This window comes from Oryzias latipes, chromosome 8 (genome assembly GCF_053564925.1).
Source record: "Oryzias latipes strain Hd-rR chromosome 8, Olatipes_Hd-rR_3.1".
NCBI lineage: Eukaryota > Metazoa > Chordata > Actinopteri > Beloniformes > Adrianichthyidae > Oryzias > Oryzias latipes.
Genome location: NC_136244.1, coordinates 20360051 through 20432139, shown reverse-complemented (window position 1 = coordinate 20432139; position 72089 = coordinate 20360051). Strand labels below are relative to the sequence as shown.

The 72089-nt window shown below is 41.6% G+C and overlaps 1 long non-coding RNA gene across 1 annotated transcript; it reads left to right on the top strand.

Moving 5' to 3' along the window:
- Nucleotides 1-58191: 58191 nt before the first annotated feature.
- On the top strand, nucleotides 58192-71118 carry LOC144994311 (uncharacterized). The gene is made up of 3 exons (XR_013657798.1): nucleotides 58192-58374; nucleotides 61926-62047; nucleotides 62873-71118. It is a non-coding gene; the product is annotated as an uncharacterized LOC144994311 (long non-coding RNA).
- The last annotated feature ends 971 nt before the right edge of the window (nucleotides 71119-72089 follow it).

Here is a 72089-nt window from a genome sequence, read left to right as displayed (position 1 = left end):
ATTTTTTTCAGACTTAAAAGTGTAACAGATGATTTATAAAAAATCCTTTTCATCCAAAAACCTGTGTTAAATCTGTCTAGACTCCAAACAAACATTTTTTTATGGTAACTTATGTTTCAACAATCGACACCAATTTTCACAGACCTAAAGCTGAACATGTCCCATAGCTACCTGAATATTTATATAGATATAAAATGAACTGGTCATTCTAACATCTGGCATTCTAACATCTAACATCTTACATGTCAAAGCCTCTCTCAGCCTGGCTCTGCTGAAGGAGTCGTGTTACAACCCCGCCCCCTCCTGCTGGGACCCCTGCTATGTAAATTAGCAAGCAGTGAACAGAGAGATGAGGAGTAAGAATGGTCATTACTCAGGCATGCATAATCCAAAGACAGCCAGTTAAACACTGAAAGACATTTTTTCGGTATGTCTTTCATACATCTTTAGTATTAAAAACTCTCCAAGATGAATGTGCCTGACTCCACCTGCAGGTGGATCACAGACTTCCTGACGGACAGACAGCAGTATGTGAGGCTGGGGAAGCTCGTCTCAGATACTCGGACCACAAGCACCGGATCCCCCCAGGGCTGTGTCCTTTCACCCCTGTTACTCTCCCTGTACACAAACAGCTGCACAGCTGGTCACCTGTCTGTCAAACTCCTGAAGTTTGCTGACGACACCACACTCATCGGCCTCATCTCTGACGGAGATGAGTCGGCCTACAGGAGTGAAATAGCCAGGCTGGTGTCATAGTGCAGCGCTAACAACCTGGAGCTTAATGCTCTGAAGACAGTGGAGATGACAGTGGACTTCAGGAAGGCCCCAGCCCCCCTCCCCCCTGTCATCCTCTGTGACTCCCCGGTGACCTCTGTGGAGTCCTTCTGCTTCCTGGGAACCATCATCAGCCAGGACCTCAAGTGGGAGCAGAACATCAGCTCCATCACTAAGAAGGTCCAGCAGAGGATGTACTTCCTGAGGCAGCTGAAGAAGTTTCACCTCCCTGAAAAGATGCTGGTAGACTTTTACACCGCCATCATCGAATCCACCCTCACGTCCTCCATCACAGTCTGGTTCGCTGCGGCCACGGCCAGAGACAAGCCCAAGCTGCAACGCGTCATCCACTCAGCAGAGAAGGTGATCGGCTGCCACCTCCCGTCTCTCCAGGAGCTGCACATCTCCAGGACCTGGAGGCGGGCAGCCAGGATTGTAGCCAACCCCTCTCATCCAGGACATAATCTCTTTCGGCCCCTCCCTTCTGGCAAGAGGCTCCGGTCCATCAGGACCTCGCGCCACAAGAACAGCTTCTTCCCCACTGCAGTCAGCCTGCTGAACAGTACCCCAACTCCCCCAGGTGACCCCCCCTCCCCCCCCCCCGCCCACCAAAGGACTGTCGGTGCCACTTACAGGCCCCACCATCCCAGCCCATCTGTGCTCCCACTTTAATTCACCTTACTCTACTGTATATAGTGTGTTGTTGTTGTTAACTTAATTTTTAACTTATTCTTAATTGCACTATACACCAAGTCAAATTCCTCGTTTTGTAAAGTGCGCTCTACTGAACCTGGCAATAAAACTTTTTCTGATTTCTGATTCTGATTCTGATTCTATTAATCATTGTTTTTTATTCATTCAAAATGCAATTAAATCAATATTTTATCTTTTTTCTTTTCCTTTTTCTTTTTTTTTTATCTCTTATATCCTTTTTTATAATCAATGTTTGAACTTCTTTTCCTTTCTATTGTCATGGTTTCAGTTTGTTGTCTTTTTTTTCGCTTTAGTTCTTGTTCTGTCTTGTTTGGTTCTGTTTCCTGTTTTATTTTGAAAGGTTTCCTGTCTTGTCATGTTTCTTGAGTTTTACTTCCTTTGGTCCCCATCTGCCCTAATCGTGTTCACCTGTGTCTTGTCTGCCCTGTCTGTATATAAGTCTTGTCTCTGCCTTCCTCCTGTGCTGGTCCATTAACTTCTGCTCATGTTGATCACGTCTTCTTGTCTGGCGTCCATGTCCCTTGCCATGCCACAGTAAGTTTTTGTTTTTAGTTTTGTCATCCTGCTCTGCAGCGCTTTTTGTTAGTTAAATAAACCCACTTGCCCTGAACCCGTTTGCCTCCCGTCTCTGCGCCTGGGTCCTACCTGCTCTCGAGCCTCCCCCCCACACGACATCTATACATCCAATGAAATTAAACTACAAATCAACAAACACAACTGATAACAAATGTCTCTAAAAAATGATGTGTATATTTGCAGAACCTTAAAAACACCAAACAAATAACAAATGCTTCCCAATTAAAGCACAAAAAATGGAACACAAAATGTAAAACCCAAGTTAGAAATTGCAATTTGAAAAAGATACTTTTTTCAGCAGCTTTTCAAAATCAATCACCAATTCTACTCTTCTGTGGATGAAACAAAGAACTCCAGAACAATGAAGCCATTTCTCTAAGTCTCTCTCACCTTCAGTTTTAAACAAGGTCTGTGAAAATCCACCATACATTGGTCACATGAACTCAGAGACCTGCTAAAAGTGCACAATTGTAAAAGCTCTTTTATATAGACAACTGTTTGTTTGCTTAGAGCTCTAAATATAAAAAAAATGCTTTTCTATCACCTAGACACAGATGGAGAACCATATCAACTGGATTAATAACAGGGTGGCATGTTTAGACAACATGAAGCTGTCCATCACATTTTTGACCTAAACATGTAAACACATCCTTGGCTCTGCGGTTAGGAAATGGTATTTGGGAATCTCTTTATACCAGGAGCCAGCCTGGCCATTGGAACATCGCCACAGTGCCCATCCAGACTGGGACAGCAACGGGGTCCACTTCAGAGCCGTGAGCTGCTGTGTTTAACTCCAGCTGTCCCAGCAAGGTAGACAACTGCAGCAACATCCACTGACCAAGCTGACAAGCCCTGGCAGAAAAGATCCCCACAAGAAAAACACTGGCTCAGGCAGGCTGGTCAAAAAAAAATAGTTTTGCCATTGTCTTGCAGCTCGCAGATCAAGTGGTTTAGTTTTCCAGTAATGTCAGTCAAGAATGCAAGTTCAGATTCACAATGTTCATATTCACCATATTCAACAGACATCTCCTCCAATAGCACCTTAAAAATCCTGTGCTGTTTAGCTTTGCAGCTGAGGTTGTTTACGATTTTCAGAATAAGAGTCATTATATGTCCAGAGCCAATCACTTCTGCACATAAGGCCTGCTGGTGAATGACGCAGCAGTAATGCAGACATTTTGGAAAGTCTGGGTCAGCTTTACAGTGAGTGATGAAACCTGTTTGTCTATTGATCATAGCAGGAGTCCCATCTGCAGTCACTGCTACCAGCTTTTCTAATTGTACCTTTTTCTGCACAAAAACTCCTTCACCGTGTTATACATTTCAACTCCTCTTGTAATTGTCTGTTAGGGCAGATGTGTCAGGAGTTCTTCTCTTGTGGAAACCAAAAGCTATGCTGTACTGTTGCCGTCCACAGACTCATCACACTGGATGTTAACCACCTGCACTTTGCAAGATCCCGGTCCAGCTAATTGGCCAAGTTATCAGACATAGCTGACACTCATCTAGACATTGTAGTGGAAATTGAATGAGTTCTATTGTTCTCATCCTTAGGGACAGTGATAGCAATTATCATCATTGCTTGAATTTTTTTCATGCTATATGCAAAAGTCTTTGTCCCTTAAGGCAACAGATTACAGCCCCCCCCCCCCCCCCCCCCCCCCCCCCCAGGCTGCTGTCGTACTAAAAATAGCTTGGAGCTCCAGAATGGACAAGAAAAAACGACGAGAATGGCTCGAGCAGGGTGTTGCTCACGGGGCGGTCGCTCGTGCCATGCGGTCGCACGTGCTCGGGCCCGCTAAATGCTACTTGTAGCTTTAATTATTATTATTTTTCTTCTGCCGGAAGAATCGCATTTTTGAGGCCTTTAACATACCCCAAAACTCACCAAATTTGGCACACACATCAGGGGTCGCGAAAAATTTCGTATTTTATGAGAAATTGGCATGGGTGCGCAAAAATGGCTCGACAGCGCCACCTACACTGACTTTTGTCCCGACGCCCCGCATACGCTTTAACGTACAAGCTTGATTTTTTCAGGGCATGTTCATCAGATGGAAACCTACAAAAAAGTCTGTAGGTACCAAGCTGTCAGTCGCACAGGAAGTCTGCTATATTGATGTCAATATGTCATTTTTGCTCTATTTTGGACATTTGCAGGCCTCCTTCTAGAACGAACTCCTCCTAGAGATTTGTGAATAATGACTCCAAACTTTGGTTTTGTAAACTAGACACATGTCCGATGTTAAATTGCAAAGCTTTTAAGTTTTTACAGAAGTTTGTGACCGTGGCGGCGCGTAGAAATTCGACGTTGTTTCGAAAACACGCCATGAAAAGAAAAATGGCCATAACTCAGCCATGCATAATCCAATCTGATCAAAAATTGATATGCATGATTGTAGTCTGACTCTGAACACATCTGCAGTGAAAGAATCGGGAAAAAGTGTAGCGCCACCTGCTGGCAAGAGGAAATGACATGTTTGACTTGGAGCATCACTGCTCCGAGTAGGATGAGCCGACACACCTGAAAATGACGTCCACCTGTTGAAAAGCCATTGAAGTTTACTCTGACAAAAAGCCATAACTTTCAATGCGGGGGTGTGGTCGTGACAGAGCGGCAAAGTTGGGCGTCTCGCTATGCACACAAAAGTTGCTCTCACGTGCACATTCCTTGTCCAATCTCACTGAAATTCAATGGATATGATGAAGCTTCTATTCTGAACCCATGGATATGACAATCTTGGACGAGCTCTATAGCGCCACCTAGTTATTGCATTGGGCACATTCTGCCCTGTATTTTCTCTTTGCTTTGTCCGATGTGCATGAAATTAAAACTGGAGATACTCAGAAGGGTCCTCTCTCATCATGTAAAGTTTCATGGGTGTACACCTGACGGTGCCTGCGTAACAGGAAGTGGTCGATTATGTGCACCCAAATAATAGAAATTTATTATAAATCAGCCGTTTGTCTCAGGAAGCTGAGATTTCAGAATTAGATGCCTTTAATAACCTCCAGCTTTGATATGTAACACTATAGGGTCTACGAGAAACTTCATCACTTGATTTTTTTAATGAAATTTTGGACTGAACAAAGATTTTTAGCATAAATTCTGTTTAGGTTATCAGCACCAAGAATTCAACTTTCATAGGCATTTATGTGCTACTGCTTCCTAAAAAAATTCAGAATGATTGAAGTTACAGGTGACATCTTAGAGAGCATTACATCCAAAAAGGTCCGAAAACGTCTTTTTAGGCAAAACTACAAACACCTATTTTTTTTCATAACTTAATCATCATATATCAACACCATTTATTTTTTCAAATGTAGGGATCTGTGTTTGCTGCCTTCCATATTTTTTTCAGAAGTCCAGGTGAAACAGATGATTTTAAAAAAATCCTGATTCATCCCAAAACCTGTGCTTTTTCCGTCTGGACTCCAAACAAGTGTGTTTTAAAATTACTTATGCTTCAAATATCCACACCAAGTTTCACACGCATATAGCTGAACATGTCTAAATGCTTCTTGAATATTCTTTACAGATATAAAATGAACTGGTCAACTGTAGGATGTCATTTCCTCTTACATGCTTAAGTCTTTTCCTCATGCTGCAGCCTGCTCCTCAATCATCCCTGTTGCTGGAGTCAAATTTCACCACCACCCCCCCCCCCCCCCCCCCCCCACACACACACACACCAGCTGCCAGTTCATATGCTAACTAACCCAGAAGTGAGGTGACAAGAGTTTAGACACAAGAGGGAGGGCAGACTGCTTTTTCATTTGTTTTGTATGTCTTTCATAGATTTTTATGAATAATCATTGCTTTTCTAGTCATGTAAAATGCAATTAACCTAATATTTTATCTTTTTTTTTTACAAACAAAACATATGAATGTGCTCCAAAACAAAACCCAACTCTCAGTACAGTTCTACAGATGTAACATAAGACTTAGACAGTAAATGTCTCTTTTATCCTTTTTTAATCAATGCTGCAACTTCTTTTCCTTAATATAAATCCAATGAAATTAAACTACAAAACCAAAAAACACAACGTATAGCAAATTTCTCTAAATAAATTATGTGTATATACAATATGTAGCACTTTTAAACAAAATAATAACAAATCCTTCGTATACAAGCACAGAAAAATGGAACACAAAATTTAAAACCCAAATTTGAAATGGCAATTTTAAAAAGATAATTTTTTCAGCCTGCTAAAAGTGCACAATTGTAAAAGCTCTTTTATATAGACAACTGTTTGGTTGCTTAGAGCTCTAAATATAAAAACAATGCCTTTATGGACGTGGCACGGATGGCACGGATGTTCAGCAGGGTAAACCCCAGGAAAGCGGCGGGACCTGATGGAGTTCCCGGAAAGGTTCTGCGGGCCTGCGCCGATCAACTCTCCCAGGTCTTCACAAAAATCTTCAACCTGTCGCTAGCTCAGGCTTTCATCCCTGCTTGCCTGAAGTCATCCACTATCATCCCGATACCCAAAAAGTCCTCATCCACAGCCTTCCTCACGGACTTCCGCCCAGTTGCACTCACTGCTGTCATCACAAAGTGTCTGGAGCGGCTGCTCCTGGGACACATCAAAGACTCCCTCCCTCCAATCTTCGTCCCCCACCAGTTTGCTTACAAAGCAAACAGATCAACGGATGATGCCATTTCCATCACCCTCCACACTGCGCTGAGCCACCTGGAACACAGAGACACCTACGCCAGGATGCTCTTTGTGGACTATAGCTCAGCCTTTAACACAATCATTCCTGACATTCTGGTCAACAAACTGTCTGAACTAGGACTCCACCCACTCACCTGCTCGTGGATCAAGGACTTCCTGACAAACAGACCACAGACAGTCAAACTTGACCCCCACCTCTCCTCCACCCGGACGCTGAGCACAGGCTCCACACAGGGATGTGTGCTGAGTCCTCTGCTGTATACACTGTACACAGCAGACTGCAGACCAGCCCACACCAGCAACACCGTGGTGAAGTTTGCAGACGACACTACTGTGGTGGGGCTGATCTCTGGGGACGACGAGACGGCCTACAGAGACGAAGTCCTGAAACTCTCAAGGTGGTGTCAGGCTAATAACCTCATCCTGAACACCACCAAGACCAAGGAGATCATCCTGGACTTCAGAAAAAACAGAACAGATCCACCCCCACTCTACATCGATGGAAACTGTGTGGAGAGGGTCCACAGCTTCACCCTCCTGGGCACCACCATCTCTGCTGACCTCACATGGTCTAACAACACCATGACTGTCATCAGGAAGGCCCAGCAACGCCTGCACTTCCTGAGAAAACTTAGGAGGAACAACGTCAGCCAGGAGCTGCTGGTAACGTTCTACCGCTCAACCATTGAGAGCATTCTGTCCTATGGCATCAAAGTGTGGTTTTCCCACTGCACTGAAGCAGAACGGCAGAGCCTCCAGAGAGTGGTAAAGACAGCGCAGAGGATCATCGGCTGCCCCCTCCCCTCACTGAAGGACATTTACCAGTCTCGCTGCCTCAGCAGAGTGACTAGCATCACCACTAACTCCACCCATTCTGCTTTCCCTCTGTTTGAACTGCTGCCCTCTGGAAGGAGGTACAGGTCCATCAGAACCAGGACAAACAGACTAAGAAACAGCTTTTTTCCACAGGCAATTATCATACGGAATGCACATACGTCCACCAACCACACCTCACTCTAATTTTACTACAATGCGTGCAATATCCTGACTGTCTAACCGGGTCACTGTGCAATAACTTGATATTTATTAAGCTGTGCTCACAGCAACTCATGTAATTCCATTCTATTTTATTCACAAATATTTAATATTTAACAGTTTCTGTCCATATTGTTCATTTTTTGTTAAGAGTTGTAAATACAGTATTTCTTTTTCTATTCTATTTTTATTTTTATTTTATGTAACTCCTTCACTCCAAGGCTGCTGCAATTTCATTGTATCCCCATGTACAATGACAATAAACGATTCTGATTCTGATTTTATCACTTAGACACAGATGGAGAACCATATCAACTGGATTGGTAACAGCAACAACCACCGACCAAGCCGGCAAGCCCTGGCAGAAAAGATCCCCACAAGAAACACTGCAGGCTGTTCCATAAAAAATATAGTTTTACCATTGCCTTGCAGATCACAGTTGAAGTGGTTTAGTTTTCCTAAAAAAATTCAGAATGATTGAAGTTACAGGTGAACTTTTAGACAACATTTGATCCAAAAAGGTCCGAAAACGTCTTTTTAGGCAAAACTGCAAACACCTATTTTTTTGCATAACTTATCTTTCAAATATCAGCACAAAAAAATTAAAAACGGTAGGGATCTGTGTTTGCTGCCTTCCATATTTTTTTCAGACTTAAAAGTGTAACAGATGATTTATAAAAAATCCTTTTTCATCCAAAAACCTGTGTTAAATCTGTCTAGACTTAGTATTAAAAACTCTCCAAGATGAATGTGCCTGACTCCACCTGCAGGTGGATCACAGACTTCCTGACGGACAGACAGCAGTATGTGAGGCTGGGGAAGCTCGTCTCAGATACTCGGACCACAAGCACCGGATCCCCCCAGGGCTGTGTCCTTTCACCCCTGTTACTCTCCCTGTACACAAACAGCTGCACAGCTGGTCACCTGTCTGTCAAACTCCTGAAGTTTGCTGACGACACCACACTCATCGGCCTCATCTCTGACGGAGATGAGTCGGCCTACAGGAGTGAAATAGCCAGGCTGGTGTCATAGTGCAGCGCTAACAACCTGGAGCTTAATGCTCTGAAGACAGTGGAGATGACAGTGGACTTCAGGAAGGCCCCAGCCCCCCTCCCCCCTGTCATCCTCTGTGACTCCCCGGTGACCTCTGTGGAGTCCTTCTGCTTCCTGGGAACCATCATCAGCCAGGACCTCAAGTGGGAGCAGAACATCAGCTCCATCACTAAGAAGGTCCAGCAGAGGATGTACTTCCTGAGGCAGCTGAAGAAGTTTCACCTCCCTGAAAAGATGCTGGTAGACTTTTACACCGCCATCATCGAATCCACCCTCACGTCCTCCATCACAGTCTGGTTCGCTGCGGCCACGGCCAGAGACAAGGCCAAGCTGCAACGCGTCATCCACTCAGCAGAGAAGGTGATCGGCTGCCACCTCCCGTCTCTCCAGGAGCTGCACATCTCCAGGACCTGGAGGCGGGCAGCCAGGATTGTAGCCAACCCCTCTCATCCAGGACATAATCTCTTTCGGCCCCTCCCTTCTGGCAAGAGGCTCCGGTCCATCAGGACCAGGACCTCGCGCCACAAGAACAGCTTCTTCCCCACTGCAGCCAGCCTGCTGAACAGTACCCCAACTCCCCCAGGTGACCCCCCTCCCCCCCCCGCCCACCAAAGGACTGTCGGTGCCACTTACAGGCCCCACCATCCCAGCCCATCTGTGCTCCCACTTTAATTCACCTTACTCTACTGTATATAGTGTGTTGTTGTTGTTAACTTAATTTTTAACTTATTCTTAATTGCACTATACACCAAGTCAAATTCCTCGTTTTGTAAAGTGCGCTCTACTGAACCTGGCAATAAAACTTTTTCTGATTTCTGATTCTATTAATCATTGTTTTTTATTCATTCAAAATGCAATTAAATCAATATTTTATCTTTTTTCTTTTCCTTTTTCTTTTTTTTTATCTCTTATATCCTTTTTTATAATCAATGTTTGAACTTCTTTTCCTTTCTATTGTCATGGTTTCAGTTTGTTGTCTTTTTTTTCGCTTTAGTTCTTGTTCTGTCTTGTTTGGTTCTGTTTCCTGTTTTATTTTGAAAGGTTTCCTGTCTTGTCATGTTTTTGAGTTTTACTTCCTTTGGTCCCCATCTGCCCTAATCGTGTTCACTTGTGTCTTGTCTGCCCTGTCTGTATATAAGTCTTGTCTCTGCCTTCCTCCTGTGCTGGTCCATTAACTTCTGCTCATGTTGATCACGTCTTCTTGTCTGGCGTCCATGTCCCTTGCCATGCCACAGTAAGTTTTTGTTTTTAGTTTTGTCATCCTGCTCTGCAGCGCTTTTTGTTAGTTAAATAAACCCACTTGCCCTGAACCCGTTTGCCTCCCGTCTCTGCGCCTGGGTCCTACCTGCTGTCGAGCCTCCCCCCACACGACATCTATACATCCAATGAAATTAAACTACAAATCAACAAACACAACTGATAACAAATGTCTCTAAAAAATGATGTGTATATTTGCAGAACCTTAAAAACACCAAACAAATAACAAATGCTTCCCAAATAAAGCACAAAAAATGGAACACAAAATGTAAAACCCAAGTTAGAAATTGCAATTTGAAAAGATACTTTTTTCAGCAGCTTTTCAAAATCAATCACCAATTCTACTCTTCTGTGGATGAAACAAAGAACTCCAGAACAATGAAGCCATTTCTCTAAGTCTCTCTCACCTTCAGTTTTAAACAAGGTCTGTGAAAATCCACCATACATTGGTCACATGAACTCAGAGACCTGCTAAAAGTGCACAATTGTAAAAGCTCTTTTATATAGACAACTGTTTGTTTGCTTAGAGCTGTAAATATAAAAAAAAATGCTTTTCTATCACCTAGACACAGATGGAGAACCATATCAACTGGATTAATAACAGGGTGGCATGTTTAGACAACATGAAGCTGTCCATCACATTTTTGACCTAAACATGTAAACACATCCTTGGCTCTGCGGTTAGGAAATGGTATTTGGGAATCTCTTTATACCAGGAGCCAGCCTGGCCATTGGAACATCGCCACAGTGCCCATCCACACTGGGACAGCAACGGGGTCCACTTCAGAGCCGTGAGCTGCTGTGTTTAACTCCAGCTGTCCCAGCAAGGTAGACAACTGCAGCAACATCCACTGACCAAGCTGACAAGCCCTGGCAGAAAAGATCCCCACAAGAAAAACACTGGCTCAGGCAGGCTGGTAAAAAAAAAATAGTTTTGCCATTGTCTTGCAGCTCGCAGATCAAGTGGTTTAGTTTTCCAGTAATGTCAGTCAAGAATGCAAGTTCAGATTCACAATGTTCATATTCACCATATTCAACAGACATCTCCTCCAATAGCACCTTAAAAATCCTGTGCTGTTTTGCTTTGCAGCTGAGGTTGTTTACGATTTTCAGAATAAGAGTCATTATATGTCCAGAGCCAATCACTTCTGCACATAAGGCCTGCTGGTGAATGACGCAGCAGTAATGCAGACATTTTGGAAAGTCTGGGTCAGCTTTACAGTGAGTGATGAAACCTGTTTGTCTATTGATCATAGCAGGAGTCCCATCTGCAGTCACTGCTACCAGCTTTTCTAATTGTACCTTTTTCTGCACAAAAACTCCTTCACCGTGTTATACATTTCAACTCCTCTTGTAGTTGTCTGTTAGGGCAGATGTGTCAGGAGTTCTTCTCTTGTGGAAACCAAAAGCTATGCTGTACTGTTGCCGTCCACAGACTCATCACACTGGACGTTAACCACCTGCACTTTGCAAGATCCCGGTCCAGCTAATTGGCCAAGTTATCAGACATAGCTGACACTCATCTAGACATTGTAGTGGAAATTGAATGAGTTCTATTGTTCTCATCCTTAGGGACAGTGATAGCAATTATCATCATTGCTTGAATTTTTTTCATGCTATATGCAAAAGTCTTTGTCCCTTAAGGCAACAGATTACAGCCCCCCCCCCCCCCCCCAGGCTGCTGTCGTATTAACAATAGCTTGGAGCTCCAGAATGGACAAGAAAAAACGACGAGAATGGCTCGAGCAGGGCGTTGCTCACGGGGCGGTCGCTCGTGCCATGCGGTCGCACGTGCTCGGGCCCGCTAAATGCTACTTGTAGCTTTAATTAGGGCCCGAGCACGGAGTGCAAGGACCCTATTGTATCTGTTAGGTTTATTATTAGGGCCCGAGCACGGAGTGCAAGGACCCTATTGTAATTCGAATGTTTATTATTATTATTATTATTATTCTACCGGAAGAGTCGCCTTTTTGAGGCCTTTAACATACCCCAAAACTCACCAAATTTGGCACACACATCAGGAGTCGCGAAAAATTTCGTATTTTATAGGAGATTGGCATGGGCGCACAAAAACGGCTCGATAGCGCCACCTACAGTGACGTTTGTCCCGACGCCCCGCATACGCTTTAACGTACAAGCTTGATTTTTACAGGGCATGTTCTTCAGATGAAGACTTACAAAAAAGTCTGAAAGGACCCACCTGTCACTCGCACAGGAAGTCTGATATATTGAGGTCAATATGTCATTTTTGCTCTATTTTGGACATTTGCAGGCCTCGCTCTAGAACGAACTCCTCCTAGAGATTTGTGAATAATGACTACAAACTTTGGTTTTGTAAACTAGACACATGTCCGATGTTAAATTGCGAAGCTTTTAAGTTTTTATGGTTGTTTGTGACCGTGGCGGCGCGTAGAAATTCGACGTTGTTTCGAAAACACGCCATGAAAAGAAAAATGGCCATTACTCAGCCATGCATAATCCAATCTGATCCAAAATTGATATGCATGATTGTAGTCTGACTCTGAACACATCTGCAGTGAAAGAATCTGGAAAAAGTGTAGCGCCACCTGCTGGCAAGAGGAAATGACATGTTAGACTTGGAGCATCACTGCTCCAAGTAGGATGAGCCGACACACCTGAAAATGACGTCCACCTGTTGAAAAGCCATTGAAGTTTACTCTGACAAAAAACCATAACTTTCAATGCGGGGGTGTGGTCGTGACAGAGCGGCAAAGTTGGGCATCTCGCTATGCACACAAAAGTTGCTCTCACGTGCACATTCCTTGTCCAATCTCACTGAAATTCAATGGATATGATGAAGCTTCTATTCTGAACCCATGGATATGACAATCTTGGACGAGCTCTATAGCGCCACCTAGTTATTGCATTGGGCACATTCTGCCCTGTATTTTCTCTTTGCTTTGTCCGATGTGCATGAAATTAAAACTGGAGATACTCAGAAGGGTCCTCTCTCATCATGTAAAGTTTCATGGGTGTACACCTGACGGTGCCTGCGTAACAGGAAGTGGTCGATTATGTGCACCCAAATAATATAAATTTATTATAAATCAGCCGTTTGTCTCAGGAAGCTGAGATTTCAGAATTAGATGCCTTTAATAACCTCCAGCTTTGATATGTAACACTATAGGGTCTACGAGAAACTTCATCACTTGATTTTTTTAATGAAATTTTGGACTGAACAAAGATTTTTAGCATAAATTCTGTTTAGGTTATCAGCACCAAGAATTCAACTTTCATAGGCATTTATGTGCTACTGCTTCCTAAAAAAATTCAGAATGATTGAAGTTACAGGTGAACTTTTAGAGAACATTTAATCCAAAAAGGTCCGAAAACGTCTTTTTAGGCAAAACTACAAACACCTATTTTTTTTCATAACTTAATCATCATATATCAACACCATTTATTTTTTTAAATGTAGGGATCTGTGTTTGCTGCCTTCCATATTTTTTTCAGAAGTCCAGGTGAAACAGATGATTTTAAAAAAATCCTTTTTCATCCCAAAACCTGTGCTTTTTCCGTCTGGACTCCAAACAAGTGTGTTTTAAAATTACTTATGCTTCAAATATCCACACCAAGTTTAACACGCATATAGCTGAACATGTCTAAATGCTTCTTGAATATTCTTTACAGATATAAAATGAACTGGTCAACTGTAGGATGTCATTTCCTCTTACATGGTTCAGTCTTTTCCTCATGCTGCAGCCTGCTCCTCAATCTTTCCTGTTGCTGGAGTCAAATTTCACCCCCCCCCTCCCCCCCCCACACACACACACACCAGCTGCCTGTTTATATGCTAACTAACCCAGAAGTGAGGTGACAATAGTTTAGACACAAGAGGGAGGGCAGACTTCTTTTTCATTTGTTTTGTATGTCTTTCATAGATTTTTATGAATAATCATTGCTTTTCTAGTCATGTAAAATGCAATTAACTTAATATTTTATCTTTTTTTTTTACAAACAAAACATATGAATGTGCTCCAAAACAAAACCCAACTCTCAGTACAGTTCTACAGATGTAACATAAGACTTAGACAGTAAATGTCTCTTTTATCCTTTTTTAATCAATGCTGCAACTTCTTTTCCTTAATATAAATCCAATGAAATTAAACTACAAAACCAAAAAACACAACCTATAGAAAATTTCTCTAAATAAATTATGTGTATATACAATATGTAGCACTTTTAAACAAAATAATAACAAATCCTTCCAATACAAGCACAGAAAAATGGAACACAAATTTTAAAACCCAAATTTGAAATGGCAATTTTAAAAAGATAATTTTTTCAGCCTGCTAAAAGTGCACAATTGTAAAAGCTCTTTTATATAGACAACTGTTTGGTTGCTTAGAGCTCTAAATATAAAAACAATGCCTTTATGGACGTGGCACGGATGGCACGGATGTTCAGCAGGGTAAACCCCAGGAAAGCGGCGGGACCTGATGGAGTTCCCGGAAAGGTTCTGCGGGCCTGCGCCGATAAACTCTCCCAGGTCTTCACAAAAATCTTCAACCTGTCGCTAGCTCAGGCTTTCATCCCTGCTTGCCTGAAGTCATCCCCTATCATCCCGATACTCAAAAAGTCCTCATCCACAGCCTTCCTCACGGACTTCCGCCCAGTTGCACTCACTGCTGTAATCACAAAGTGTCTGGAGCGGCTGCTCCTGGGACACATCAAAGACTCCCTCCCTCCAATCTTCGTCCCCCACCAGTTTGCAGAACAGAACAGATCCACCCCCACTCTACATCGATGGAAACTGTGTGGAGAGGGTCCACAGCTTCACCCTCCTGGGCACCACCATCTCTGCTGACCTCACATGGTCTAACAACACCATGACTGTCATCAGGAAGGCCCAGCAACGCCTGCACTTCCTGAGAAAACTTAGGAGGAACGACGTCAGCCAGGAGCTGCTGGTAACGTTCTACCGCTCAACCATTGAGAGCATTCTGTCCTATGGCATCACAGTGTGGTTTTCCCACTGCACTGAAGCAGAACGGCAGAGTCTCCAGAGAGTGGTAAAGACAGCGCAGAGGATCATCGGCTGCCCCCTCCCCTCACTGAAGGACATTTACCAGTCTCGCTGTATCAGCAGAGTGACTAGCATCACCACTAACTCCACCCATTCTGCTTTCCCTCTGTTTGAACTGCTGCCCTCTGGAAGGAGGTACAGGTCCATCAGAACCAGGACAAACAGACTAAGAAACAGCTTTTTTCCATAGGCAATTATCATACGGAATGCACATACGTCCACCAACCACACCTCACTCTAATTTTACTACAATGCGTGCAATATCCTGACTGTCTAACCGGGTCACTGTGCAATAACTTGATATTTATTAAGCTGTGCTCACAGCAACTCATGTAATTCCTTTCTATTTTATTCACAAATATTTAATATTTAACAGTTTCTGTCCATATTGTTCATTTTTTGTTAAGAGTTGTAAATACAGTATTTCTTTTTCTATTCTATTTTTATTTTTATTTTATGTAACTCCTTCACTCCAAGGCTGCTGCAATTTCATTGTATCCCCATGTACAATGACAATAAACGATTCTGATTCTGATTATATCACTTAGACACAGATGGAGAACCATATCAACTGGATTGGTAACAGCAACAACCACCGACCAAGCCGGCAAGCCCTGGCAGAAAAGATCCCCACAAGAAACACTGCAGGCTGTTCCATAAAAAATATAGTTTTACCATTGCCTTGCAGATCACAGTTGAAGTGGTTTAGTTTTCCTAAAAAAATTCAGAATGATTGAAGTTACAGGTGAACTTTTAGACAACATTTGATCCAAAAAGGTCCGAAAACGTCTTTTTAGGCAAAACTGCAAACACCTATTTTTTTGCATAACTTATCTTTCAAATATCAGCACAAACAAATTAAAAACGGTAGAGATCTGTGTTTGCTGCCTTCCATATTTTTTTCAGACTTAAAAGTGTAACAGATGATTTATAAAAAATCCTTTTTCATCCAAAAACCTGTGTTAAATCTGTCTAGACTCCAAACAAACATTTTTTTATGGTAACTTATGTTTCAACAATCGACACCAATTTTCACACACCTATAGCTGAACATGTCCCATAGCTCCCTGAATATTTTCATAGATATACAATGAACTGGTCATTCTAACATCTAGCATTCTAACATCTAACATCTTACATGTCAAAGCCTCTCTCAGCCTGGCTCTGCTGAAGGAGTCGTGTTACAACCCCGCCCCCTCCTGCTGGGACCCCTGCTATGTAAATTAGCAAGCAGTGAACAGAGAGATGAGGAGTAAGAATGGCCATTACTCAGGCATGCATAATCCAAAGACAGCCAGTTAAACACTGAAAGACATATTTTTCGGTATGTCTTTCATACATCTTTAGTATTAAAAACTCTCCAAGATGAATGTGCCTGACTCCACCTGCAGGTGGATCACAGACTTCCTGACGGACAGACAGCAGTATGTGAGGCTGGGGAAGCTCGTCTCAGATACTCGGACCACAAGCACCGGATACCCCCAGGGCTGTGTCCTTTCACCCCTGTTACTCTCCCTGTACACAAACAGCTGCACAGCTGGTCACCTGTCTGTCAAACTCCTGAAGTTTGCTGACGACACCACACTCATCGGCCTCATCTCTGACGGAGATGAGTTGGCCTACAGGAGTGAAATAGCCAGGCTGGTGTCATAGTGCAGCGCTAACAACCTGGAGCTTAATGCTCTGAAGACAGTGGAGATGACAGTGGACTTCAGGAAGGCCCCAGCCCCCCTCCCCCCTGTCATCCTCTGTGACTCCCCGGTGACCTCTGTGGAGTCCTTCTGCTTCCTGGGAACCATCATCAGCCAGGACCTCAAGTGGGAGCAGAACATCAGCTCCATCACTAAGAAGGTCCAGCAGAGGATGTACTTCCTGAGGCAGCTGAAGAAGTTTCACCTCCCTGAAAAGATGCTGGTAGACTTCTACGATGCCATCATCGAATCCACCCTCACGTCCTCCATCACAGTCTGGTTCGCTGCGGCCACGGCCAGAGACAAGGCCAAGCTGCAACGCGTCATCCACTCAGCAGAGAAGGTGATCGGCTGCCACCTCCCGTCTCTCCAGGAGCTGCACATCTCCAGGACCTGGAGGCGGGCAGCCAGGATTGTAGCCAACCCCTCTCATCCAGGACATAATCTCTTTCGGCCCCTCCCTTCTGGCAAGAGGCTCCGGTCCATCAGGACCAGGACCTCGCGCCACAAGAACAGCTTATTCCCCACTGCAGTCAGCCTGCTGAACAGTACCCCAACTCCCCCAGGTGACCCCCCCTCCCCCCCCGCCCACCAAAGGACTGTCGGTGCCACTTACAGGCCCCACCATCCCAGCCCATCTGTGCTCCCACTTTAATTCACCTTACTCTACTGTATATAGTGTGTTGTTGTTGTTAACTTAATTTTTAACTTATTCTTAATTGCACTATACACCAAGTCAAATTCCTCGTTTTGTAAAGTGCGCTCTACTGAACCTGGCAATAAAACTTTTTCTGATTTCTGATTCTGATTCTGATTCTATTAATCATTGTTTTTTATTCATTCAAAATGCAATTAAATCAATATTTTATCTTTTTTCTTTTCCTTTTTCTTTTTTTTTATCTCTTATATCCTTTTTTATAATCAATGTTTGAACTTCTTTTCCTTTCTATTGTCATGGTTTCAGTTTGTTGTCTTGTTTTTCGCTTTAGTTCTTGTTCTGTCTTGTTTGGTTCTGTTTCCTGTTTTATTTTGAAAGGTTTCCTGTCTTGTCATGTTTCTTGAGTTTTACTTCCTTTGGTCCCCATCTGCCCTAATCGTGTTCACCTGTGTCTTGTCTGCCCTGTCTGTATATAAGTCTTGTCTCTCCCTTCCTCCTGTGCTGGTCCATTAACTTCTGCTCATGTTGATCACGTCTTCTTGTCTGGCGTCCATGTCCCTTGCCATGCCACAGTAAGTTTTTGTTTTTAGTTTTGTCATCCTGCTCTGCAGCGCTTTTTGCTAGTTAAATAAACCCACTTGCCCTGAACCCGTTTGCCTCCCGTCTCTGCGCCTGGGTCCTACCTGCTCTCGAGCCTCCCCCCCACACGACATCTATACATCCAATGAAATTAAACTACAAATCAACAAACACAACTGATAACAAATGTCTCTAAAAAATGATGTGTATATTTGCAGAACCTTAAAAACACCAAACAAATAACAAATGCTTCCCAATTAAAGCACAAAAAATGGAACACAAAATGTAAAACCCAAGTTAGAAATTGCAATTTTAAAAAGATACTATTTCAGCAGCTTTTCAAAATCAATCACCAATTCTACTCTTCTGTGGATGAAACAAAGAACTCCAGAACAATGAAGCCATTTCTCTAAGTCTCTCTCACCTTCAGTTTTAAACAAGGTCTGTGAAAATCCACCATACATTGGTCACATGAACTCAGAGACCTGCTAAAAGTGCACAATTGTAAAAGCTCTTTTATATAGACAACTGTTTGTTTGCTTAGAGCTCTAAATATAAAAAAAAATGCTTTTCTATCACCTAGACACAGATGGAGAACCATATCAACTGGATTAATAACAGGGTGGCATGTTTAGGTTTAAACTTACATCAAAAGACAACATGAAGCTGTCCATCACATTTTTGACCTAAACATGTAAACACATCCTTGGCTCTGCGGTTAGGAAATGGTATTTGGGAATCTCTTTATACCAGGAGCCAGCCTGGCCATTGGAACATCGCCACAGTGCCCATCCAGACTGGGACAGCAACGGGGTCCACTTCAGAGCCGTGAGCTGCTGTGTTTAACTCCAGCTGTCCCAGCAAGGGAAACAACTGCAGCAACATCCACTGACCAAGCTGACAAGCCCTGGCAGAAAAGATCCCCACAAGAAAAACACTGGCTCAGGCAGGCTGGTCAAAAAAAAAATAGTTTTGCCATTGTCTTGCAGCTCGCAGATCAAGTGGTTTAGTTTTCCAGTAATGTCAGTCAAGAATGCAAGTTCAGATTCACAATGTTCATATTCACCATATTCAACAGACATCTCCTCCAATAGCACCTTAAAAATCCTGTGCTGTTTTGCTTTGCAGCTGAGGTTGTTTACGATTTTCAGAATAAGAGTCATTATATGTCCAGAGCCAATCACTTCTGCACATAAGGCCTGCTGGTGAATGACGCAGCAGTAATGCAGACATTTTGGAAAGTCTGGGTCAGCTTTACAGTGAGTGATGAAACCTGTTTGTCTATTGATCATAGCAGGAGTCCCATCTGCAGTCACTGCTACCAGCTTTTCTAATTGTACCTTTTTCTGCACAAAAACTCCTTCACCGTGTTATACATTTCAACTCCTCTTGTAGTTGTCTGTTAGGGCAGATGTGTCAGGAGTTCTTCTCTTGTGGAAACCAAAAGCTATGCTGTACTGTTGCCGTCCACAGACTCATCACACTGGACGTTAACCACCTGCACTTTGCAAGATCCCGGTCCAGCTAATTGGCCAAGTTATCAGACATAGCTGACACTCATCTAGACATTGTAGTGGAAATTGAATGAGTTCTATTGTTCTCATCCTTAGGGACAGTGATAGCAATTATCATCATTGCTTGAATTTTTTTCATGCTATATGCAAAAGTCTTTGTCCCTTAAGGCAACAGATTACAGCCCCCCCCCCCCCCCCCCCCCCCAGGCTGCTGTCGTATTAACATTAGCTTGGAGCTCCAGAATGGACAAGAAAAAACGACGAGAATGGCTCGAGCAGGGCGTTGCTCACGGGGCGGTCGCTCGTGCCATGCGGTCGCACGTGCTCGGGCCCGCTAAATGCTACTTGTAGCTTTAATTATTATTTTTCTTCTGCCGGAAGAATCGCATTTTTGAGGCCTTTAACATACCCCAAAACTCACCAAATTTGGCACACACATCAGGGGTCGCGAAAAATTTCGTATTTTATGAGAAATTGGCATGGGTGCGCAAAAATGGCTCGACAGCGCCACCTACACTGACTTTTGTCCCGACGCCCCGCATACGCTTTAACGTACAAGCTTGATTTTTTCAGGGCATGTTCATCAGATGGAAACCTACAAAAAAGTCTGTAGGTACCAAGCTGTCAGTCGCACAGGAAGTCTGCTATATTGATGTCAATATGTCATTTTTGCTCTATTTTGGACATTTGCAGGCCTCCTTCTAGAACGAACTCCTCCTAGAGATTTGTGAATAATGACTCCAAACTTTGGTTTTGTAAACTAGACACATGTCCGATGTTAAATTGCAAAGCTTTTAAGTTTTTACAGAAGTTTGTGACCGTGGCGGCGCGTAGAAATTCGACGTTGTTTCGAAAACACGCCATGAAAAGAAAAATGGCCATTACTCAGCCATGCATAATCCAATCTGATCAAAAATTGATATGCATGATTGTAGTCTGACTCTGAACACATCTGCAGTGAAAGAATCTGGAAAAAGTGTAGCGCCACCTGCTGGCAAGAGGAAATGACATGTTTGACTTGGAGCATCACTGCTCCGAGTAGGATGAGCCGACACACCTGAAAATGACGTCCACCTGTTGAAAAGCCATTGAAGTTTACTCTGACAAAAAACCATAACTTTCAATGCGGGGGTGTGGTCGTGACAGAGCGGCAAAGTTGGGCATCTCGCTATGCACACAAAAATTGCTCTCACGTGCACATTCCTTGTCCAATCTCACTGAAATTCAATGGATATGATGAAGCTTCTATTCTGAACCCATGGATATGACAATCTTGGACGAGCTCTATAGCGCCACCTAGTTATTGCATTGGGCACATTCTGCCCTGTATTTTCTCTTTGCTTTGTCCGATGTGCATGAAATTAAAACTGGAGATACTCAGAAGGGTCCTCTCTCATCATGTAAAGTTTCATGGGTGTACACCTGACGGTGCCTGCGTAACAGGAAGTGGTCGATTATGTGCACCCAAATAATAGAAATTTATTATAAATCAGCCGTTTGTCTCAGGAAGCTGAGATTTCAGAATTAGATGCCTTTAATAACCTCCAGCTTTGATATGTAACACTATAGGGTCTACGAGAAACTTCATCACTTGATTTTTTTAATGAAATTTTGGACTGAACAAAGATTTTTAGCATAAATTCTGTTTAGGTTATCAGCACCAAGAATTCAACTTTCATAGGCATTTATGTGCTACTGCTTCCTAAAAAAATTCAGAATGATTGAAGTTACAGGTGACATCTTAGAGAGCATTACATCCAAAAAGGTCCGAAAACGTCTTTTTAGGCAAAACTGCAAACACCTATTTTTTTGCATAACTTATCTTTCAAATATCAGCACAAAAAAATTAAAAACGGTAGGGATCTGTGTTTGCTGCCTTCCATATTTTTTTCAGACTTAAAAGTGTAACAGATGATTTATAAAAAATCCTTTTCATCCAAAAACCTGTGTTAAATCTGTCTAGACTCCAAACAAACATTTTTTTATGGTAACTTATGTTTCAACAATCGACACCAATTTTCACAGACCTAAAGCTGAACATGTCCCATAGCTACCTGAATATTTATATAGATATAAAATGAACTGGTCATTCTAACATCTGGCATTCTAACATCTAACATCTTACATGTCAAAGCCTCTCTCAGCCTGGCTCTGCTGAAGGAGTCGTGTTACAACCCCGCCCCCTCCTGCTGGGACCCCTGCTATGTAAATTAGCAAGCAGTGAACAGAGAGATGAGGAGTAAGAATGGTCATTACTCAGGCATGCATAATCCAAAGACAGCCAGTTAAACACTGAAAGACATTTTTTCGGTATGTCTTTCATACATCTTTAGTATTAAAAACTCTCCAAGATGAATGTGCCTGACTCCACCTGCAGGTGGATCACAGACTTCCTGACGGACAGACAGCAGTATGTGAGGCTGGGGAAGCTCGTCTCAGATACTCGGACCACAAGCACCGGATCCCCCCAGGGCTGTGTCCTTTCACCCCTGTTACTCTCCCTGTACACAAACAGCTGCACAGCTGGTCACCTGTCTGTCAAACTCCTGAAGTTTGCTGACGACACCACACTCATCGGCCTCATCTCTGACGGAGATGAGTCGGCCTACAGGAGTGAAATAGCCAGGCTGGTGTCATAGTGCAGCGCTAACAACCTGGAGCTTAATGCTCTGAAGACAGTGGAGATGACAGTGGACTTCAGGAAGGCCCCAGCCCCCCTCCCCCCTGTCATCCTCTGTGACTCCCCGGTGACCTCTGTGGAGTCCTTCTGCTTCCTGGGAACCATCATCAGCCAGGACCTCAAGTGGGAGCAGAACATCAGCTCCATCACTAAGAAGGTCCAGCAGAGGATGTACTTCCTGAGGCAGCTGAAGAAGTTTCACCTCCCTGAAAAGATGCTGGTAGACTTTTACACCGCCATCATCGAATCCACCCTCACGTCCTCCATCACAGTCTGGTTCGCTGCGGCCACGGCCAGAGACAAGCCCAAGCTGCAACGCGTCATCCACTCAGCAGAGAAGGTGATCGGCTGCCACCTCCCGTCTCTCCAGGAGCTGCACATCTCCAGGACCTGGAGGCGGGCAGCCAGGATTGTAGCCAACCCCTCTCATCCAGGACATAATCTCTTTCGGCCCCTCCCTTCTGGCAAGAGGCTCCGGTCCATCAGGACCTCGCGCCACAAGAACAGCTTCTTCCCCACTGCAGTCAGCCTGCTGAACAGTACCCCAACTCCCCCAGGTGACCCCCCCTCCCCCCCCCCCGCCCACCAAAGGACTGTCGGTGCCACTTACAGGCCCCACCATCCCAGCCCATCTGTGCTCCCACTTTAATTCACCTTACTCTACTGTATATAGTGTGTTGTTGTTGTTAACTTAATTTTTAACTTATTCTTAATTGCACTATACACCAAGTCAAATTCCTCGTTTTGTAAAGTGCGCTCTACTGAACCTGGCAATAAAACTTTTTCTGATTTCTGATTCTGATTCTGATTCTATTAATCATTGTTTTTTATTCATTCAAAATGCAATTAAATCAATATTTTATCTTTTTTCTTTTCCTTTTTCTTTTTTTTTTATCTCTTATATCCTTTTTTATAATCAATGTTTGAACTTCTTTTCCTTTCTATTGTCATGGTTTCAGTTTGTTGTCTTTTTTTTCGCTTTAGTTCTTGTTCTGTCTTGTTTGGTTCTGTTTCCTGTTTTATTTTGAAAGGTTTCCTGTCTTGTCATGTTTCTTGAGTTTTACTTCCTTTGGTCCCCATCTGCCCTAATCGTGTTCACCTGTGTCTTGTCTGCCCTGTCTGTATATAAGTCTTGTCTCTGCCTTCCTCCTGTGCTGGTCCATTAACTTCTGCTCATGTTGATCACGTCTTCTTGTCTGGCGTCCATGTCCCTTGCCATGCCACAGTAAGTTTTTGTTTTTAGTTTTGTCATCCTGCTCTGCAGCGCTTTTTGTTAGTTAAATAAACCCACTTGCCCTGAACCCGTTTGCCTCCCGTCTCTGCGCCTGGGTCCTACCTGCTCTCGAGCCTCCCCCCCACACGACATCTATACATCCAATGAAATTAAACTACAAATCAACAAACACAACTGATAACAAATGTCTCTAAAAAATGATGTGTATATTTGCAGAACCTTAAAAACACCAAACAAATAACAAATGCTTCCCAATTAAAGCACAAAAAATGGAACACAAAATGTAAAACCCAAGTTAGAAATTGCAATTTGAAAAAGATACTTTTTTCAGCAGCTTTTCAAAATCAATCACCAATTCTACTCTTCTGTGGATGAAACAAAGAACTCCAGAACAATGAAGCCATTTCTCTAAGTCTCTCTCACCTTCAGTTTTAAACAAGGTCTGTGAAAATCCACCATACATTGGTCACATGAACTCAGAGACCTGCTAAAAGTGCACAATTGTAAAAGCTCTTTTATATAGACAACTGTTTGTTTGCTTAGAGCTCTAAATATAAAAAAAATGCTTTTCTATCACCTAGACACAGATGGAGAACCATATCAACTGGATTAATAACAGGGTGGCATGTTTAGACAACATGAAGCTGTCCATCACATTTTTGACCTAAACATGTAAACACATCCTTGGCTCTGCGGTTAGGAAATGGTATTTGGGAATCTCTTTATACCAGGAGCCAGCCTGGCCATTGGAACATCGCCACAGTGCCCATCCAGACTGGGACAGCAACGGGGTCCACTTCAGAGCCGTGAGCTGCTGTGTTTAACTCCAGCTGTCCCAGCAAGGTAGACAACTGCAGCAACATCCACTGACCAAGCTGACAAGCCCTGGCAGAAAAGATCCCCACAAGAAAAACACTGGCTCAGGCAGGCTGGTCAAAAAAAAATAGTTTTGCCATTGTCTTGCAGCTCGCAGATCAAGTGGTTTAGTTTTCCAGTAATGTCAGTCAAGAATGCAAGTTCAGATTCACAATGTTCATATTCACCATATTCAACAGACATCTCCTCCAATAGCACCTTAAAAATCCTGTGCTGTTTAGCTTTGCAGCTGAGGTTGTTTACGATTTTCAGAATAAGAGTCATTATATGTCCAGAGCCAATCACTTCTGCACATAAGGCCTGCTGGTGAATGACGCAGCAGTAATGCAGACATTTTGGAAAGTCTGGGTCAGCTTTACAGTGAGTGATGAAACCTGTTTGTCTATTGATCATAGCAGGAGTCCCATCTGCAGTCACTGCTACCAGCTTTTCTAATTGTACCTTTTTCTGCACAAAAACTCCTTCACCGTGTTATACATTTCAACTCCTCTTGTAATTGTCTGTTAGGGCAGATGTGTCAGGAGTTCTTCTCTTGTGGAAACCAAAAGCTATGCTGTACTGTTGCCGTCCACAGACTCATCACACTGGATGTTAACCACCTGCACTTTGCAAGATCCCGGTCCAGCTAATTGGCCAAGTTATCAGACATAGCTGACACTCATCTAGACATTGTAGTGGAAATTGAATGAGTTCTATTGTTCTCATCCTTAGGGACAGTGATAGCAATTATCATCATTGCTTGAATTTTTTTCATGCTATATGCAAAAGTCTTTGTCCCTTAAGGCAACAGATTACAGCCCCCCCCCCCCCCCCCCCCCCCCCCCCCAGGCTGCTGTCGTACTAAAAATAGCTTGGAGCTCCAGAATGGACAAGAAAAAACGACGAGAATGGCTCGAGCAGGGTGTTGCTCACGGGGCGGTCGCTCGTGCCATGCGGTCGCACGTGCTCGGGCCCGCTAAATGCTACTTGTAGCTTTAATTATTATTATTATTTTTCTTCTGCCGGAAGAATCGCATTTTTGAGGCCTTTAACATACCCCAAAACTCACCAAATTTGGCACACACATCAGGGGTCGCGAAAAATTTCGTATTTTATGAGAAATTGGCATGGGTGCGCAAAAATGGCTCGACAGCGCCACCTACACTGACTTTTGTCCCGACGCCCCGCATACGCTTTAACGTACAAGCTTGATTTTTTTCAGGGCATGTTCATCAGATGGAAACCTACAAAAAAGTCTGTAGGTACCAAGCTGTCAGTCGCACAGGAAGTCTGCTATATTGATGTCAATATGTCATTTTTGCTCTATTTTGGACATTTGCAGGCCTCCTTCTAGAACGAACTCCTCCTAGAGATTTGTGAATAATGACTCCAAACTTTGGTTTTGTAAACTAGACACATGTCCGATGTTAAATTGCAAAGCTTTTAAGTTTTTACAGAAGTTTGTGACCGTGGCGGCGCGTAGAAATTCGACGTTGTTTCGAAAACACGCCATGAAAAGAAAAATGGCCATAACTCAGCCATGCATAATCCAATCTGATCAAAAATTGATATGCATGATTGTAGTCTGACTCTGAACACATCTGCAGTGAAAGAATCGGGAAAAAGTGTAGCGCCACCTGCTGGCAAGAGGAAATGACATGTTTGACTTGGAGCATCACTGCTCCGAGTAGGATGAGCCGACACACCTGAAAATGACGTCCACCTGTTGAAAAGCCATTGAAGTTTACTCTGACAAAAAGCCATAACTTTCAATGCGGGGGTGTGGTCGTGACAGAGCGGCAAAGTTGGGCGTCTCGCTATGCACACAAAAGTTGCTCTCACGTGCACATTCCTTGTCCAATCTCACTGAAATTCAATGGATATGATGAAGCTTCTATTCTGAACCCATGGATATGACAATCTTGGACGAGCTCTATAGCGCCACCTAGTTATTGCATTGGGCACATTCTGCCCTGTATTTTCTCTTTGCTTTGTCCGATGTGCATGAAATTAAAACTGGAGATACTCAGAAGGGTCCTCTCTCATCATGTAAAGTTTCATGGGTGTACACCTGACGGTGCCTGCGTAACAGGAAGTGGTCGATTATGTGCACCCAAATAATAGAAATTTATTATAAATCAGCCGTTTGTCTCAGGAAGCTGAGATTTCAGAATTAGATGCCTTTAATAACCTCCAGCTTTGATATGTAACACTATAGGGTCTACGAGAAACTTCATCACTTGATTTTTTTAATGAAATTTTGGACTGAACAAAGATTTTTAGCATAAATTCTGTTTAGGTTATCAGCACCAAGAATTCAACTTTCATAGGCATTTATGTGCTACTGCTTCCTAAAAAAATTCAGAATGATTGAAGTTACAGGTGACATCTTAGAGAGCATTACATCCAAAAAGGTCCGAAAACGTCTTTTTAGGCAAAACTACAAACACCTATTTTTTTTCATAACTTAATCATCATATATCAACACCATTTATTTTTTCAAATGTAGGGATCTGTGTTTGCTGCCTTCCATATTTTTTTCAGAAGTCCAGGTGAAACAGATGATTTTAAAAAAATCCTGATTCATCCCAAAACCTGTGCTTTTTCCGTCTGGACTCCAAACAAGTGTGTTTTAAAATTACTTATGCTTCAAATATCCACACCAAGTTTCACACGCATATAGCTGAACATGTCTAAATGCTTCTTGAATATTCTTTACAGATATAAAATGAACTGGTCAACTGTAGGATGTCATTTCCTCTTACATGCTTAAGTCTTTTCCTCATGCTGCAGCCTGCTCCTCAATCATCCCTGTTGCTGGAGTCAAATTTCACCACCACCCCCCCCCCCCCCCCCCCCACACACACACACCAGCTGCCAGTTCATATGCTAACTAACCCAGAAGTGAGGTGACAAGAGTTTAGACACAAGAGGGAGGGCAGACTGCTTTTTCATTTGTTTTGTATGTCTTTCATAGATTTTTATGAATAATCATTGCTTTTCTAGTCATGTAAAATGCAATTAACCTAATATTTTATCTTTTTTTTTTACAAACAAAACATATGAATGTGCTCCAAAACAAAACCCAACTCTCAGTACAGTTCTACAGATGTAACATAAGACTTAGACAGTAAATGTCTCTTTTATCCTTTTTTAATCAATGCTGCAACTTCTTTTCCTTAATATAAATCCAATGAAATTAAACTACAAAACCAAAAAACACAACGTATAGCAAATTTCTCTAAATAAATTATGTGTATATACAATATGTAGCACTTTTAAACAAAATAATAACAAATCCTTCGTATACAAGCACAGAAAAATGGAACACAAAATTTAAAACCCAAATTTGAAATGGCAATTTTAAAAAGATAATTTTTTCAGCCTGCTAAAAGTGCACAATTGTAAAAGCTCTTTTATATAGACAACTGTTTGGTTGCTTAGAGCTCTAAATATAAAAACAATGCCTTTATGGACGTGGCACGGATGGCACGGATGTTCAGCAGGGTAAACCCCAGGAAAGCGGCGGGACCTGATGGAGTTCCCGGAAAGGTTCTGCGGGCCTGCGCCGATCAACTCTCCCAGGTCTTCACAAAAATCTTCAACCTGTCGCTAGCTCAGGCTTTCATCCCTGCTTGCCTGAAGTCATCCACTATCATCCCGATACCCAAAAAGTCCTCATCCACAGCCTTCCTCACGGACTTCCGCCCAGTTGCACTCACTGCTGTCATCACAAAGTGTCTGGAGCGGCTGCTCCTGGGACACATCAAAGACTCCCTCCCTCCAATCTTCGTCCCCCACCAGTTTGCTTACAAAGCAAACAGATCAACGGATGATGCCATTTCCATCACCCTCCACACTGCGCTGAGCCACCTGGAACACAGAGACACCTACGCCAGGATGCTCTTTGTGGACTATAGCTCAGCCTTTAACACAATCATTCCTGACATTCTGGTCAACAAACTGTCTGAACTAGGACTCCACCCACTCACCTGCTCGTGGATCAAGGACTTCCTGACAAACAGACCACAGACAGTCAAACTTGACCCCCACCTCTCCTCCACCCGGACGCTGAGCACAGGCTCCACACAGGGATGTGTGCTGAGTCCTCTGCTGTATACACTGTACACAGCAGACTGCAGACCAGCCCACACCAGCAACACCGTGGTGAAGTTTGCAGACGACACTACTGTGGTGGGGCTGATCTCTGGGGACGACGAGACGGCCTACAGAGACGAAGTCCTGAAACTCTCAAGGTGGTGTCAGGCTAATAACCTCATCCTGAACACCACCAAGACCAAGGAGATCATCCTGGACTTCAGAAAAAACAGAACAGATCCACCCCCACTCTACATCGATGGAAACTGTGTGGAGAGGGTCCACAGCTTCACCCTCCTGGGCACCACCATCTCTGCTGACCTCACATGGTCTAACAACACCATGACTGTCATCAGGAAGGCCCAGCAACGCCTGCACTTCCTGAGAAAACTTAGGAGGAACAACGTCAGCCAGGAGCTGCTGGTAACGTTCTACCGCTCAACCATTGAGAGCATTCTGTCCTATGGCATCAAAGTGTGGTTTTCCCACTGCACTGAAGCAGAACGGCAGAGCCTCCAGAGAGTGGTAAAGACAGCGCAGAGGATCATCGGCTGCCCCCTCCCCTCACTGAAGGACATTTACCAGTCTCGCTGCCTCAGCAGAGTGACTAGCATCACCACTAACTCCACCCATTCTGCTTTCCCTCTGTTTGAACTGCTGCCCTCTGGAAGGAGGTACAGGTCCATCAGAACCAGGACAAACAGACTAAGAAACAGCTTTTTTCCACAGGCAATTATCATACGGAATGCACATACGTCCACCAACCACACCTCACTCTAATTTTACTACAATGCGTGCAATATCCTGACTGTCTAACCGGGTCACTGTGCAATAACTTGATATTTATTAAGCTGTGCTCACAGCAACTCATGTAATTCCATTCTATTTTATTCACAAATATTTAATATTTAACAGTTTCTGTCCATATTGTTCATTTTTTGTTAAGAGTTGTAAATACAGTATTTCTTTTTCTATTCTATTTTTATTTTTATTTTATGTAACTCCTTCACTCCAAGGCTGCTGCAATTTCATTGTATCCCCATGTACAATGACAATAAACGATTCTGATTCTGATTTTATCACTTAGACACAGATGGAGAACCATATCAACTGGATTGGTAACAGCAACAACCACCGACCAAGCCGGCAAGCCCTGGCAGAAAAGATCCCCACAAGAAACACTGCAGGCTGTTCCATAAAAAATATAGTTTTACCATTGCCTTGCAGATCACAGTTGAAGTGGTTTAGTTTTCCTAAAAAAATTCAGAATGATTGAAGTTACAGGTGAACTTTTAGACAACATTTGATCCAAAAAGGTCCGAAAACGTCTTTTTAGGCAAAACTGCAAACACCTATTTTTTTGCATAACTTATCTTTCAAATATCAGCACAAAAAAATTAAAAACGGTAGGGATCTGTGTTTGCTGCCTTCCATATTTTTTTCAGACTTAAAAGTGTAACAGATGATTTATAAAAAATCCTTTTTCATCCAAAAACCTGTGTTAAATCTGTCTAGACTTAGTATTAAAAACTCTCCAAGATGAATGTGCCTGACTCCACCTGCAGGTGGATCACAGACTTCCTGACGGACAGACAGCAGTATGTGAGGCTGGGGAAGCTCGTCTCAGATACTCGGACCACAAGCACCGGATCCCCCCAGGGCTGTGTCCTTTCACCCCTGTTACTCTCCCTGTACACAAACAGCTGCACAGCTGGTCACCTGTCTGTCAAACTCCTGAAGTTTGCTGACGACACCACACTCATCGGCCTCATCTCTGACGGAGATGAGTCGGCCTACAGGAGTGAAATAGCCAGGCTGGTGTCATAGTGCAGCGCTAACAACCTGGAGCTTAATGCTCTGAAGACAGTGGAGATGACAGTGGACTTCAGGAAGGCCCCAGCCCCCCTCCCCCCTGTCATCCTCTGTGACTCCCCGGTGACCTCTGTGGAGTCCTTCTGCTTCCTGGGAACCATCATCAGCCAGGACCTCAAGTGGGAGCAGAACATCAGCTCCATCACTAAGAAGGTCCAGCAGAGGATGTACTTCCTGAGGCAGCTGAAGAAGTTTCACCTCCCTGAAAAGATGCTGGTAGACTTTTACACCGCCATCATCGAATCCACCCTCACGTCCTCCATCACAGTCTGGTTCGCTGCGGCCACGGCCAGAGACAAGGCCAAGCTGCAACGCGTCATCCACTCAGCAGAGAAGGTGATCGGCTGCCACCTCCCGTCTCTCCAGGAGCTGCACATCTCCAGGACCTGGAGGCGGGCAGCCAGGATTGTAGCCAACCCCTCTCATCCAGGACATAATCTCTTTCGGCCCCTCCCTTCTGGCAAGAGGCTCCGGTCCATCAGGACCAGGACCTCGCGCCACAAGAACAGCTTCTTCCCCACTGCAGCCAGCCTGCTGAACAGTACCCCAACTCCCCCAGGTGACCCCCCTCCCCCCCCCGCCCACCAAAGGACTGTCGGTGCCACTTACAGGCCCCACCATCCCAGCCCATCTGTGCTCCCACTTTAATTCACCTTACTCTACTGTATATAGTGTGTTGTTGTTGTTAACTTAATTTTTAACTTATTCTTAATTGCACTATACACCAAGTCAAATTCCTCGTTTTGTAAAGTGCGCTCTACTGAACCTGGCAATAAAACTTTTTCTGATTTCTGATTCTATTAATCATTGTTTTTTATTCATTCAAAATGCAATTAAATCAATATTTTATCTTTTTTCTTTTCCTTTTTCTTTTTTTTATCTCTTATATCCTTTTTTATAATCAATGTTTGAACTTCTTTTCCTTTCTATTGTCATGGTTTCAGTTTGTTGTCTTTTTTTTCGCTTTAGTTCTTGTTCTGTCTTGTTTGGTTCTGTTTCCTGTTTTATTTTGAAAGGTTTCCTGTCTTGTCATGTTTTTGAGTTTTACTTCCTTTGGTCCCCATCTGCCCTAATCGTGTTCACTTGTGTCTTGTCTGCCCTGTCTGTATATAAGTCTTGTCTCTGCCTTCCTCCTGTGCTGGTCCATTAACTTCTGCTCATGTTGATCACGTCTTCTTGTCTGGCGTCCATGTCCCTTGCCATGCCACAGTAAGTTTTTGTTTTTAGTTTTGTCATCCTGCTCTGCAGCGCTTTTTGTTAGTTAAATAAACCCACTTGCCCTGAACCCGTTTGCCTCCCGTCTCTGCGCCTGGGTCCTACCTGCTGTCGAGCCTCCCCCCACACGACATCTATACATCCAATGAAATTAAACTACAAATCAACAAACACAACTGATAACAAATGTCTCTAAAAAATGATGTGTATATTTGCAGAACCTTAAAAACACCAAACAAATAACAAATGCTTCCCAAATAAAGCACAAAAAATGGAACACAAAATGTAAAACCCAAGTTAGAAATTGCAATTTGAAAAGATACTTTTTTCAGCAGCTTTTCAAAATCAATCACCAATTCTACTCTTCTGTGGATGAAACAAAGAACTCCAGAACAATGAAGCCATTTCTCTAAGTCTCTCTCACCTTCAGTTTTAAACAAGGTCTGTGAAAATCCACCATACATTGGTCACATGAACTCAGAGACCTGCTAAAAGTGCACAATTGTAAAAGCTCTTTTATATAGACAACTGTTTGTTTGCTTAGAGCTGTAAATATAAAAAAAAATGCTTTTCTATCACCTAGACACAGATGGAGAACCATATCAACTGGATTAATAACAGGGTGGCATGTTTAGACAACATGAAGCTGTCCATCACATTTTTGACCTAAACATGTAAACACATCCTTGGCTCTGCGGTTAGGAAATGGTATTTGGGAATCTCTTTATACCAGGAGCCAGCCTGGCCATTGGAACATCGCCACAGTGCCCATCCACACTGGGACAGCAACGGGGTCCACTTCAGAGCCGTGAGCTGCTGTGTTTAACTCCAGCTGTCCCAGCAAGGTAGACAACTGCAGCAACATCCACTGACCAAGCTGACAAGCCCTGGCAGAAAAGATCCCCACAAGAAAAACACTGGCTCAGGCAGGCTGGTAAAAAAAAAATAGTTTTGCCATTGTCTTGCAGCTCGCAGATCAAGTGGTTTAGTTTTCCAGTAATGTCAGTCAAGAATGCAAGTTCAGATTCACAATGTTCATATTCACCATATTCAACAGACATCTCCTCCAATAGCACCTTAAAAATCCTGTGCTGTTTTGCTTTGCAGCTGAGGTTGTTTACGATTTTCAGAATAAGAGTCATTATATGTCCAGAGCCAATCACTTCTGCACATAAGGCCTGCTGGTGAATGACGCAGCAGTAATGCAGACATTTTGGAAAGTCTGGGTCAGCTTTACAGTGAGTGATGAAACCTGTTTGTCTATTGATCATAGCAGGAGTCCCATCTGCAGTCACTGCTACCAGCTTTTCTAATTGTACCTTTTTCTGCACAAAAACTCCTTCACCGTGTTATACATTTCAACTCCTCTTGTAGTTGTCTGTTAGGGCAGATGTGTCAGGAGTTCTTCTCTTGTGGAAACCAAAAGCTATGCTGTACTGTTGCCGTCCACAGACTCATCACACTGGACGTTAACCACCTGCACTTTGCAAGATCCCGGTCCAGCTAATTGGCCAAGTTATCAGACATAGCTGACACTCATCTAGACATTGTAGTGGAAATTGAATGAGTTCTATTGTTCTCATCCTTAGGGACAGTGATAGCAATTATCATCATTGCTTGAATTTTTTTCATGCTATATGCAAAAGTCTTTGTCCCTTAAGGCAACAGATTACAGCCCCCCCCCCCCCCCCCAGGCTGCTGTCGTATTAACAATAGCTTGGAGCTCCAGAATGGACAAGAAAAAACGACGAGAATGGCTCGAGCAGGGCGTTGCTCACGGGGCGGTCGCTCGTGCCATGCGGTCGCACGTGCTCGGGCCCGCTAAATGCTACTTGTAGCTTTAATTATTATTATTATTATTCTTCCGACTTTTCCGTCGCCTTTTTGAGGCCTTTAACATACCCCAAAACTCACCAAATTTTGTATACACATCAGGAGTCGCGAAAAATTTCATATTTTATAGGAGAACGGCATAGGTAAACAAAAATGGCTCGATAGCGCCACCTGCAAAATTTGTTTTCGCGAGCACCTCCATATGCTTTATAGTACAAACCTGATTTTAACAGGGCATGTTCATCGGATAGAAACCTACAAAAAAGTCTCATGGGACCAAGCTGTCAGTCGCACAGGAAGTCTGATATTTTGATGACAATATGTCATTTTTGCTGTATTTTGGTCATTCGCAGGCCTCGCTCTAGAACGAACTCCTCCTAGAGATTTGAGAGTAATGACTCCAAACTTTGGTTTTGTAAACTATACACATGTCCGATGTTAAATTGCAAAGCTTTTAAGTTTTTATGGATGTTTGTGACCATGGCGGCGCGTCAAAATTGGAGGTCGTTTCGAAAACACGCCATGAAAAGAAAAATGGCCATTACTCAGCCATGCATAATCCAATCTGATCCAAAATTGATGTGCATGATTGTAGTCTGACTCTGAACACATCTGCAGTGAAAAAACCTGGAAAAAGTGTAGCGCCACCTGCTGGCAAGAGGAAATGACATGTTTTACTTGGAGCATCACTACTCCGAGTAGGATGAGCCGACACACCTGAAAATGACGTCCACCTGTTGAAAAGCCATTGAAGTTTACTCTGACAAAAAACCATAACTTTCAATGCGGGGGTGTGGTCGTGACAGAGCGGCAAAGTTGGGCATCTCGCTATGCACACAAAAGTTGCTCTCACGTGCACATTCCTTGTCCAATCTCACTGAAATTCAATGGATATGATGAAGCTTCTATTCTGAACCCATGGATATGACAATCTTGGACGAGCTCTATAGCGCCACCTAGTTATTGCATTGGGCACATTCTGCCCTGTATTTTCTCTTTGCTTTGTCCGATGTGCATGAAATTAAAACTGGAGATACTCAGAAGGGTCCTCTCTCATCATGTAAAGTTTCATGGGTGTACACCTGACGGTGCCTGCGTAACAGGAAGTGGTCGATTATGTGCACCCAAATAATAGAAATTTATTATAAATCAGCCGTTTGTCTCAGGAAGCTGAGATTTCAGAATTAGATGCCTTTAATAACCTCCAGCTTTGATATGTAACACTATAGGGTCTACGAGAAACTTCATCACTTGATTTTTTTAATGAAATTTTGGACTGAACAAAGATTTTTAGCATAAATTCTGTTTAGGTTATCAGCACCAAGAATTCAACTTTCATAGGCATTTATGTGCTACTGCTTCCTAAAAAAATTCAGAATGATTGAAGTTACAGGTGAACTTTTAGAGAACATTTCATCCAAAAAGGTCCGAAAACGTCTTTTTAGGCAAAACTACAAACACCTATTTTTTTTCATAACTTAATCATCATATATCAACACCATTTATTTTTTTAAATGTAGGGATCTGTGTTTGCTGCCTTCCATATTTTTTTCAGAAGTCCAGGTGAAACAGATGATTTTAAAAAAATCCTGATTCATCCCAAAACCTGTGCTTTTTCCGTCTGGACTCCAAACAAGTGTGTTTTAAAATTACTTATGCTTCAAATATCCACACCAAGTTTAACACGCATATAGTTGAACATGTCTAAATGCTTCTTGAATATTCTTTACAGATATAAAATGAACTGGTCAACTGTAGGATGTCATTTCCTCTTACATGGTTCAGTCTTTTTCTCATGCTGCAGCCTGCTCCTCAATCTTTCCTGTTGCTGGAGTCAAATTTCACCCCCCCCCCCCCCCCCACACACACACACACCAGCTGCCTGTTTATATGCTAACTAACCCAGAAGTGAGGTGACAATAGTTTAGACACAAGAGGGAGGGCAGACTGCTTTTTCATTTGTTTTGTATGTCTTTCATAGATTTTTATGAATAATCATTGCTTTTCCAGTCATGTAAAATGCAATTAACTTAATATTTTATCTTTTTTTTTTTACAAACAAAACATATGAATGTGCTCCAAAACAAAACCCAACTCTCAGTACAGTTCTACAGATGTAACATAAGACTTAGACAGTAAATGTCTCTTTTATCCTTTTTTAATCAATGCTGCAACTTCTTTTCCTTAATATAAATCCAATGAAATTAAACTACAAAACCAAAAAACACAACCTATAGCAAATTTCTCTAAATAAATTATGTGTATATACAATATGTAGCACTTTTAAACAAAATAATAACAAATCCTTCCAATACAAGCACAGAAAAATGGAACACAAAATTTAAAACCCAAATTTGAAATGGCAATTTTAAAAAGATAATTTTTTCAGCCTGCTAAAAGTGCACAATTGTAAAAGCTCTTTTATATAGACAACTGTTTGGTTGCTTAGAGCTCTAAATATAAAAACAATGCCTTTATGGACGTGGCACGGATGGCACGGATGTTCAGCAGGGTAAACCCCAGGAAAGCGGCGGGACCTGATGGAGTTCCCGGAAAGGTTCTGCGGGCCTGCGCCGATCAACTCTCCCAGGTCTTCACAAAAATCTTCAACCTGTCGCTAGCTCAGGCTTTCATCCCTGCTTGCCTGAAGTCATCCACTATCATCCCGATACCCAAAAAGTCCTCATCCACAGCCTTCCTCACGGACTTCCGCCCAGTTGCACTCACTGCTGTAATCACAAAGTGTCTGGAGCGGCTGCTCCTGGGACACATCAAAGACTCCCTCCCTCCAATCTTCGTCCCCCACCAGTTTGCAGAACAGAACAGATCCACCCCCACTCTACATCGATGGAAACTGTGTGGAGAGGGTCCACAGCTTCACCCTCCTGGGCACCACCATCTCTGCTGACCTCACATGGTCTAACAACACCATGACTGTCATCAGGAAGGCCCAGCAACGCCTGCACTTCCTGAGAAAACTTAGGAGGAACGACGTCAGCCAGGAGCTGCTGGTAACGTTCTACCGCTCAACCATTGAGAGCATTCTGTCCTATGGCATCACAGTGTGGTTTTCCCACTGCACTGAAGCAGAACGGCAGAGTCTCCAGAGAGTGGTAAAGACAGCGCAGAGGATCATCGGCTGCCCCCTCCCCTCACTGAAGGACATTTACCAGTCTCGCTGCATCAGCAGAGTGACTAGCATCACCACTAACTCCACCCATTCTGCTTTCCCTCTGTTTGAACTGCTGCCCTCTGGAAGGAGGTACAGGTCCATCAGAACCAGGACAAACAGACTAAGAAACAGCTTTTTTCCATAGGCAATTATCATACGGAATGCACATACGTCCACCAACCACACCTCACTCTAATTTTACTACAATGCGTGCAATATCCTGACTGTCTAACCGGGTCACTGTGCAATAACTTGATATTTATTAAGCTGTGCTCACAGCAACTCATGTAATTCCTTTCTATTTTATTCACAAATATTTAATATTTAACAGTTTCTGTCCATATTGTTCATTTTTTGTTAAGAGTTGTAAATACAGTATTTCTTTTTCTATTCTATTTTTATTTTTATTTTATGTAACTCCTTCACTCCAAGGCTGCTGCAATTTCATTGTATCCCCATGTACAATGACAATAAACGATTCTGATTCTGATTATATCACTTAGACACAGATGGAGAACCATATCAACTGGATTGGTAACAGCAACAACCACCGACCAAGCCGGCAAGCCCTGGCAGAAAAGATCCCCACAAGAAACACTGCAGGCTGTTCCATAAAAAATATAGTTTTACCATTGCCTTGCAGATCACAGTTGAAGTGGTTTAGTTTTCCTAAAAAAATTCAGAATGATTGAAGTTACAGGTGAACTTTTAGACAACATTTGATCCAAAAAGGTCCGAAAACGTCTTTTTAGGCAAAACTGCAAACACCTATTTTTTTGCATAACTTATCTTTCAAATATCAGCACAAAAAAATTAAAAACGGTAGAGATCTGTGTTTGCTGCCTTCCATATTTTTTTCAGACTTAAAAGTGTAACAGATGATTTATAAAAAATCCTTTTTCATCCAAAAACCTGTGTTAAATCTGTCTAGACTCCAAACAAACATTTTTTTTATGGTAACTTATGTTTCAACAATCGACACCAATTTTCACACACCTATAGCTGAACATGTCCCATAGCTCCCTGAATATTTTCATAGATATACAATGAACTGGTCATTCTAACATCTAGCATTCTAACATCTAACATCTTACATGTCAAAGCCTCTCTCAGCCTGGCTCTGCTGAAGGAGTCGTGTTACAACCCCGCCCCCTCCTGCTGGGACCCCTGCTATGTAAATTAGCAAGCAGTGAACAGAGAGATGAGGAGTAAGAATGGTCATTACTCAGGCATGCATAATCCAAAGACAGCCAGTTAAACACTGAAAGACATATTTTTTCGGTATGTCTTTCATACATCTTTAGTATTAAAAACTCTCCAAGATGAATGTGCCTGACTCCACCTGCAGGTGGATCACAGACTTCCTGACGGACAGACAGCAGTATGTGAGGCTGGGGAAGCTCGTCTCAGATACTCGGACCACAAGCACCGGATCCCCCCAGGGCTGTGTCCTTTCACCCCTGTTACTCTCCCTGTACACAAACAGCTGCACAGCTGGTCACCTGTCTGTCAAACTCCTGAAGTTTGCTGACGACACCACACTCATCGGCCTCATCTCTGACGGAGATGAGTCGGCCTACAGGAGTGAAATAGCCAGGCTGGTGTCATAGTGCAGCGCTAACAACCTGGAGCTTAATGCTCTGAAGACAGTGGAGATGACAGTGGACTTCAGGAAGGCCCCAGCCCCCCTCCCCCCTGTCATCCTCTGTGACTCCCCGGTGACCTCTGTGGAGTCCTTCTGCTTCCTGGGAACCATCATCAGCCAGGACCTCAAGTGGGAGCAGAACATCAGCTCCATCACTAAGAAGGTCCAGCAGAGGATGTACTTCCTGAGGCAGCTGAAGAAGTTTCACCTCCCTGAAAAGATGCTGGTAGACTTCTACGATGCCATCATCGAATCCACCCTCACGTCCTCCATCACAGTCTGGTTCGCTGCGGCCACGGCCAGAGACAAGGCCAAGCTGCAACGCGTCATCCACTCAGCAGAGAAGGTGATCGGCTGCCACCTCCCGTCTCTCCAGGAGCTGCACATCTCCAGGACCTGGAGGCGGGCAGCCAGGATTGTAGCCAACCCCTCTCATCCAGGACATAATCTCTTTCGGCCCCTCCCTTCTGGCAAGAGGCTCCGGTCCATCAGGACCAGGACCTCGCGCCACAAGAACAGCTTCTTCCCCACTGCAGTCAGCCTGCTGAACAGTACCCCAACTCCCCCAGGTGACCCCCCCTCCCCCCCCGCCCACCAAAGGACTGTCGGTGCCACTTACAGGCCCCACCATCCCAGCCCATCTGTGCTCCCACTTTAAGTCACCTTACTCTACTGTATATAGTGTGTTGTTGTTGTTAACTTAATTTTTAACTTATTCTTAATTGCACTATACACCAAGTCAAATTCCTCGTTTTGTAAAGTGCGCTCTACTGAACCTGGCAATAAAACTTTTTCTGATTTCTGATTCTGATTCTGATTCTATTAATCATTGTTTTTTATTCATTCAAAATGCAATTAAATCAATATTTTATCTTTTTTCTTTTCCTTTTTCTTTTTTTTTATCTCTTATATCCTTTTTTATAATCAATGTTTGAACTTCTTTTCCTTTCTATTGTCATGGTTTCAGTTTGTTGTCTTGTTTTTCGCTTTAGTTCTTGTTTTGTCTTGTTTGGTTCTGTTTCCTGTTTTATTTTGAAAGGTTTCCTGTCTTGTCATGTTTCTTGAGTTTTACTTCCTTTGGTCCCCATCTGCCCTAATCGTGTTCACCTGTGTCTTGTCTGCCCTGTCTGTATATAAGTCTTGTCTCTCCCTTCCTCCTGTGCTGGTCCATTAACTTCTGCTCATGTTGATCACGTCTTCTTGTCTGGCGTCCATGTCCCTTGCCATGCCACAGTAAGTTTTTGTTTTTAGTTTTGTCATCCTGCTCTGCAGCGCTTTTTGTTAGTTAAATAAACCCACTTGCCCTGAACCCGTTTGCCTCCCGTCTCTGCGCCTGGGTCCTACCTGATCTCGAGCCTCCCCCCCACACGACATCTATACATCCAATGAAATTAAACTACAAATCAACAAACACAACTGATAACAAATGTCTCTAAAAAATGATGTGTATATTTGCAGAACCTTAAAAACACCAAACAAATAACAAATGCTTCCCAATTAAAGCACAAAAAATGGAACACAAAATGTAAAACCCAAGTTAGAAATTGCAATTTGAAAAAGATACTTTTTTCAGCAGCTTTTCAAAATCAATCACCAATTCTACTCTTCTGTGGATGAAACAAAGAACTCCAGAACAATGAAGCCATTTCTCTAAGTCTCTCTCACCTTCAGTTTTAAACAAGGTCTGTGAAAATCCACCATACATTGGTCACATGAACTCAGAGACCTGCTAAAAGTGCACAATTGTAAAAGCTCTTTTATATAGACAACTGTTTGTTTGCTTAGAGCTCTAAATATAAAAAAAAAATGCTTTTCTATCACCTAGACACAGATGGAGAACCATATCAACTGGATTAATAACAGGGTGGCATGTTTAGGTTTAAACTTACATCAAAAGACAACATGAAGCTGTCCATCACATTTTTGACCTAAACATGTAAACACATCCTTGGCTCTGCGGTTAGGAAATGGTATTTGGGAATCTCTTTATACCAGGAGCCAGCCTGGCCATTGGAACATCGCCACAGTGCCCATCCAGACTGGGACAGCAACGGGGTCCACTTCAGAGCCGTGAGCTGCTGTGTTTAACTCCAGCTGTCCCAGCAAGGGAAACAACTGCAGCAACATCCACTGACCAAGCTGACAAGCCCTGGCAGAAAAGATCCCCACAAGAAAAACACTGGCTCAGGCAGGCTGGTCAAAAAAAAATAGTTTTGCCATTGTCTTGCAGCTCGCAGATCAAGTGGTTTAGTTTTCCAGTAATGTCAGTCAAGAATGCAAGTTCAGATTCACAATGTTCATATTCACCATATTCAACAGACATCTCCTCCAATAGCACCTTAAAAATCCTGTGCTGTTTTGCTTTGCAGCTGAGGTTGTTTACGATTTTCAGAATAAGAGTCATTATATGTCCAGAGCCAATCACTTCTGCACATAAGGCCTGCTGGTGAATGACGCAGCAGTAATGCAGACATTTTGGAAAGTCTGGGTCAGCTTTACAGTGAGTGATGAAACCTGTTTGTCTATTGATCATAGCAGGAGTCCCATCTGCAGTCACTGCTACCAGCTTTTCTAATTGTACCTTTTTCTGCACAAAAACTCCTTCACCGTGTTATACATTTCAACTCCTCTTGTAGTTGTCTGTTAGGGCAGATGTGTCAGGAGTTCTTCTCTTGTGGAAACCAAAAGCTATGCTGTACTGTTGCCGTCCACAGACTCATCACACTGGACGTTAACCACCTGCACTTTGCAAGATCCCGGTCCAGCTAATTGGCCAAGTTATCAGACATAGCTGACACTCATCTAGACATTGTAGTGGAAATTGAATGAGTTCTATTGTTCTCATCCTTAGGGACAGTGATAGCAATTATCATCATTGCTTGAATTTTTTTCATGCTATATGCAAAAGTCTTTGTCCCTTAAGGCAACAGATTACAGCCCCCCCCCCCCCCCCCCCCCCCCCCCCCCCCCAGGCTGCTGTCGTATTAACATTAGCTTGGAGCTCCAGAATGGACAAGAAAAAACGACGAGAATGGCTCGAGCAGGGCGTTGCTCACGGGGCGGTCGCTCGTGCCATGCGGTCGCACGTGCTCGGGCCCGCTAAATGCTACTTGTAGCTTTAATTAGGGCCCGAGCACGGAGTGCAAGGACCCTATTGTATCTGTTAGGTTTATTAGGGCCCGAGCACGGAGTGCAAGGACCCTATTGTAATTCGAATGTTTATTATTATTATTATTATTATTATTATTATTCTACCGGAAGAGTCGCCTTTTTGAGGCCTTTAACATACCCCAAAACTCACCAAATTTGGCACACACATCAGGAGTCGCGAAAAATTTCGTATTTTATAGGAGATTGGCATGGGCGCAGAAAAACGGCTCGATAGCGCCACCTACAGTGACTTTTGTCCCGACGCCCCGCATACGCTTTAACGTACAAGCTTGATTTTTACAGGGCATGTTCTTCAGATGGAGACCTACAAAAAAGTCTGAAAGGACCCACCTGTCACTCGCACAGGAAGTCTGATATATTGAGGTCAATATGTCATTTTTGCTCCATTTTGGACATTTGCAGGCCTCGCTCTAGAACGAACTCCTCCTAGAGATTTGTGAATAATGACTCCAAACTTTGGTTTTGTAAACTAAACACATGTCCGATGTTAAATTGCGAAGCTTTTAAGTTTTTACGGATGTTTGTGACCGTGGCGGCGCGTCGAAAATGGAGGTCATTTTGAAAACACGCCATGAAAAGAAAAATGGCCATTACTCAGCCATGCAAAATCCAATCTAATCCAAAATTGATATGCATGATTGTAGTCTGACTCTGAACACATCAGAAGTGGAAAAATCCAGAACAGGTGTAGCGCCACCTGCTGGTAAAAGGAAATGACATGTTTTACTTGGAGCATCACTGCTCCAAGTAGGATGAGCCGACACACCTCAAAATGATGTCCACCTGTTGAAAAGCCATTGATGTTTACTCTGATTAAAAGCCATAACTTTCAATGCGGGGGTGTGGTCGTGACAGAGCGGCGAAGTTGGGCGTCTCGCCATGCACACAAAAGTTGCTCTCACGTGCACATTCCTTGTCCAATCTCACTGAAATTCAATAGAGGTGATGAGGCTTCCATTCTGAACCAATGGATATGACAATCTTGGACGAGCTCCATAGCGCCACCTAGATATTGACAAATACATTTTATGTCACATTCTGACCTATCTTTTCTCTGTGCTTTGTCCGACATTCATAAAATTACAACAGGAGATACTCATAAGGGTCTTCTCTCATCGTCTAAAGTTTCATGGGTGTACACCTGACGGTGCCTGCGCAAGCCACCACCAAACAGGAAGTGGTTGATTGCGTTGCAGTCAGATAATTAAAAATTCATAAAAAATCAGCCGTTTGTATCACGAGGCTGAGATTTCAGAATGAGAGGCCTCTTACATATCTCCAACTTAAATACACAGCACTTGCATGGGTGAACAAAAAACGGCTCAATAGCGCCACCTACCATGTTTGTTTTTGAGAGCCCCGCCATGTTCTTTAACATACAAGCTTGATTTTCACAGGACATGTTCATCAGATAGAAACCTACAAAAAAGTCTCTTGGGACCAAGCTGTCAGTCGCACAGGAAGTCTGCTATATTGGTGTCAATATGTCATTTTTGCTGTATTTTGGTCATTTGCAGGCCTCGTTCTAGAACGAACTCCTCCTAGAGATTTTTGAACAATGACTCCAAACTTTGGTTTTGTAAACTAAACACATGTCCGATCTTAAATTGCGAAGCTTTTAAGTTTTTACGGTTGTTTGTGACCGTGGCGGCGCGTCAAAATTTGAGGTCGTTTCGAAATCAAGCCATGAAAAGAAAAATGGCCATTACTCAGCCATAAATAATCTAATCTGATCCAAATTTGTTGTGCATGATTGTAGTCTGACTTTGAACACATCTGCAGTGGAAAAATCCGGAACAGGTGTAGCGCCACCTGTTGGCAACAGGAAATGACATGTTTTACTTGGAGCATCACTGCTCCAAGTAGGATGAGCAAACACACCTCAAAATGACGTCCACCTGTTGAAAAACCATTGAAGTTTACTCTGATGAAAAACAAATCTTTCAACGCGGGGGTGTGGTCGTGACAGAGCGGCAAAGTTGGGTATCTCGCCTGCACAAATGTTGCTCTCACGTTCACATTCCTTGTCTGATCTCACTGAAATTAAATAGATTTGATGAAACTTCCATTCTGAACCCATGGATATGACAATTTTGGACGAGCTATATATGTTCATAAATGATCATGAAGCATGATCATATAATCAAGCTTCATAGGAAATCAGCCGTTTGTCTCAGGAAGCTGAGATTTCAGAATTAGATGCGTCTTACAAAGCTCCACGTTTGAAAAGCAGCACTATACGTACGAGAAACATTTAACCACCTTAATCACCCTATTGTGCTGAAAGCAAATTTTTGGACATTTTGACTCAAGCAAATATTTTTATCATAACTTCTGTTTAGTTTATCAGCACCAAAATAAAAACTATTTACATTTATAAAATGAACTGGTCAACTCTAGGATTTTATTTTATTCAATCTTACATCCTCAAGCTTTTCATCAGTCTCCCCTGCTGCAGGAGTGGAGTTAGCCCCCCCCCCAACCCCCGGCTGTGTGCTCACATGTAAATTAGCCAGGAGTGGCAGACAGAAAGTAGAACAGTTAGAAAGCCTAGTTCAACACTAAAATACAGCAATTTCCTTTGTTTTGTTTGTCTTTTATACATCCTTAGCACTAATCATTGCTTTTTTATTCATCCAAAATACAATTAACTTTATATTTTATCTTTTTTTTTTTACAAACAAAATATATGAATGTGCTCCAAAACAAAACCCAGTCTCAGTACACTCCTACAGATGTAACATCAGACAGTAAATGTCTCTTTTATGCTTTTTTAATCAATGCTGCAACTTCTTTTCATTTCCTTTCAATACATCCAAAGAAATTAAACTACAACGACAACAAACACAACACATAGCAAATGTCTCTAAGAAGATTGTGTATATACATTATGTACCACCTTTAAACACCAAATAAATAACAAATCTTTCTAATACAATCACAAAAAATGGAACACAAAATGTAAAACCCAAATTAGAAATTGCAATTTTAAAAAGATACATTTTTCAGCAGCTTTTCAAAATCAATCACATATTTTACTCTTCTGTGGATGAAACAAAGAAGTCCAGAGCAATGTAGCCACTTCTCCAAAGTCTCTGTCACCTTCAGTTTTACACAAAGTCTGTGAAAATCCACCATACATTGGTCACATGTATTCAGAGACCTGCTAAAAGTCCACAATTGTAAAAGCTCTTATATAGACAACTGTTTGTTTGCTTGGAGCTCTAAATATAAAAAAATGCTTTTCTATCACCTAGACACAGATGGAGAACCACATCAACTGGATTAGTAACAGGGAAACATGTTTAGGTTTAAACTTACATCAATAGACAACATGAAGCTGTTCATCACATTTTTGACCTAAACATGTAAACACATCCTTGGCTCTGCGGTTAGGAAATGGTACTTGGGAATCTCTTTATACCAGGAGCCAGCCTGAACATTGGAACATCACCACAGTGCCCATCCAGACTGGGACAGCAACGGGGTCCACTTCACAGCCGTGAGGCTGCTGTGTTTAACTCCAGCTGTCCCAGCAAGGGAGACAACTGCAGCAACATCCACTGACCAAGCTGGCAAGCCCTGGCAGAAAAGATCCCCACAAGAAAAACACTGGCTCAGGCAGGCTGGTCAATAAAAAAATATAGTTTTACCAATGTCTTGCAGCTCGCAGATCAAGTGGTTTAGTTTTCCAGTAATGTCAGTCAAGAATACAAGTTCAGATTCACAATGTTCATATTCACCATATTCAGCAGATATCTCCACCAATAGCACCTTAAAAATCCTGTTCTGTTTTGCTTTGCAGCTGAGGTTTTTTATGATTTTCACAATAGGAGTCATTATATGTCCAGAGCCAATCACTTCTGCACATAAGGCCTACTGGTGAAAGAAGCAGCAGTAATGCAGACATTTTGGAAAGTCTGGGTCAGCTTTACAGTGAGTGATGAAACCTGTTTGTCGGTCAATCATAGCAGGAGCCCCGTCTGCAGGTATGGCTACCAGCTTTTCTAATGGTACCTTTTTCTGCACAAAAACTCCTTCACCGTGTTATACATTTCAACTCCTCTTGTAATTGTCTGTTAGGGCAGATGTGTCAGGAGTTCTTCTCTTGTGGAAACCAAAAGCTATGCTGTACTGTTGCCGTCCACAGACTCATCACACTGGACGTTAACCACCTGCACTTTGTAAGATCCCGGTCCAGCTAATTCGCCAAGTTATCAGACATAGCTGACACTCATCTAGACATTGTAGTGGAAATTGAATGAGTTCTATTGTTCTCATCCTTAGGAACAGTGATAGCAATTATCATCATTGCTTGTTTCTTAATCTGATAAAAACCTTCTTCTACTTGATGAGAAAATGAGCAGGTCTAAACGAGGCTTAGATTTAAGAATTTTTTTCATGCTATATGCAAAAGTCTTTGTCCTTTAAGGCAACAGATTATAGTCCCCCCCCCCCCCCCCCCCCCCACAGGCTGCTGTCATATTAACATTAGCTTGGAGCTCCAGAATGGACAAGAAAAAACGACGAGAATGGCTCGAGCAGGGCGTTGCTCACGGGGCGGTCGCTCGTGCCAGGCGGTGGCACGTGCTCGGGCCCGCTAAATGCTACTTGTAGCTTTAATTATTATTATTATTATTCTTCCGACTTTTCCGTCGCCTTTTTGAGGCCTTTAACATACCCCAAAACTCACCAAATTTTGTATACACATCAGGAGTCGCGAAAAATTTCATATTTTATAGGAGAACGGCATAGGTAAACAAAAATGGCTCGATAGCGCCACCTGCAAAATTTGTTTTCGCGAGCACCTCCATATGCTTTATAGTACAAACCTGATTTTAACAGGGCATGTTCATCGGATAGAAACCTACAAAAAAGTCTCTTGGGACCAAGCTGTCAGTCGCACAGGAAGTCTGATATTTTGATGACAATATGTCATTTTTGCTGTATTTTGGTCATTCGCAGGCCTCGCTCTAGAACGAACTCCTCCTAGAGATTTGAGAGTAATGACTCCAAACTTTGGTTTTGTAAACTATACACATGTCCGATGTTAAATTGCAAAGCTTTTAAGTTTTTATGGATGTTTGTGACCATGGCGGCGCGTCAAAATTGGAGGTCGTTTCGAAAACACGCCATGAAAAGAAAAATGGCCATTACTCAGCCATGCATAATCCAATCTGATCCAAAATTGATGTGCATGATTGTAGTCTGACTCTGAACACATCTGCAGTGAAAAAACCTGGAAAAAGTGTAGCGCCACCTGCTGGCAAGAGGAAATGACATGTTTTACTTGGAGCATCACTACTCCGAGTAGGATGAGCCGACACACCTGAAAATGACGTCCACCTGTTGAAAAGCCATTGAAGTTTACTCTGACAAAAAACCATAACTTTCAATGCGGGGGTGTGGTCGTGACAGAGCGGCAAAGTTGGGCATCTCGCTATGCACACAAAAGTTGCTCTCACGTGCACATTCCTTGTCCAATCTCACTGAAATTCAATGGATATGATGAAGCTTCTATTCTGAACCCATGGATATGACAATCTTGGACGAGCTCTATAGCGCCACCTAGTTATTGCATTGGGCACATTCTGCCCTGTATTTTCTCTTTGCTTTGTCCGATGTGCATGAAATTAAAACTGGAGATACTCAGAAGGGTCCTCTCTCATCATGTAAAGTTTCATGGGTGTACACCTGACGGTGCCTGCGTAACAGGAAGTGGTCGATTATGTGCACCCAAATAATAGAAATTTATTATAAATCAGCCGTTTGTCTCAGGAAGCTGAGATTTCAGAATTAGATGCCTTTAATAACCTCCAGCTTTGATATGTAACACTATAGGGTCTACGAGAAACTTCATCACTTGATTTTTTTAATGAAATTTTGGACTGAACAAAGATTTTTAGCATAAATTCTGTTTAGGTTATCAGCACCAAGAATTCAACTTTCATAGGCATTTATGTGCTACTGCTTCCTAAAAAAATTCAGAATGATTGAAGTTACAGGTGAACTTTTAGAGAACATTTCATCCAAAAAGGTCCGAAAACGTCTTTTTAGGCAAAACTACAAACACCTATTTTTTTTCATAACTTAATCATCATATATCAACACCATTTATTTTTTTAAATGTAGGGATCTGTGTTTGCTGCCTTCCATATTTTTTTCAGAAGTCCAGGTGAAACAGATGATTTTAAAAAAATCCTGATTCATCCCAAAACCTGTGCTTTTTCCGTCTGGACTCCAAACAAGTGTGTTTTAAAATTACTTATGCTTCAAATATCCACACCAAGTTTAACACGCATATAGTTGAACATGTCTAAATGCTTCTTGAATATTCTTTACAGATATAAAATGAACTGGTCAACTGTAGGATGTCATTTCCTCTTACATGGTTCAGTCTTTTTCTCATGCTGCAGCCTGCTCCTCAATCTTTCCTGTTGCTGGAGTCAAATTTCACCCCCCCCCCCCCCCCCCCACACACACACACCAGCTGCCTGTTTATATGCTAACTAACCCAGAAGTGAGGTGACAATAGTTTAGACACAAGAGGGAGGGCAGACTGCTTTTTCATTTGTTTTGTATGTCTTTCATAGATTTTTATGAATAATCATTGCTTTTCCAGTCATGTAAAATGCAATTAACTTAATATTTTATCTTTTTTTTTTTACAAACAAAACATATGAATGTGCTCCAAAACAAAACCCAACTCTCAGTACAGTTCTACAGATGTAACATAAGACTTAGACAGTAAATGTCTCTTTTATCCTTTTTTAATCAATGCTGCAACTTCTTTTCCTTAATATAAATCCAATGAAATTAAACTACAAAACCAAAAAACACAACCTATAGCAAATTTCTCTAAATAAATTATGTGTATATACAATATGTAGCACTTTTAAACAAAATAATAACAAATCCTTCCAATACAAGCACAGAAAAATGGAACACAAAATTTAAAACCCAAATTTGAAATGGCAATTTTAAAAAGATAATTTTTTCAGCCTGCTAAAAGTGCACAATTGTAAAAGCTCTTTTATATAGACAACTGTTTGGTTGCTTAGAGCTCTAAATATAAAAACAATGCCTTTATGGACGTGGCACGGATGGCACGGATGTTCAGCAGGGTAAACCCCAGGAAAGCGGCGGGACCTGATGGAGTTCCCGGAAAGGTTCTGCGGGCCTGCGCCGATCAACTCTCCCAGGTCTTCACAAAAATCTTCAACCTGTCGCTAGCTCAGGCTTTCATCCCTGCTTGCCTGAAGTCATCCACTATCATCCCGATACCCAAAAAGTCCTCATCCACAGCCTTCCTCACGGACTTCCGCCCAGTTGCACTCACTGCTGTAATCACAAAGTGTCTGGAGCGGCTGCTCCTGGGACACATCAAAGACTCCCTCCCTCCAATCTTCGTCCCCCACCAGTTTGCAGAACAGAACAGATCCACCCCCACTCTACATCGATGGAAACTGTGTGGAGAGGGTCCACAGCTTCACCCTCCTGGGCACCACCATCTCTGCTGACCTCACATGGTCTAACAACACCATGACTGTCATCAGGAAGGCCCAGCAACGCCTGCACTTCCTGAGAAAACTTAGGAGGAACGACGTCAGCCAGGAGCTGCTGGTAACGTTCTACCGCTCAACCATTGAGAGCATTCTGTCCTATGGCATCACAGTGTGGTTTTCCCACTGCACTGAAGCAGAACGGCAGAGTCTCCAGAGAGTGGTAAAGACAGCGCAGAGGATCATCGGCTGCCCCCTCCCCTCACTGAAGGACATTTACCAGTCTCGCTGCATCAGCAGAGTGACTAGCATCACCACTAACTCCACCCATTCTGCTTTCCCTCTGTTTGAACTGCTGCCCTCTGGAAGGAGGTACAGGTCCATCAGAACCAGGACAAACAGACTAAGAAACAGCTTTTTTCCATAGGCAATTATCATACGGAATGCACATACGTCCACCAACCACACCTCACTCTAATTTTACTACAATGCGTGCAATATCCTGACTGTCTAACCGGGTCACTGTGCAATAACTTGATATTTATAAAGCTGTGCTCACAGCAACTCATGTAATTCCTTTCTATTTTATTCACAAATATTTAATATTTAACAGTTTCTGTCCATATTGTTCATTTTTTGTTAAGAGTTGTAAATACAGTATTTCTTTTTCTATTCTATTTTTATTTTTATTTTATGTAACTCCTTCACTCCAAGGCTGCTGCAATTTCATTGTATCCCCATGTACAATGACAATAAACGATTCTGATTCTGATTATATCACTTAGACACAGATGGAGAACCATATCAACTGGATTGGTAACAGCAACAACCACCGACCAAGCCGGCAAGCCCTGGCAGAAAAGATCCCCACAAGAAACACTGCAGGCTGTTCCATAAAAAATATAGTTTTACCATTGCCTTGCAGATCACAGTTGAAGTGGTTTAGTTTTCCTAAAAAAATTCAGAATGATTGAAGTTACAGGTGAACTTTTAGACAACATTTGATCCAAAAAGGTCCGAAAACGTCTTTTTAGGCAAAACTGCAAACACCTATTTTTTTGCATAACTTATCTTTCAAATATCAGCACAAAAAAATTAAAAACGGTAGAGATCTGTGTTTGCTGCCTTCCATATTTTTTTCAGACTTAAAAGTGTAACAGATGATTTATAAAAAATCCTTTTTCATCCAAAAACCTGTGTTAAATCTGTCTAGACTCCAAACAAACATTTTTTTTATGGTAACTTATGTTTCAACAATCGACACCAATTTTCACACACCTATAGCTGAACATGTCCCATAGCTCCCTGAATATTTTCATAGATATACAATGAACTGGTCATTCTAACATCTAGCATTCTAACATCTAACATCTTACATGTCAAAGCCTCTCTCAGCCTGGCTCTGCTGAAGGAGTCGTGTTACAACCCCGCCCCCTCCTGCTGGGACCCCTGCTATGTAAATTAGCAAGCAGTGAACAGAGAGATGAGGAGTAAGAATGGTCATTACTCAGGCATGCATAATCCAAAGACAGCCAGTTAAACACTGAAAGACATATTTTTTCGGTATGTCTTTCATACATCTTTAGTATTAAAAACTCTCCAAGATGAATGTGCCTGACTCCACCTGCAGGTGGATCACAGACTTCCTGACGGACAGACAGCAGTATGTGAGGCTGGGGAAGCTCGTCTCAGATACTCGGACCACAAGCACCGGATCCCCCCAGGGCTGTGTCCTTTCACCCCTGTTACTCTCCCTGTACACAAACAGCTGCACAGCTGGTCACCTGTCTGTCAAACTCCTGAAGTTTGCTGACGACACCACACTCATCGGCCTCATCTCTGACGGAGATGAGTCGGCCTACAGGAGTGAAATAGCCAGGCTGGTGTCATAGTGCAGCGCTAACAACCTGGAGCTTAATGCTCTGAAGACAGTGGAGATGACAGTGGACTTCAGGAAGGCCCCAGCCCCCCTCCCCCCTGTCATCCTCTGTGACTCCCCGGTGACCTCTGTGGAGTCCTTCTGCTTCCTGGGAACCATCATCAGCCAGGACCTCAAGTGGGAGCAGAACATCAGCTCCATCACTAAGAAGGTCCAGCAGAGGATGTACTTCCTGAGGCAGCTGAAGAAGTTTCACCTCCCTGAAAAGATGCTGGTAGACTTCTACGATGCCATCATCGAATCCACCCTCACGTCCTCCATCACAGTCTGGTTCGCTGCGGCCACGGCCAGAGACAAGGCCAAGCTGCAACGCGTCATCCACTCAGCAGAGAAGGTGATCGGCTGCCACCTCCCGTCTCTCCAGGAGCTGCACATCTCCAGGACCTGGAGGCGGGCAGCCAGGATTGTAGCCAACCCCTCTCATCCAGGACATAATCTCTTTCGGCCCCTCCCTTCTGGCAAGAGGCTCCGGTCCATCAGGACCAGGACCTCGCGCCACAAGAACAGCTTCTTCCCCACTGCAGTCAGCCTGCTGAACAGTACCCCAACTCCCCCAGGTGACCCCCCCTCCCCCCCCGCCCACCAAAGGACTGTCGGTGCCACTTACAGGCCCCACCATCCCAGCCCATCTGTGCTCCCACTTTAAGTCACCTTACTCTACTGTATATAGTGTGTTGTTGTTGTTAACTTAATTTTTAACTTATTCTTAATTGCACTATACACCAAGTCAAATTCCTCGTTTTGTAAAGTGCGCTCTACTGAACCTGGCAATAAAACTTTTTCTGATTTCTGATTCTGATTCTGATTCTATTAATCATTGTTTTTTATTCATTCAAAATGCAATTAAATCAATATTTTATCTTTTTTCTTTTCCTTTTTCTTTTTTTTTATCTCTTATATCCTTTTTTATAATCAATGTTTGAACTTCTTTTCCTTTCTATTGTCATGGTTTCAGTTTGTTGTCTTGTTTTTCGCTTTAGTTCTTGTTTTGTCTTGTTTGGTTCTGTTTCCTGTTTTATTTTGAAAGGTTTCCTGTCTTGTCATGTTTCTTGAGTTTTACTTCCTTTGGTCCCCATCTGCCCTAATCGTGTTCACCTGTGTCTTGTCTGCCCTGTCTGTATATAAGTCTTGTCTCTCCCTTCCTCCTGTGCTGGTCCATTAACTTCTGCTCATGTTGATCACGTCTTCTTGTCTGGCGTCCATGTCCCTTGCCATGCCACAGTAAGTTTTTGTTTTTAGTTTTGTCATCCTGCTCTGCAGCGCTTTTTGTTAGTTAAATAAACCCACTTGCCCTGAACCCGTTTGCCTCCCGTCTCTGCGCCTGGGTCCTACCTGATCTCGAGCCTCCCCCCCACACGACATCTATACATCCAATGAAATTAAACTACAAATCAACAAACACAACTGATAACAAATGTCTCTAAAAAATGATGTGTATATTTGCAGAACCTTAAAAACACCAAACAAATAACAAATGCTTCCCAATTAAAGCACAAAAAATGGAACACAAAATGTAAAACCCAAGTTAGAAATTGCAATTTGAAAAAGATACTTTTTTCAGCAGCTTTTCAAAATCAATCACCAATTCTACTCTTCTGTGGATGAAACAAAGAACTCCAGAACAATGAAGCCATTTCTCTAAGTCTCTCTCACCTTCAGTTTTAAACAAGGTCTGTGAAAATCCACCATACATTGGTCACATGAACTCAGAGACCTGCTAAAAGTGCACAATTGTAAAAGCTCTTTTATATAGACAACTGTTTGTTTGCTTAGAGCTCTAAATATAAAAAAAAAATGCTTTTCTATCACCTAGACACAGATGGAGAACCATATCAACTGGATTAATAACAGGGTGGCATGTTTAGGTTTAAACTTACATCAAAAGACAACATGAAGCTGTCCATCACATTTTTGACCTAAACATGTAAACACATCCTTGGCTCTGCGGTTAGGAAATGGTATTTGGGAATCTCTTTATACCAGGAGCCAGCCTGGCCATTGGAACATCGCCACAGTGCCCATCCAGACTGGGACAGCAACGGGGTCCACTTCAGAGCCGTGAGCTGCTGTGTTTAACTCCAGCTGTCCCAGCAAGGGAAACAACTGCAGCAACATCCACTGACCAAGCTGACAAGCCCTGGCAGAAAAGATCCCCACAAGAAAAACACTGGCTCAGGCAGGCTGGTCAAAAAAAAATAGTTTTGCCATTGTCTTGCAGCTCGCAGATCAAGTGGTTTAGTTTTCCAGTAATGTCAGTCAAGAATGCAAGTTCAGATTCACAATGTTCATATTCACCATATTCAACAGACATCTCCTCCAATAGCACCTTAAAAATCCTGTGCTGTTTTGCTTTGCAGCTGAGGTTGTTTACGATTTTCAGAATAAGAGTCATTATATGTCCAGAGCCAATCACTTCTGCACATAAGGCCTGCTGGTGAATGACGCAGCAGTAATGCAGACATTTTGGAAAGTCTGGGTCAGCTTTACAGTGAGTGATGAAACCTGTTTGTCTATTGATCATAGCAGGAGTCCCATCTGCAGTCACTGCTACCAGCTTTTCTAATTGTACCTTTTTCTGCACAAAAACTCCTTCACCGTGTTATACATTTCAACTCCTCTTGTAGTTGTCTGTTAGGGCAGATGTGTCAGGAGTTCTTCTCTTGTGGAAACCAAAAGCTATGCTGTACTGTTGCCGTCCACAGACTCATCACACTGGACGTTAACCACCTGCACTTTGCAAGATCCCGGTCCAGCTAATTGGCCAAGTTATCAGACATAGCTGACACTCATCTAGACATTGTAGTGGAAATTGAATGAGTTCTATTGTTCTCATCCTTAGGGACAGTGATAGCAATTATCATCATTGCTTGAATTTTTTTCATGCTATATGCAAAAGTCTTTGTCCCTTAAGGCAACAGATTACAGCCCCCCCCCCCCCCCCCCCCCCCCCCCCCAGGCTGCTGTCGTATTAACATTAGCTTGGAGCTCCAGAATGGACAAGAAAAAACGACGAGAATGGCTCGAGCAGGGCGTTGCTCACGGGGCGGTCGCTCGTGCCATGCGGTCGCACGTGCTCGGGCCCGCTAAATGCTACTTGTAGCTTTAATTAGGGCCCGAGCACGGAGTGCAAGGACCCTATTGTATCTGTTAGGTTTATTAGGGCCCGAGCACGGAGTGCAAGGACCCTATTGTAATTCGAATGTTTATTATTAGGGCCCGAGCACGGAGTGCAAGGACCCTATTGTATCTGTAAGAGTTATTATTATTATTATTATTATTATTATTATTCTTTTTCTTCCGACGGAAGAATCGCCTTTTTGAGGCCTTTAACATACCCCAAAACTCACCAAATTTGGCACACACCTCAGGAGTCGCGAAAAATTTCGTATTTTACAGGAGATTGGCATGGGCGCACAAAAATGGCTCGACAGCGCCACCTACAGTGACATTTGTCCCGAGCCCCCGCATATGCTTTAACATACAAGCTTGATTTTTTCAGGACATGTTCATCAGATGGAAACCTACAAAAAAGTCTCTTGGTACCAAGCTGTCAGTCGCACAGGAAGTCTGCTATATTGGTGTCAATATGTCATTTTTGCTCTATTTTGGACATTTGTAGGCCTCCTTCTAGAACGAACTCCTCCTAGAGATTTGTGAATAATTACTCCAAACTTTGGTTTTGTAAACTAAACACATGTCCGATGTTAAATTGCGAAGCTTTTAAGTTTTTACGGATGTTTGTGACCGTGGCGGCGCGTCGGATTTCAAGGTCATTTCGAAAACACGCCATGAAAAGACAAATGGCCATTACTCAGCCATGCATAATCCAATCTGATCCAAAATTGATATGCATGATTGTAGTCTGACTCTGAACACATCTGCAGTGAAAGAATCTGGAAAAAGTGTAGCGCCACCTGCTGGCAAAAGGAAATGACATGTTTGACTTGGAGCATCACTGCTCCAAGTAGGATGAGCCGACACACTTGAAAATGACGTCCACCTGTTGAAAAGCCATTGAAGTTTACTCTCATAAAAAACCATAACTTTCAACGCAGGGGTGTGGTCGTGACAGAGCGGCTAAGTTGGGCGTCTCGCCGTGCACAGAAGAGTTGCTCTCACGTGCACATTCCTTGTCTAATCTCACTGAAATTCGATGGAGGTGATGAGGCTTCCATTTTGAACCAATGGATATGACAATCTTGGACGAGCTCTATAGCGCCACCTAGTTATTGAAAAACACAGTTTTTGTCGCATTCTGACCTATCTTTTCTCTGTGCTTTTTCCGATGTTCATAAAATTACAACAGGAGATACTCACAAGGGTTTTCTCTCATCGTTTAAAGTTTCATGGGTGTACACCTGATGGTGCCTGCGCAAGCCACCGCCAAACAGGAAGTGGTTGATTGCGTTGCAGTCAGATAATTAAAAATTCATAAAAAATCAGCCGTTTGTATCACGAGGCTGAGATTTCAGAATGAGATGCCTCTTACATATCTCCAACTTATATAGACAGCACTTGCATAAGTGCACAAAAACGGCTCGATAGCGCCACCTACAATGTTTGTTTTCGCGAGCCCCGCCATGTTCTTTAACATACAAGCTTGATATTTACAGGACATGTTCATCAGATGCAAACCTACAAAAAAGTCTCTTGGGACCAAGCTGTCAGTTGCACAGGAAGTCTGCTATATTGGTGTCAATATGTCATTTTTGGTGTATTTTGGTCATTCGCAGGCCTCCTTCTAGAACGAACTCCTCCTAGAGATTTGTGAATAATTACTCCAAACTTTGGTTTTGTAAACTAAACACATGTCCGATGTTAAATTGCGAAGCTTTTAAGTTTTTACGGTTGTTTGTAACCGTGGCGCGCGTCGAAAATGGAGGTCATTTCGAAAACACGCCATGAAAAGAAAAATGGCCATTACTCAGCCATGCATAATCCAATCTGATCCAAAGTTTATGTGCATGATTGTAGTCTGACTCTGAACACATCAGAGGTGGAAGAATCCGGAAAAGGTGTAGCGCCACCTGTTGGCAACAGGAAATGACATGTTTTACTTGGAGCATCACTGCTCCAAGTAGGATGAGCAAACACACCTCAAAATGACGTCCACCTGTTGAAAAACCATTGAAGTTTACTCTGATAAAAAACCATAACTTTCAAAGCGGGGGTGTGGTCGTGACAGAGCGGCAAAGTTGGGCGTCTCGCCATGCCCAAATGTTGCTCTCACGTGCACATTCCTTGTCCGATCTCACTGAAAATCAATGGATATGATGAAGCTTCCATTCTTAACCCATGGATATGACAACTTTGGACGAGCTCTATAGCGCCACCTAGTTATTGCATGGGGCACATTCTGCCCTGTATTTTCTCTGTGCTTTGTCCGATGTTCACAAAATTACAACAGGAGATCCTCACAAGGGTATAAGTTTACTCTGATAAAAAACCTTTCAGCTGTTTGTCTCAGGAAGCTGAGATTTCAGAGTTAGATGCATCTAACAAAGCTCCACGTTTGATAAGCAGCACTATAGGGTCTACGAGAAACATTTAACCACCTTAATCACCCTATTCTGTTGGCAAAGCAGTAGAGACGTGGAAGACTCTGTAAAATGGAACATTAATGTATTTCATTGAGGAAATTAAATCTCATTTTTTGAATGTTTCTATTTATTTTTGATGTCTTACATTTTAGTTTATGAAGTATTTTTAAATGCTGAAAAATCTTGTGTTTTTTTTTTACTGGGTGAAAAATGAAAGTATTTAATAAATGAAAGTATTTTTGTTTTCAAACAAGTGATATGGTTTGACTCTGAATAAAAAATACTAAACTTTGAACTCAGGTGTCAAGTGTTTCATGTAGTTAGACTATACAACTCAATGTTGAAAAAGAATGTTAAACTCTTACCCAGCAGATTGTGTAACCTTAAGAACAATTAGTGACAAATGCTTTAACTAAAAAAGTTAAACTAAAAAAAAAAAAACTTTAAGTTTGACTCACAGGTTGTTCATGTCTGGCCAGGCCATCCAGAGGAAATCTTCTGAGACGTCAACTTCTCCTCCTTGCTGTCCTGTGATGCTGCATATCTGCTCGTTTTCGGTTTGATCTCACAAGAAATGGTTGAATTATTGCCAACAGGAACAGGGTCAGATTCATATTCAAAGCTATTTTCAGTAAGACGGAAGAGAAAACTACTGAAAAAAAGCCTCCTCGCAAGACCCTGTAAATCGTTCAGCGGCAAAAAAAAAAAATATTGCCATAGACTAATGACTTGAGGGTTTATTTCTGAACAAATACATTAAATCGCCACCAAAGTGTTTGTAATTTTATTATTTAGAAAATCGGCCACGTTTTCCATGGTCAAAACATAGCAGATTCATAAATAGTCTTTGTAAAATGTTCATATGTATTATGTTTGTACTTTGACAAATAGGTGTCATTCTCCGTGTTAAATAGTAGTAGTTCCCCTCCAGACTAGGTGGTGGCGGTAATGCGCCACTTTTGTTTCGTGTCAAGCGCTTTATGTAAACACCTGAGATAGAAAAGTAGAAAGCACGGGGTGTCCAAATTGTTATGAAATTCAGGGAACTGCATGATGCCGATCTTTGAAGGCTTTCCAGGAGTTACAGGAGAGAACAGGAATTCTGACAAAGTCTGAGTCTTCTGAGGATCACTTGATGATCAACTGTTTTGCAGGAGACTGACTCTATTCAGAATGAACTGACGTTAAGTTGAACCAGCCTGTATCTTGGAACACCTTTGTTGGCAACACCACCCAAAGTTATGGTTTTTAAGTTAAAAAATATTTTGGAACTCTACCCTTCACATCATACAAAGCACATCTCAACAGTACTGTAAAATTATTGCTTATTGGAAACAAACTCTCCAAGGGATTAAAAAGAGAGTTCTTTTGAAATTTCCCCCACCAGCAAAGCATCATGGGAAGTATGACGTCACGACCCCGGAATAGCACACGTTTCTTGTGAGAATTATCTAACAGAATCACCCACAAAACACACAGACATAACACAAAGAAGACAGCACACCACCACTTTGGGATTGGAATGTAATTTTATTAGATTTCAACCCTTGGGAGTCAAACTAAAAACGGAGCTGTCTGATTGGTCCATGGGAGAGCTCATGCAAATGAGAACAAACTCAATAGCTAGAATGTTCAACAACGGATTAATGATCAATACAATAATTACTATAAAATGTTCTACACATACATAAGGAACTAAACTAAGTAGAACTTCTATTATTTCATGAAAAAATAACATGTAATCAACCTACTTCATCAAATACGAACGAGAAAAGGGAAACCTTGAGTCAAGCAGCTGGTCAAGCCAATCACCCCAGGGGATTTTCATATCAATCTTCCCTCTACTCGACCCCTGCTGGACGACTGGAGAACCACACCCCACGGAGAATTTCACTCAAGGTTGCCGAACTAGAGCAAAAACAGCTCTTTTAAGGGCTTTCCTCATTTCTACTACACTTCGATCTTCGACGCTCCTGACCAGCAAGGAAGACCACCGGACCCCCAGTGAGAAGAAGGAGGAGGTCTTCAACTTTACTCGAGGTTAGTCACGACCATTATGAATTTTCCCGCGACTTTAAAAGGACCGTTACTGTAAATCAACGACCTTTTTCACACTAAAGGCCCGTACACACCGGGACGAATATTCGCCAGGCGTTATTCGCCAGCGTTTTTCGCCACGTTTTTTGTGTTCACACCCAGGCTATTTTCGCTGACGATGAGTGGAGTGAACATGCAATTTCATTCCCTGACATTAGATGGCGCTTAATGTAAAACAGAAATACTCCTGTACACAAGGTGGCGCTGCGCAACTTTACGCTTCTTAAACTCGCTTTTCCCTCAGAAGAAGAGAGCAAGTATTTACACGCTTGTCAGAATCAAACAAAGAAAACATGAATATTTCAAGCACCAGTAGCTCCAACTGGTGCTTGGTTCGGGGATGTTTTAGAATGTCCGTCATTATTGCTTCGCGGCTGTGTAGACGCTACTTGGCGTCTATCTTCTTCGCTGGTATGTGTGCTCAGCAAGGCAGTTTTGTGTTTGAGCGCCCCCAAGTTGTGTTTTACTGTAACTTCAGAAGCTCCAGACACGTGAGCAAAAGCGCCGTTCTCATTGGTCGAGTAGATTTCGACGCGACGCGTCGAAAAAAAAAACGAACCCGAGGCGTTTTTTTTTTTTGACGCTTTAACGCCTGGCGTTTTTTCGCGTCGGTGTGCACACTCTCGTTGGTGGCCTTTGTTTAGTCACGAGGCGTTAAACGTCGGCGAAAATCGCCGGCGAAATTCGTCCCGGTGTGAACAGGCCTTAAGACAACACTACTCACCCTCTGATAAACAATTTTTTTGAATAAAAACCGTACAAGTTTAAAATCGATAGGACGAACGTAAATGATTTGAACTTTTCCTTCGTTGAACCGGAAGTGGTCATGGCAATTTGATTCGAACGTAATTTTTAAAATACTTTTTAAAGCAAACCAACCGACGAATTTTCTTTTTAACGGACACAAATGTACAAAATGACACGTAGAATCGATACTGATCGACAAACAACAACTTTCTATCCGTTTCAGAGATCGGTTTTTGTAGTCATTCCGCCATCTTTATAGTTCTTGGAATTCGAACGTAGTTTTTACAGTTTTTAAACCACATTAAGTAGTGAAACTCCTTTCTAATTGATCAAATATATAGCAGTTCACATAATACTTTTTAAACACCGCGGTCGACATCTGTGGAAGTGCGGTCTCGCTAGCCGTCACTGACTTTTTGCATGCGCGTTGACATCATAGTTTACATCATAGTTTACATCATAGTTTACGGTGCACACCGCCAGCGAGCTGAAAAGACGGTATAAAGTGTTAATATCACCCATGTCAGTTACTCATCAAATAACATGTACTGTGCTCAGAAATCAATGAGAGATATTGCAGCTCTAGATTGTCTTTTGATGTACAGATTTATTCCTTTATTGCATGTCTGACCATTCTATAATCAACTACCAAGAATGTGTGTGTTTGAAATATATGCAATCAGACAGAATGTAAAAGTGAGTTTGAACACTAACAAGAGTGTTTTGTGTGTTGTTGAGCACGGCATGGAATGAAACAGAAATAAAGATTCTCCACGTAAAATGACACATCTGGTCCAGTCATGTCAATTCATTCTAAAGTGGCTTCTGTCCAAGATTACACAAAACTTTCAGTGGATTATTGTTGTTAATGATGTTCACTAATATAACAGCAAGCCTGAAGAAGATTTACTGTATAAAATTAGAGATATTGATATTATAGTCTCATTCAGGCTGTCTCCTTCAGTCAGCATATAACATGGAAACCACCCAAAATGCCAATTTATTAAAAGATTACACAAAAAAGTCACTGGATTATTGTTGGTAATAATGTTCATGATAATCTCAGCAATTTTGAAGAATATTGACAGGAGAAAATTACAGATATTAAAGTTTAATTCTCCTAGGCATCCTGCCTTCATAGTTAAAGAACATTTGATCCACCCAAAATGCCACTTTAACCGGTTTATAAACATTTTATACTATGAATAAGGAGGCCTGAATTGGTCTATTATGTCAATATCTTTACTTTTCTACAGTCATTCTTCTTCAAACTTGCTGTGATGATCATGGACACCATTACTAACAATAATCCAGTGAACGTTTAGCGTCACCTTTGAAAAAAGGGTATTTTGTAAGGTTTAAATATTACACTATGACTGTGAAGTGGTCTATAACTTGACTTTCTTATATTCTTCAGTCAAATTTGTTTAAACTTGCCGTGTAGTTAGTGAACAACACTTCCAACAATAATATGTTAAATGTTTGGCGTCACCTTTGTACCAAATTTTATTTTGGATGGTTATACGTAATACTATGAATGAAAAGGCATAACTAACAATAATCCATTGAAATGTTTGTGTAATCTTTTAATAAATTGGCATTTTGGGTGGTTTCCATGTTATGCTGACTGAATGAGACAGCCTCAGTGAGACTATAATGGCAATATCTCTAATTTTATACAGTAAATCTTCTTCAAACTTGCTGTTATATTAGTGAACATCATTAACAACAATAATCCACTGAAAGTTTTGTGTAATCTTGGACAGAAGCCACTTTAGAATGAATTGACATGACTGGATCAGATGTCATTTTACGTGGAGAATCTTTATTTCTGTTTCATTCCATGCCGTGCTCAACAACACACAAAACACTTGTTAGTGTTCAAACTCACCTTTAGAATCTGTCTGATTGCATAATTTCAAACAAACACATTCTTCTTGGTAGTTGATTATAGAATGGTCAGACATGCAATAAAGGAATAAATCTGTACATCAAAAGACAATCTAGAGCTGCAATATCTCTCATTGATTTCTGAGCACAGTACATGTTATTTGATGAGTAACTGACATGGGTGATATTAGCGCTTTATACCGTCTTTTCAGCTCGCTGGCGGTGTGCACCGTAAACTATGATGTAAACTATGATGTAAACCCGCATGCAAAAAGTCAGTGACGGCTAGCGAGACCGCACTTCCACAGATGTCGGCTCACCTGACCGCGGTTTATAAACGCCTGCCGACCCGTGGGTATTTCCACTGAAGATCAGTTCCAACGTATTTAGTACTTTTTAGGTTTTATGTTCAATTTTCAGTGTTTAATAATCTAATATAGGACACATGTTAAATTTGTGTATAAATTTCTTCAAATAATCTATAAGTGTGTGGCAGCCAGTATGAATATATTTGCAGGAACACAGATTTTAAAATGGCTGCTTGGCCTCCTGTTCGCTTTAGGATTGATGTTAAAGTTTTTATTAGTTTATAAATGTTTGTATGGTCTTGGGCCTTCATATTTATCTGATATTTTAAAGTATGATCCCCTCTGGACCCTGAGGTCCTCTGATACAGGCCTTTTGGTTATCCCAAAAGTTAAAACACACTGAAAGGCCTCATTCAGTTTTAATGGACCTCCTCTATGGATTAGCCTCCCAGAGAGCATTTACCATTTTATGTCTATTAAAGTTTATGTATTTGTTTTAAATAAATGTTAATTTTTTTTATTCCTTTTACATTTTATTTGTAACTCCAGAGTTTTGCTCTGAGGGATCTTCCACACCAGTGGCTGACCATTTCTGGACAACAGAGAGGAGCTGTTTGCTGGTTTTTCCAGAGAGCCTTTTGTTTTGTAAGCCAGTTAAGAGTTTGGTAAAGGTAAGTTAAATTTGCAGTGTTTAATAATCTATAGCAGTGCTCCCCAACCTAGTTAGCGCCACGGCCCGGTATGACGTAATTCAAGGTTTTCACGGATAAGGTTTCTTTTTTCAATAAACTTTATTGCACATTTTTTAAGTTAATGGATCGGTCTTTGAGATGTTGGTGGAGGATTACTGTAGCAACGCCACGCAGAAGGAGTAACAGATACGTGACAACACACATCCCGAGCTTTAATTTTGACACCCATGAATGGAACATTGCATGGGTCTCATCATCCTCCCCCCTTCTCATACTCATGGTGCAAAAAAGTACTGTCTGTTAAGTGTAGCTTTCTTTTCTGGAAGTGGAAGGCTCCTCCTGTCTCCTGGCCGGGCCTTTTCCCCTAGGCTCATTTTGCTAGCTTCTGGGTTTTATTTTAGCAGTAACTTATCACGTGGCCGAGAGGAGCACCTTGGTCTGCGTTACTGTTGACAGACGGGTGTGACAGTCACACAGAATCGGGCAACTTTTCTAAATAAAACTTCTTTCAGATTCAGATATAAAAAAAACGGAAGTAAGTTATTATTTCTGTGCGGCCCGGTACCAAATGACCCACAGACCGGTACCGGTCCGCGGCCCGGGGGTTGGGGAACACTGTATTTTAGGACACATTTATTATTATTTTTACTTTTATTTGTGTAGAACTATTTTCCAATAGTCTGAAAATATTGTTTGTTTTTGATTATTGGTCTGTGTGGCATAAATGTATTGCTTTAGGTATACATAATAGAAATGATGATCTTATTTTACTGGTGGTTTCATTTTTATATATTTTTTTTATAGATGCCACGAAAGAAGGGATTTAATATGCGTCGCACCAAAGTGTGTAAGGTTCAAGAAGAAGGTAAAACTTCTGGTTGTGTGTGTCAGGAGCAAATACAGAAGCCTTTGATTTCTGGAATGAAAGTAAGATTAACACATTCAAGTGATAGTACAACATCTCTTACATGTTGTGTTGTGGCTGCAATCAACCATGTTGTTGCTCCAGTGTGTACATGGAGGGACGCTGATGTTGACAATATTAGAAATGAAGGTGTGCAGTTGGTTTGTTCATTTAATGGAAGTGATGGATGTGTGAACAATTCCGAAAAGTTATTCAAGGTTTCTGAAAAGCTCAGTGTGTTTGGAAGAATTTGGGATGTTGCTATCAATGAGCCTGTGTATTCTGGTGATTCAAAGAGTGAAGATTTTTCACTGTATGAAATGATGCAGGAGCGACTGATGGAGGAAGATCTGTGTTTGTTGGATTTGCAGGGTTTCGTTTGTGCTGTCATTCATCACAAAGAGTATTTTGTTGTGGTCGATTGTGGTGCACGAGATTCATCTGGAATGTTTTCTAATATTGGAACATCTGTGGCTGTTTTCAACAGTTGCTTTAATGACTTGATGTTGCACATTTGGAACTTGAAAAAGTCTTTGAATGCAGAATGGTTTGGCATCAGTTCAATGTTTGTGAAAGAAGCTTCTTGGGATGGGTGTAATAATACATTTGGTTTGGGAGCAGAGGATGCACGTGTGAATCAGTCAGTTTTGGGCAAAAGACAGACTGGTTTTATAAAAGAACATGTTCAGGAGTTAAATGACAAAGTTGTGGTTGGCGAACAATGTAAAGTGTTAATGGAACGCAAAAATTCATTGAAAATTGGAAAAAAATGCATTAATTTAAAAAAAAAATCATCTTCAGTGATTTTAAATGAAAACAATTGTAACAGATTTGACACAGAACGTTGTGTAAGGGGATCTTTTCATCAAGGAGATCGGCAGCTTCAAAACAGAGGTGTGCAGTGCATGGCAATAGCCCTGGTGAGTATGGCTAAACACACGGATCGTAGTGTTTTTGAGTGGGAGGCAACAGACTTGGACCATGTTGTGTTTCTTGGTGATCAGCTTTACTCCTCGGTGTGTGAAAACAAAATCATCCCTGGAAATTTGAAGTTTTTGTCAGTACCTGATTTGCCCATGGATTCTGAAATTGATGGTAAATTATTTAAGTTTGAGTATGGTGAATACGTTTCTGGGATTGTTAATGTGAGTAATGGTAAATTTGTTGACAGTGGTGAAGTGATAACTCTTAAAAAGGGACTGGAGCACATGCTTGTCAAGTATAAAACATGTTTTTTGACCATAGGCAGTAGTACTTGTGCTGTTATTTCAGAAAACGGCCATTATGCTGTGGTGGATTCACATGCACGCAGTGGTACTGGAATGGCAGATGTAAATGGAAGAAGTATTATCATGTACCTTCCTAGTCTTAATGATTTATACAATTATATTTGTTGCTTGAGTATTTCACTTGCAGGGAAAGAAATGGCTTTTGAAATTGCATCCGTTGCTGTTACTGACAATGATCATAGTGAGAAAAATAAACAAAGTGTGCTTGAGAAGGATTGTAAAACTGGATTAAATACTGGGTCACAGTTTGGTTTCGGGTGCAGTTTAGATGTTCAAACTAGTCCCTTACTGTTGCATGAAAGTAACAGAAAGCGTAAGCTTTCTACTGTGCAACGTGAATCAAAGAAGACAAAATGGTATGATGCTAATGAAGCTAGTTTGGATGTTGAGTTTCTTGGTGATGTTTCATCAAAGAAACTTGAGTTTTACCCTGTTGATTTTGATGTTACACAAGCATTGTGTAAACAACTGAATGTGCATTGTGAAAACACTGCTTGTTCTAACCCTCTAGAGGTTGATATGTTGGGAATTCCATGTCAAACTGATCATATAGTAGCCGATGGCAATTGTTTTTTTAGGGCTGTGTCCAAAGTTATTAGTGGTACAGAGAAAAATCACATAAAGTTAAGACGTGCAGTTGTCACACATTTACAAAAGAATGTTGGAAATTATAGTTCTCTTTTGAGATCTGAAAATATGTCTGTGGATGAATATCTCAATGTTTCTAGAATGAGATTTTCTGGTAGTTGGGCTACAGAGGTTGAAATTCAAGCTACAGCTGACTACTTGGGTGTGAGTGTGTATACATTTCACAATGAACGTTGGTTGAAATATGCCTGTCAACGTAAGGCCATATCTAAACAAGGCATATATTTGCAAAATATAAATGAGTGTCATTATGAAGTTGTAACTTGCGTTGAAATTTTTCAGCAGCAGCGTTGTTTTGGGTTGTGTAAATCTATGGAAAAAAATAATTTGGGTCATAATATGAGGCAACGCAAAAGAGACTCAGAAATGCTGTCAGAAGGAGATTGCAAGAGTGTTAAACATGGCAGGTCTGAAGTTGGTGATTGTAATGAAGTTTTGTTTAGTGCATTGGTTAACAATGATCACCAAAACAGTGAAATCTATCAAAGTAACAATTTAGTTGAAAATGCTTTCAGTTTTTATCCATTGTCGTTTGAGAGTGCAGTTTTGTTGTCAAAACATATTGATTTAGATTTTGTGAAGCAGTATGAAGACATTCCAACTAATAATGTAACGCTTGGTTCTATTTGTAAGACAGAGGTCACATTAAATGATGGCAATAGTTTTTTTCGTGCTATTTCTCGAGTCATTAGTGGATCTGAAAATTGTCATAGAAGAGTTCGACTGGCTGTTGTTAAGTTTATGCTAAAGAACAGTGACATTCATATGAAGTTGCTGGAGAAAGGCTATGGAACAGTGTCTGAGTACATTCAGAAGTCACGTATGAAATATGTTGGCAGTTTTGTATCTGAGATTGACATTCAAGCTACTTCAAATGTTTTGGGAGTAGAAATTTTTGTACACAATGGTAGCATATGGAGAAAGTATAAGCCTGTAAATAGAATATTTGGAAATCAAGGAATTTATTTGCGAGAATGTGATAAGAAATATTATGAGGTTGTTGTCTGTGTTCATTGTAGTGGTGAAGCTGGATGTGCCAATTGGTGTAAAAGCAATAGTATTTGTTCTGACACACCACTGCTAAGATGCCGTTCTTTTCAACCACATAATGTTAGTTGTGATTCAGTTGGTGAATCTTCTTTTTCTAAGTATCTAAAAAAAAAGAGATCCTTTTACCACAAAATGCATTATCAAATAATTGAACAGCATAAACAAAAGAAAAAAGATATGAGTAAAAGGAAATATGAATCTGATTCTTTGCATAGATCCAGAGCATTGGAATTGAGTAAAAATAAGTATAAGAAAAATGCTATCTATAGAACGTGTGTTAAAGAACGTAGTGCTGCAAAATACAGAACTGATCCTTTACACAGAGATAAAAAAAAAAATGGAAGTAAAAACAAGTATAAATTGGATTTGTTACACAAATGTAATGTTAAGGAAATGAGTAAAAGAAAATATCAGAGTAATGTTACTCACAGAGAAAATGTTAAAGCCCTGAGTTCCAGAAAATATCACAGTAATGTTACTCATAGAGAAAATGTTAAAGCACTGAGTTCTAGAAAATATCACAGTAATGTTACTCATAGAGAAAATGTTAAAGCACTGAGTTCTAGAAAATATCACAGTAATGTTACTCATAGAGAAAATGTTAAAGCACTGAGTTCTAGAAAATATCACAGTAATGTTACTCATAGAGAAAATGTTAAAGCACTGAGTTCTAGAAAATATCACAGTAATGTTACTCATAGAGAAAATGTTAAAGCACTGAGTTCTAGAAAATATCACAGTAATGTTACTCATAGAGAAAATGTTAAAGCACTGAGTTCTAGAAAATATCACAGTAATGTTACTCATAGAGAAAATGTTAAAGCACTGAGTTCTAGAAAATATCATCAAGATCCTCACTTTAGGAAAAGTGTGTTGGATGGGAATAAATTGAAGCGACAATTGAATAAAGAACGGTTAGAAGAGTTTGATGTTGTGATGAAACAATTTTTGGATAAAGTTAAGGATGGACCCGGGTTTGTTTGTTGTGTATGTCATAGGTTGTTATTTGAACATCAAGTATTACATTGTAGAAAAGAGTCCTACAGTAATGCAGGACTTGAACTTATTGCTGATCAATGTATCACTTCTGATTATTTGCATACCTGTAATGCTAACTGCTCAAAAAATTGTGAATGGATGAAAACACCAAGAAGCAAGTTGTGGATTTGTTACACGTGTCATGCTAAAATAAAAAAAGGTCAAGTACCAGCTGAAAGTGTTAAAAATAACTTAGAACTTGAACCTATACCAGCAGAATTGGCATGTTTAAATCAATTAGAACAACATCTAATAGCGTTACATATTCCATTTATGAAACTGTTAGCATTGCCCAAAGGTGGGCAGAATGGTGTGCATGGACCTATTACTTGTGTTCCTGCAAATACTGAACAAACCAGTTTTTTGTTACCACGCATGTCTATTGAGGGTTCTCTTGTGCCTGTGAAATTAAAACGGAAGCTTACTTATAAAGGACATTATGAATATCAGTATGTTGATACGGAACGTGTTAAGCAGGCTTTACAGTTTTTACAAAGCCATAATTCTTATTATAACAACGTGAAATTTAATAATGATTGGATTAATGGTTTTTGTAAAGAAAAATCTGATGTTGTAGAAAAAAATGTTGAATGCACTGCAGATGTTGACGTTTCAAATGTTTTAGGAGATGAACTTCTGCATGATAGACAGCAGCATTGCATGTTCCAGGACACTTGTCTAATGCCAGTAGACATTGGTCAAGAGGCTTTGGATCAATATTTTGATCACATTTTGAATGTAGCTCCCGCTGAAGGCAATAGTCCGGTGAAGTTGTTGTCCGATATTACAAATGAGGCTAAGTGTTTTCCTGTGTTGTTTCCCAAGGGTGGACCAACATATCATGATGGAAGACAACATCCTTTAACTCTATCACGATATTTTAACAACAGGATTCTTAATGCTGATTGTCGTTTTGCACAAAATGTGGAATATATTTTTTTTGCCCAATATATGACAGAATTAGAAAAGGTCGTTTCAAATGTTTCGATTGCAGTAAGAAAAGGTAAGTATAATTTTAAAAATAAACGAGTAGTTACTGGAGAGTTGTTGAATAGTGATGATTCCATTAAAAGGATGTTGGAATTTGATGATGGGTACCGATTTTTAAAACCAATTAGAGGTACGCCAGCTTTTTGGCAGGCGGCCCAGAAAGACCTCATGGCTTGTGTGAGGCAGCTTGGAATCCCCACATGGTTCTGTTCATTTTCTTCAGCTGATATGCGGTGGAAGAATTTACTTTCCTGCATTCTGAAGCACGAAGGTAGAACTGAAACTGTGGAGCAGTTGGAATGGGCAGACAGATGTGAGCTTTTGCGTCGGAATCCTGTCACTGCTGCTCGGATGTTTGATTTTCGTTGGCATTGTTTTCTGAAAGAGGTTCTTATGTCGCCTGCATGTCCTATAGGAAAAATTAAGGATTATTTTTATAGGGTGGAGTTTCAGCAACGAGGCTCACCACATCTTCATTGCCTGTTTTGGATAGAGGATGCACCTGTAATTGACAGAAATACAGATGCTGAAGTGATTGCATTTATTGATCGTTATGTGACTTGTGAGTTACCATCAAATATTGACTTACTGGAAATTGTAACATCTGTGCAAAAACACTCTGAAACACATGCGAAAACATGTAAAAAAAAAGGAACTGTGTGTCGTTTTAATTTTCCTAGACCACCTTCTGCGCGTACATTCATATCACGTAGCACAAGTGCTGAAGAGACACAGTCTTGTCAATGTGTGTTATCACAGAAAGAGTCTTGCAACTGTAAAGAAAATGCACAGACACAGCAATTGAAGAAAAAAGAGGCTTCTGCATTGATTGCACACATTAAAGCTGCTCTCTCAACTGATGGGCCAACTTGTGACAATGTTGAGGATTTGTTTGAATCTGTTGGGTTACACCAAAGCACATTTGAAACTGCATATAACTGTTGTGCTCGGAAAACCCATGTTGTGCTGAAACGTCAACTTAAAGAAGTTTGGATTAATCAATATAGCAAGCCACTGTTAAAATGCTGGAATGCTAATATGGATATACAGTTTGTTGTCGACGCATACGCATGTGTTGTGTACATCATTTCTTACATCTCTAAATCAGAGAAGGAAATGGGTTTATTATTGCAGTGTGCACAAAAGGAAGCAAGCAGGGATGGAAATGCTTCTGCCAAAGAGAGTCTAAAAACATTAGGCAGTACATATTTGCACAACAGAGATGTATCTGCTCAAGAAAGTGTTTATAGACTGACAAATGCACATTTGAAAGAGTGCTCTCGGAAAGTTGTGTTTCTTCCTGTTGGTGAAAATACTGTTAAAATGAGTTTACCGTTAAAAGTACTAAAAGAAAAAGCATCAAAGCATTCTGTTAGTACAGATGATATGTGGATGACAAGCATTGTGGATAGATATAAGAACAGACCTAAGAGTGATGATTTTCCTTCAATGTGTTTAGCAGTATTTGCTTCCGAATTTCGTGTGTTGTCAAAAAATGAAAGTGCTGCTAAGCGAATAAAGTTGAACAACAACACTGGATATGTTGTGAAAAGAACCCGCACACAACCTGCTGTTGTACGTTACGTTAAGTTCTCTGAAACAAAACAGCCTGAACTGTTTTATCAAAGCAATCTGCAGTTGTTTTTGCCATACTACAGCGATAGCCAGCTGAAACCTCAAGGTTTTGAAACGTATCAAGACTTTTTTCATAAGGGCACGATAAGACTTGGTAATTCAGGTCTGCAGTTGGTAAAGTCCGTGGTAACATTAAACAGAAGTAAATTTGAAATTGATGGTGATAAATTGGTTAATGCTCAGCAAGGGATAGATAATGCTGGTGTAGTTGAAGATGGCTGGTGTGAATTATGCCCTGAGCAAGAATTGGAAAGACTTGAGTGTCAAGAGTTGTTGCAGAACCAAAAAAGTGTAGATGATGAACAGGAATTTGATATTCCTGATTTAAGAGTTTCAGCTCAACATAGCCATTTCTTTCAACTGAATAAAACAAAAATGCCTCGTAGTGATGGCTTGGCTTTAATTCGCTCTTTAAATGAAATTCAGATGGATATTTTTTACCAAGTGAGAAAATGGTGTGTGGAAAAGGTTTTGGGAAAAAAGCCAGAACCATTCCACCTGTTCATAACAGGAGGTGCAGGGACTGGTAAAACTCACCTAATTAAAGCAATACAATATGAATCAAATAGACTATTGTCTCCTCTTTGTCGTCATGTAGATGACATCTGTGTTTTGTTGACAGCTCCCACAGGAATTGCTGCGTTTAATGTACAAGCAAGTACTATACACAACACTTTCTGTATTGGTAAAGATGTCCGCTTACCTTACACACCACTGGGTGAGGAAAAATTAAATTCTTTACGTGCCATTTACAGCAGTTTACAGATTTTGATAATTGATGAAATATCCATGGTAGATCATAATTTATTAGCATATATTCATGGGCGTCTGAGGCAAATAAAGCAAACTGGTAACTCTGCATTGTTTGGAAATGTTTGTATTATTGCAGTTGGGGATTTCTTTCAATTACCTCCAGTGAGAGGAAAACCATTGTATGTAGAAAATGTGGGTATGGATCTTTGGTGTGGTGTGTTTAAAATTGTTTGCCTGGAAACCATTGTACGCCAAAAAGATCAGGAATTTGCCAAATTACTCGGCAGAGTTAGGACACGATGCAAAGGTACTGAAATGTTAAAAAGTGATATCCAACAATTGAAGTCACGTGAAACGGGAGAAGGCAGCGCTGCTTTACATATTTTCCCAACTAATGGTCAAGTAAATCAACATAATTTAACCCATCTACATTCATCCTGTCCAGATTATGTAACTATTAAAGCTCAAGATTATGTAAATTGTAAGGAAACAGGTAGACAAGTGTTACTAAGTGGTAATCATTCAAACGCTAACAATACTTGTTTAGCAGGAAGACTTCTTTTGGGGAAAAATGCACGTGTCATGCTTTGTAAAAATGTTGATGTGGCAGATGGTCTTGTCAATGGTGCATGTGGAATTGTGACTGATATTGTCTATAGAAACTCTGACTTTCCACAAATTGTTTTTGTGAATTTTGATAATAAAGACATTGGAAGACAACGGAAGAAACAGTATGAAAATCATCCAGGGCTTGTCTCAGGTTCTGTAGCCATTGTTCCAGAAGAGGAACGACTCACAGGAAGAGGTGGTCTGAGACGTCAGTTTCCTCTAAAACTTGCTTGGGCTTGTACTGTTCATAAAGTTCAGGGTCTTACCATTGATAATGTTGTTGTGTCTTTGAAAAAAACCTTTGCTCCTGGGCAGGCTTATGTTGCATTAAGCCGCGTAACAAGTTTGTCTGGTTTAATTATTCAAGATTTTAAGGAACAGGCCATTTATTGTAACAAAACAGTTTCTGAATATGTGGCAAACATGCCTCAATATCTAATAAATAAAGAAAATCTCACTTCTAGTTCATGTGACTTTAGCATTTTCCTTATGAATGTGCAAAATTTAGAGTGGCATGTAAAGGACTTAGCTTTGTGCACAAAACAGTTACATGCTAACTGCATAGCTGTAACTGAAACATGGCTTCCAAATGCCCCTTTTACTGATGCATTGAACATCAGTGGCTACAATTTTTATAGTATGCCACGCTCACTGTCTTATAGTGGAGTAGATCCTAGACTGAATGTCATTAAAGGCTTAAAACATGGTGGTGTTGGAATGTACACCGTTGAAAATATCCTGTTTGAACATGTAGAGGTACAAAGTGTAGATATTGAATGTTTAGTGCACAGATTTATTAAATCGAACATAGTCGTGGCAGTTCTGTATCGTCCACCATCATATGCCATTTCATTATTTAGAGAAAACCTTAAGAAATTAGTCGATCTGTTGGAGCCCCTGGGTGATACCATTGCTATAATGGGTGATTTCAATGACAATCTAGTAAACTCGAAGACAATAACTGATTTCATGGCACATAAAGGTTTTATTCAACTGGTTTCTGAAAACACAACGTTAAAAAATACGATAATCGATCATGTGTACTTAAAAACAACAAAATATAAAGTCGAATGTACAGTTGTACAAACATACTTTAGTGATCATG